Source organism: Mobula birostris, chromosome 2 (genome assembly GCF_030028105.1).
Source record: "Mobula birostris isolate sMobBir1 chromosome 2, sMobBir1.hap1, whole genome shotgun sequence".
Classification (NCBI taxonomy): domain Eukaryota; kingdom Metazoa; phylum Chordata; class Chondrichthyes; order Myliobatiformes; family Myliobatidae; genus Mobula; species Mobula birostris.
In genome coordinates this window covers 199,202,180-199,263,480 of record NC_092371.1, presented here as the reverse complement: position 1 = coordinate 199,263,480, position 61,301 = coordinate 199,202,180, and the positions used below count along the sequence as shown (strand labels likewise).

The 61,301-nt window shown below is 40.0% G+C and overlaps 1 protein-coding gene across 2 annotated transcripts; it reads left to right on the top strand.

The window, feature by feature from the left end:
- The first annotated feature begins 3,146 nt into the window (after positions 1-3,146).
- LOC140194001 (peptidyl-prolyl cis-trans isomerase FKBP1B) lies at positions 3,147-34,525 on the top strand. 2 transcript variants are annotated; one of them, XM_072251299.1, is made up of 5 exons: positions 3,147-3,318; positions 3,927-3,974; positions 31,166-31,278; positions 31,724-31,882; positions 33,061-33,895. In XM_072251299.1, exons 1-4 carry the CDS (start codon positions 3,282-3,284, stop codon positions 31,850-31,852), a joined length of 327 nt encoding a protein of 108 aa, XP_072107400.1. In that variant the 5' UTR covers positions 3,147-3,281; the 3' UTR covers positions 31,853-31,882; positions 33,061-33,895. The 2 variants fall into 2 exon arrangements, with proteins under 2 accessions (XP_072107400.1, XP_072107399.1); XM_072251298.1 differs by lacking the exon at positions 33,061-33,895 and adding an exon at positions 33,938-34,525 and having other exon boundaries at positions 3,148-3,318.
- Positions 34,526-61,301: the final 26,776 nt, after the last annotated feature.

The following is a 61,301-nucleotide window of genomic DNA, read 5'->3' as shown; positions in this document are numbered from 1 at the left end:
GGGGTTGAGGGGGAAATGGATCAGTCTTGATGAAATGGAGGAGCAGACCCGATTGACCCATGTTTTATAGTCTTTTGTAATTGATTTAAAGTTTTAAATTTTTCATGAAAAGTACTTTCTCCATCTCTAAACTTTAAGCCTACTGCATGAAAAATGGGTCAGAAGCACTGACTGAATGAGCCACCTCCTCAGAGACATGAAGTGGGAATTGTGTGGGCTTCCTAGTCATTTAAACAAGGTGTGTTTGCCTGAACATTTTCTGTAATGATTTTCATTACCTTTCTGACAAGCCATCTTGCTCATCTTTGATACATTCAATGTAGCCATTACCTTATCGAGGAGAAGATAGTTCATAAACTATTTGAATTTGCTTCTGCCAATGACATCACCTTCTCTTATCCATTTATCAGTTTTCTTCTTCCTTTCTTCAATCATGAAACATTCTCATAATAAAAGACTGTCAAGAAAATTACATATTGCATTTATGATAAGCCTACTGAAATAGGAATAAGCTAGAAAGTTAAATGTCTCATTCAAATGATGGTAACTCCAACAAAGCAGTATTCCTTTAGTACTGCAATGAAAAATTTGGCACAGTAACTAGCAGTTAGCATACCTCATGTACAACGTCAAAAACCTAGGTTCAATCCTGCTACTGTCTGTAAGGGGTTTATATGTTCTCCACGCAATTGTATGGGGTGCTCCAGTTTCCTCCTAAGTTTCAAAGATGTACTGGATAGTTGGTTAATTGGTCACATGGACGTAATTCGTTGAGGCTGACCAAATGGGCTGGAATGGCTAGTGGCCATGCTGTATTGCTAAATAAATTAATTAAAATAAGACACTTAGGTACTTTTTCTAGAATGGATATTGAGTTCCATGACACCCTGATTCAGACGGCATTCCTGACACTTTGATTATCATTAAATGTCTTTCTGTTTTAGTTACTGTTTGCTAAATATACTCTTATTTGTATGCAAAAAGTGCCTTTGACAAAAATTCACAAGTAAGTAAAGGCATCCAATAGTCTTAAACATAGAAACATAGAAAATAGGTGCAGGAGTAGGCTATTCGGCCCTTCGAGCCTGCACCGCCATTCAGTATGATCATGGCTGATCATCCAACTCAGAACCCTGCACCAGCCTTCCCTCCATACCCCCTGATCCCCTTAGCCACAAGGGCCATATCTAACTCCCTCTTAAGGACACAACATGTTCCCTTGGCTGGGGCTCGAACTCACGACCTTTAGGTTGCTAGTCCAATGGCTTAACCACTTGGCCATGTGCCAACAAATTCATACATGACTAATTAATGCACATCATTGTCAGTCAGCAAATTCTATTAAAATATTTATTTATATATTATGAGCTATAGTGTTAAGTGATATAAAGCCTCTTCTCAAAATGGTATCACAATACTTAGAAGTAGATCATTCGGTTCACTGTGGGCAATTTATGGATAACTAGATACACACAGAATTGGATTTAACTAATCAATTCATAGAAGCATACTTTAGCTTAAAATTGTTGTAATCTGCAGTAATATAGCCAAAGGATTAATCAGATACTCCCCAAAGTTTTTTAATATGTTATGAGAGTTGTTTCTTTCAGTGTTCCAGTCAGACCCTATCCTACTTTAGATGAGCAATAAGAAATCAACTCCCCGTCCTAATCTTTCAGTAATTTAAGGTAAATTAAAGCAACACACACACACAAAATGCTGGAGGAACTTAACAGGCCCTGCAGCTCCTATGGAAAAGAGTACAGTCAACGTTTCGGGACAAGACCCTACGATAGGACTGAAGAAAAAAAGATGAGTAGATTTAGAAGGTGGTGGGCGGGGAGGGAGAAGCACAAGTTGATAGGTGAAACTGTGAGGAAGAGGGATGAAGTAAAGAGCTGGGAAGTTGATTGGTGAAAAAGATACAGGGCTGGAGAAGGGAGAGTCTGATAGGAGAGGACAGAAGGCCATGGAAGAAAGAAATGGAGGAGGAGCACCAGAGGGAGGCGATGTGCAAGCAAGGAGATAAGGTGAGAACGGAAAAGGGGATGGGGAATGGTGAAGGAAGGTGGGGTCATTACCTGATGTTCAGGAAATTAAATTCTGAGCCAGAAGTCAAATCTTCCTATCCAGTCCTCATGGTTTTACACTGCAGTTATACCTTACTCATTCGTCCTTATTTCTGAGAAAAAAACAACCCTTCACTAAAATTTTCCAGGCTATGCAATCTCTTTATCGATCTCATGTATACTCTCCCCAGTGCTGTCACATCCTTCTGGTTGTTTGCATGACAACAGGCGCTCTTTTCCAAGTTCTGCTGTGGGAGGAGATTACCAGGCAGACGGGGGCGATGCGATGTGGTAGTGAGGTGGGGGGGAGCTATACGCAAAGCTTCCCTGCGGAAGTACAATATCCCCATGGGTTCTGGGAATCTCTTTGCACATTCAGTAGAAGGACCAGAACTCTTACACACTTATCCCCGACCGCCTGCCCCTCCCGAAAGGAAGAACCTGGACTTTCACACATTGGCCTCTTTAACTACCTCACCTACAGAACAATGAGGAAGTTATCCTCAATCCCGAGAGAATGTCTGACAAGAGGTATTGATGTCACCTGAACAAGTCCTGTACTTTTCTAAAAACAGAAATAAAGAAGTAGTACAACAAAGAAGTGCCCCTAAGTATTTTGTGTACTGTATAGCACACATTGTTAGTGATGTGATTGGAATGCTTTGCCTGTGGCAGGGATCCAAGTTTATCTCCGTAATAACCAGAGGGAGCGGTACTGTGTGCGAACTAAATTATTACATTTCTCTTTCTCTATCTGGCTCCACATTCTACTTTATTACGAAGAATATTCCGTAGCCTTGCAAAACTCTCAGCAATATTCCATAAGTTTAAAATAAATCCATTCTCCATTCGATAGCCGTGCCAGACTGCAACTTCAACCTAACCCCGCGTCGGCAGTGGAAACCACAGAAACCTGCTCAGCGGGAAGATGGGGGAGGGGTGAAAAGAGCCGGTCTCCGTTGCCTCGCTGCTGATTGGTGCACAGAACCCACCAACCTTCCAATCCCGCGTGGGAACTGGGTGGGTTCCGAATGATTGACGTACAGAGACGACGTCACGCGCTCATTGACAGGCTGGGCTCGGCTGGTACGTATTTCCAGCCACGCTGGGTGTAAGGGAGAAGAGAGGCTGCTGTCGTTTTTAGTGGAGATTTTGGCAATTTCCTTGTGGAAAGATACATATATCTATTTTTTAAATTATCATCGTTTAAGAATGGGCGTTGAAATCGAGACAATATCGCCAGGAGACGGTAATTCTTCTTTACAAAGGATATTTATTGTGTTAGTTGGGTTATGTTTTGTGTTAGCATTGTAGCAGTCTTAGCAGTCTAGACAAATTTGGTAGCAATGCAGTGTGTGGATTTTTAAATGGCATTTGCTGACAGCTGCTTAAAGGCCAGTACTGTACTGTAAGGGACAGATAACGGAGGGACTGCGGGATTTCACTCTACTTCGATTTTCACTTGAACAATTTGTTCAGTTAGTATCGAGGAAAGAGGAAACGATCCGGCATGTTTTTTGTACTGATTTAACAGAGCGTGTGCTCAAAGACGTATGTAAAGTTTAGTTACTACAGCAGTCAAATCCTTGAAAGATCAAAGCCAAGTAGGCGTAGAATCTAAAACCTTATGCTTACTACGAAACGAGGATACGTTTTGGGAACTAATCCTGAAAGTTGGTGCGTTTAAGCACTATGTTCTAAAGCTAATATCATTAAAATATTGGACTGTCCTACATTTGCAATGTTATACATCTGAATATATTTAATTGTTGAGCAATCTATTTCAAATCATTGGTAAAATTTCATATATAATAAGTGCTAATCATAAAAATGTACTAATTATAATCTTTTTTTTAGGCAGGACATTTCCAAAAAAAGGACAGACATGCGTTGTTCACTATATAGGTAATGTATTCTATGAATGATACACCTAAATTTGATACTAAAAAGAATGTCACCAGTGGGCAGTAATGGGCATTGCAGCTTTCTGAAGATGGCATCTATGGTGGTGTTTATGGAACCCCAACCTAGTTTAATGAAGAATGCCAGGATCTGCTCCCAAATTTGCAGCCTCTCCCACACGGAAGTCTTTTTTTTATGTTGGCCATGTCGCCATGGCAAAATGCTGAGACATAGCCAAGTCCTTTTCTCCAGGGAGGAAGAGTAGACTACAGGAAGAACTGCTGTCAGCTGCCCCTGTGTGGTTTTTGAGTGCTGATTGCAGAATACTGGCAAAGTCCCAGGAGCAGATAGTGCATGTCTTGGGCTGATGCAAAACAAAAGGAGAAAAGTTCATGAAGGAAAGGTCTTATTTGTAGATACATAATCTGTGAGCCCCAACTGCTACTAAACTGATAAATGTAGAAAAACTGTAATTAATCAGTAGAATCTCCAGATGAATTATTTAAGTAACTATTTGACACAGTGGTAACAAAATGCTGGAGGAACTCGGCAGGCCAGGCAGCATCTAAGGAAAAGAGTAAACAGTCGATGTTTCGGACTGAGACCCTTCATCAGGATTGGAGAAAAAAAGATGAGAAGTCAGAGTAAGAAGGTTGGGGGGAGGGGAGGAAGAAGTAGAAGATTGCAGGTGATCGGTGAAACCGGGAAGAGAGAGGGGTGAAGTAAAGAGCCGGGAAGTCAATTGGTGAAAAAGATAAAGGCCTGGAGAAGGGAGTATATGGTAGTAGAGGACAGAAGGACATGGAAGAAAAGGAAGGGGGAGGAACACCAGAGGCAGGAGATGGGCAGGTAAGGAGTTAAGGTGAGAGAAGGAAATAGGGAATGGGGAACGGTGAAGGGGAGTGGCTTTACCATAATTTTGAGAAATCAATGTTCATGCCATCAGGTTGGTGGTTACACAGACAGAATGTAAGCTGTTGCTCCTCCAACCCGAGTGTGGCCTCATCGTGGCGGTAGAGGAGGCCGTGGACTGACATATGGGAATGGGAAGTGGAATTAAAATTGGTGTGGGTAACTTGGATTTCCAGCATCTGCAGATTTTCTCTTGTCTGTGATTTGACACAATGGTAATGGTTTTGCAAGTGACGCTTGGCTAACAGTGTCACTAAATATACGTACACTGTTTAATGCGTCTGCAGGGTGCATTGCAATCTTGTGCATTGCCTCTTGGAATAAACATTGGGTTTGATATTTGACAAAAGAGATCTTTTCAGCATGTTTGAAGCATCCCACTTTTTCAGAGATAAATTATTAATCTTGGAAGTGCTTTGTCATTTAGTTTTGAACAATTGTCTCATTGGGCAAGCTACTGCTTTGTTTTTAGCTGTAAAACTGAGAATTGCTGTCTTACTTAGTCCAAATTATTTTGCTAGTAAACTTCCATCAAAAGTCTGTTCCCCATTTTAGAATGGCTGGAAGAGTCCCTGGAGCAGTTGACTAGAGAGGCAAGAAATGAGACCTCCTCTTAAATAGATACAGAAGAAATTATTGATGTTACAGATATAAATAACTAAATAATTCAAATTATTAGTATCTTATGTTTTTCAATTGATGCAGTAATGATTTTATGAACAAAGTTCAATTACCTGAAATTAATTTAAGGCAGCAAGTACCTCCAAAGTGATTACTCTAAGATAGCGTACCTGGTGATACATAATTTGAACCAAGTCAGTCCTGAAAGTTGTTGTGGTAACCTCTTGCAGGTCCTAAGTATTTTGTAGCAAAATAAAACCCATAAATGCTAGCAAACCAAAACAAAAATATGAAAAAGAAACACCAAGTTAAGCAGCTGCTACAGAGAAAGATAGAATCACTGTTCTAGACCAAATATTTGCCATCAGATCTGGAAAACTGACAGTGCAAATGTGTGAGAGAAGGTGGATTATCTGTCGTGGGGTGGAGGTCGAAGTTTTTAATATAACTGTTATTTTAAATACTGGCAGTTAGACATGGAGGAACTTGAAAGAAAGAAATAATTCAAAATTATGGAGAAAATACAAAGCAATTTGGGTTCCATGGGCTGCATTTTGCTCAGATGGTGCTGTTCTTTGCACTGCCCCGATGATGTGCAGTGTAGGAGGCTGAAGACAAAGGTCAGAGTGGGACAGGGTTAGAGAATTAAAGTGACAGAAGGTGGGAAATTTTGTAAAGAAAACCAGAATGGATGAATGATTTGCAAAGCACCTGTCTGCAAGGGTACCACTATATAGAGGAGACCATGTATTGAACACCAGGATTAGAGGAAGTGCAGGTGAATTGCATTTACACTTGGAAGGACAGTGTGGATCCCTGGATAGTGGGGAGGGGGGAGTGGGGCATATGGCCACTCCTACAGTTGCATGGAAAAGTGCCAGAAAAAGGGAGTGGTTGAATATAGAATCGGAAACTCGGGATTCAAGGAGGGAAAAGCTGCAAATTCAATGTATGCTTTTTGGATGATTTAATTGCAGAGGTAGATCTGTGCACTTCTGGAGTGTCTCAGTTCTGACTGTTAATAACCTGATCTTAAAATCCCAGAAACATTGTTAATTTGATTATGGGTGTGTCGACTCAGTGACTCAGTAATCCTCAAATTCCTGCTCTGCTTGAAATGGTGTCATGGGATCCTGTATGTCCACCCAAATTAAACTTGTATTCAAAAAGGAGATCTTTTATTGAATTATTATCTCCAAATCTCCTCTTATCTTTGTAGCCACATTTAAATAAGGCAAGAACATTCCAGGCTCTAAATTCATGTGAGATTGAGTAGATACGGTTCTAAGCACTATCTATCAGGGTGGTATCTATATTTGATAGGAATTAATGTGGCTTTTTGGTGTGTGGGGTTGGTGTAGGTGAGATTTGAGAAAGAGAAAATTTGTGACGAAACAACAAAACCTACTTGATCTATTTTCCACTGCCTCTTAGGTTTTGTAACTCAAAATACAGTAATTCATCTGTTTGTTTGACACGTGTGCCACATTTCCTTCCATCCTTGTCAAGTTTCAGTATACGTCAATTCTCTATCGTATGTCCAGCTTTTCCAGATGTCAAAACATCATTTCCGTGTTTATTTTGCAGTTCACAGAATATGTGAGGTGTTAATGACCTGTACATATCAGAGTATTTCCATCATTTAGTCTTTGGGTCTGTTGAAGTGGTGAATATGGAGTGGAAACTTTCAGTTCCTACATTGTTCTAATCAATTCAAAGCAGTCTATGTGTCATTAGTAGTAATTGATTATACTTTAAGAAGATAGGATGCCTTTGCTACAATTTTGTGTCACAAGTGCTCCAACCTCGTATTCATAATTCTTCACACTTTCGCATTCATGTTGCACACACTGTAAAGCACTGTTAATATAGAGCTGTGAAGAAAACAGCTGAAGCATTAACTTTCTTGTAAGATCTTAGATTTCTGCTGTGAAAAATTATGATAGTCAGCTGTATAAATAATTCTTCACTTTGACCCATTTATAAAATACCAAAAGCTGGTGGTAGACCAGAGGGCTTGGAATTTTTCAGGAACCAGAAGAGACTAAAAAGCTTATAGTTTGGGAGAAAACTGATTATGAAAAATAACTGGCAGGTAATATCAAAACAAACAGCAAAAGCTTCTTTGGACATAAAAATGAAGAGGGTAGAAAGGGAAGTGTGGGATCCTTGGAGGGTTAGACTGTGGAGTAAGTAATAGGAAATAAGGAAATGGCATGTAATTTGAGCCAATATTTTCCTTCAATCTTCACAGCGGAAGAAGACACTGGAAATGATCCAAGTTGGCAGATGGGCTAATTTCAAATAGCAAAGGAGAAATTGTAACAATTCCTATCTTGAAGGATAAGGTGTTGAGAAAAGCTAGTGGGTCTAAAGACAAACTAGTAACCAGGACCCCATAACCTGCATCCAGGGCTTTTAAAATAAATGGTTCAGGGATGGTGGGACCATTGGCTGATAGTTTTCAAAATGTACTTGGTTCCAGAAGGATACCAGCAGATTGGAAAGCCACAAATGTGTCACCATTGTTAGAAAGGAAAGACAACGAAAAGAAGGAAACTAGCTATTGAAGGCAAATTACTGGAGACATAATCAAGGAAGAAGTAGCTCATTTAGAGAAACTTAATGCAGACAAACCAAGTCACCGTTTTATAAAAGGAAAACTGTGTTTTCATAGTTGTGTTAGGCAGTGTCAGTACTGAGGAAGCTGTAGATGCACTTTATTTGGATTCATAGAAGTCATTTTATAAGGTGCCACATAAAAAGCCACTGAATAAAATAAAAGCTCATGGAAGTAGTATGAAGTCATCAATAGAATTTGTTTTGGTTGGAGATTTCTAAGTATGGTACGCCAAGGATTTGTTCTTGTGTGGTTAATTATCTTTTTAGTGGCTTGGAAGGGCAGCATGTAAGGTAATTCAAGTTTGCTGATGACACAAAAGTAGATGGGATAGCATTCTGCAATGTTGATATTTTGACTCTGGAAGAAGATATAAGCAGATTGACCGAATGGAGAAAACGTAGCCACTGGGGTATAATGTTGGAAAATATGAGGTCATATGCTTTAGTAAGGGATTCAAAAGGCAGACCTATCTAACTGGAGAAGGATTGTATAGGAGTGGAATACTGGAGATTTAGATCCACCTGTGTGTGAAATCCAAAAACTGAGCAGCAAGTAAACAGGAAGGAGAAAGACATATTGGTGTATATTGCAAGGTGGTTGGTATTTAGAAATGGAGAAAGATTGATATGATTACACGTAGGACCATTGATCGATGCTTTTCAAAATGTACTGATTCCGGAGCATACCAGCAGTTTGGAAAAGCTCAAATATGACACCCTTGTTCAATCTGGAAGAGATTTCTGCAGTTAATTCCTGGAAATGAGAGGTTTGTTCCATCAAGAGTGGCTTTGAAAAAATTATCTGAGTTCTTGGGGTTTAGAATAATCAGAATCAGGTTTATTATCACTAGAACTTAGCAGCTGTACAGTGCAATACATGATATAGAAAGAAAAAAGTAAATCAATTACATTAAGTATGTAAATGTATATTTAATAGATTTAAAATACTGTAGTGCAAAAGCAAAAATAATATATACTTTTAAAAAGTGAGGTGGTGTTCATGGGTTCATTTAGGAATCGGGTGGCAGAGGGGAAGTAGCTGTTTCTGAATCACTGAGTGTGTGCCTTTAGACGGTTACAATGAGGAAAGGGTGATGGGGGCCCTTAATAATGGATGTTGCCTTTCTGAAGCACTGCTCCTTGAAGATGTCCTGGATACTACGGAGGTGAGTATCGAAGATGGAGTTGACTAATTTTACAACTTTTTGTTGCTTTTTTTGGTCCTTTGCAATAGCAACCCCCCCCCCCCCCCCCCATTCCGGATAGGTTGAAGAATGACGCACAACATCATTAGGGGGTGTGAAAGGATAGTTCCTGGGGTGTTTCTACCAGTGGGAGAGTCTCAAACAAGAGGATGTAATTACAAAAGAGGGGACAATCATTTAAAACTGAGAATGATGAATAGTGGATTCTGTGCTTCAGAGGGTTAGGAAAACTGGATCACTGGAGGTACTAAGAGAGAAGGAAGGTGATCAGTTTTTGGATAACTGAGGAAGTGATAGCTATGTGGAACTTGCACTGAAAAGGAGCTATCAATGCTGGGGCTCTCCTACCTCTGTTTTCTTGTGTTTGAAGTGAAGATAACTGTGAGTCTCTCTGTGACATTGTGATTGCTTACGTAATCTCCATAAAACACGAAGGTAAAGCAGGAATGCCCATGTTTCTATAAAACATAGAACATTACAGTACAATCAGGCTGTTCAGCCCACAATGCCTGCCAACCTTTTAATCTACTCTAAGATCAAGCTAATCCTTCCCTCCTAGATAGCCCTCTATCATCCATGTGCCCATCTAATAGTTTCTTAAATGCCGCTACTGTGATGCATTTTTCTCTAGCACCAACCCTGGCAGCTCATTTCTTGCTCATTTCTATGCCGCTGAACTTGGATGCCTCTATCCAAGTCACCCCTCATTCTCATTCGCTCCAAAGGGAAAAGTCCTAGCTTGCTCAACCCACCTTTATTTGTTTGTTTGTTTATTTAGTGACACCGTGTAGAGAAGGCCCTCTCGGCTCTTCGAGCCATGCTGCCCCAGAATCCTGATTAACCCTTTCTTAAACATGGAACAACTTACAATGACAAGTTAACCTATCCAGTATGTCTTTGTACAGTGGAGGGAAACCGGAGCACCTGGGAAAACCCAGGCATTCCACGGGGAGGGGGAACATAGCGAGACTCCTTACAGAACAGCTCCAGAATTAAATTCCAAACTCCCAAAATCCCTGAGCTATAATAGCAGCGTGCTTCTGCCACAGTAACGTGGTGCCCCCTGGTCCAGGTAGAATCCTGGTAGATCTCTCCTGCATCCTCTCACCCATTCCATGTCTGGTACGGGAACTGTACTGCCCGCAGTTGCAGGGCACTGCAGAGAGTGGTTCTATAAGCCCAGCGCATTGGTGGATGTGAACTTTCCTCTGTTCAGGACATTTACAGCAGCAGAAGGGCCCGGAAGATCATCAGGGACTCCAGCCACCTCAACTACAAACGGTTTGAGCTATTTCTGTCTAGCAAACAGTATCACAGCATTAAGGCCAGGACAGATTCTTTCACTGGTCCATCAGGCTATCAATACACATTGATCTGACTGTACACTTGTGTACAATACAATTATATATACTTTTAATGTTTGGGCAATGTCCTCCCACATTTCCCCTCTTTATTGCTTGTACATTGCAGTGGAGACTCAGCATAAAGATTTTTATTCCCTTATTAAATTCAATTCAATTCAATTCTTATAACGAGGTGACTAGAACTGAACACAATATTCCAAGTAGCATCTATAGGAAGAAGTACAGTCGACGTTTCAGGCTGAGACCCTTCGTCAGGACTAACTGAAAGAAGAGATAGTAAGAGATTTGAAAGTGGGAGGGGGAGGGATGGAGCTAAGAGCTGGAAAGTTGATTGGCAAAAGGGATGTCTACTATAAGCCTACGGACTCTCAAAGCTAACTGGACTATTCCTCTTCCCACCCTGTCTTTTGCAAAAATGCCATCCCTTTCTTGCAATTCCTCTGTCTCCGCCGCATTTACTCTCAGGATGAGACTTTTCATCCCAGGACGAAGCTCCTAGCTCCAACCCTCCCCCTCCTGTCTTCTCCTATCATTCCGGATCTCCCCCTCCCCCTCCCACTTTCAAATCTCCTACTATCTCTTCCTATAGATGATGCCTGGCCTGCTGTGTTCACCAGCATTTTTTGTGTGTGTTGCTTGAGTTTCCAGCATCTACAGATTTTGTTTGCAATATTTCAAGAGTGGTCTAACCAGGGTGTTGTAGAACGGCAACATTACCTTGCAGCTCTTGAATTCAATCCCTGACTAATGAATGCCAATACACCATACACCCTTTTAACAACCCTATTGAGCTGCGCAGCAATTTTGAGCAATTCATGGATGTTGATACCAAGATTCTTCTTTTCCTTCACACTGCTAAGAATCCTGCCATTAACCCTGTATTCTACCTTCAAATTTGACCTTCCAAAATGAATTACTTCACACTTTTCTGGGTTGTACTCCATCTGCCACTTCTCAGTCCAACACTGCATCCTGTCAGTGTCCACTGCAACCTACAAAAATTCTCCACACTATTCCAAACTTCACCAACCTTTGTGCCATTTGCAAACTTACTAACATACCCTTCCACTTCCTCATCCAAGTCACTTATGGAAGTCAGGGAGTCCCAGAACAGATTTCTGCAGAACACCACTGGTCACCGACCTCCAGGCAGAATACACTCCATCTACTACCACCCTCTGCTTTCTATGGGGAAATCAATTCTGTATCCACATAACCAAATTTCTCTGGGTCCTATGCCTCCTGACTTTCTGAATGAGCCGAACACGGGGAAGCTTGTCAAATGCCTTACAAAAATCTATATACCCCGTATCCACAGCTCTCTTCTCTCTTCGTTAACCTGCTTTGTCACATTCTCAAAGAATTCATTCAGGCTCGTGAGGCGTGACCTGCCCGTCACAAAACCATACTGAATATCCCTAATTGGACAATACTTCTCCAAATACTCATAAATTCTGTCTTTAAGAATCTTCTTCAATAACTTGCTCACCACTGAAGTCAGACTCTCAGGTCTGTAATTCTCAGGGTTATGCCTACTCCCTTTCTTGAACAAAGGAATAGCATTAGCCATGCTCCAATCATGTGGTACTACCCATGTGAACTGTAGGGCTATAAAGATCATCGCCAAAGGTCCTCTTTTGCTTCCTATAGTTACCTGGGCTATATCAAATCCAGTCCTGGGGATTTATCTAGCCTAATGTTTTTCAAACTTTCCAGCACTTTCACTTTTTCGCTCGTCACTGGTTTTACTGTAATTTTGCCTTTTTTTTCTTGAAGTCAATATTTTGGCACCACTGATGTTGGTTGCACAGTAGTGCTTCATCAAAATTGTTATTGTTCACATATGAACCTCAGGGATTTGGACACGCAGCTTTCAGCAGGAATGGGATATCTAATAATTTTCCCTCCCTGTAGAACTTTTGCGATGGCTAACAGTTGTTACAGTCAAGAGAGCTCTTATTAGACCTGGAATCAAATTTAATCATTTCTTTCGATGCATTACTTCATATTACATTGGAATTGATCCTTAAAGACTAATATTAGAATGGAGATGTGTATTTCAACATGTTTCTATAATCAACATATTTGTCTCTTTTTGACTTGCTGCTTCCACCTGCCTAATCAAAGAGTAACTACTTTCCCATGTTGTGTTTGGTAATATACTTTATCAAAGGAAAATGGTAGCACCAACAAACAATGCAACTAAGGGGGACATCCTTCAGGCGGTTCATGAACAACTTCTTTCATTTTGTTTACTTCATCTTTTTCTTTTAAATCTGGCTCTGCTAATGTTGGAGCTTGTGATCTACATTTTGGTGGTATGTTTTCGGGCCAATGGAGCAACCTAGGGATTTGCTGCCTCCGAATTTGGTGAGGTTTTGTGCGAAGCGTGCGGCCTGGAAGCCAAGAAGCCTGCAGATGGGGTGCGAGCCCAAGATCAAGTCCATTTCTCACAGATCCCGCCGAGTGAAATGTCAAGGAAGATTGAAATCAGTGAGCATGAGGGCAGAAGGCAGGTGGGTGATCAGTGCTGTCCACCTGTGTGTGAGTGGTCTCTCTGTCTTTCGCTCGCAACGGTAGGTGCCTACATATGAACAGTCCTTCCCCCTCCCCCTCTCACTCAATCTGCCAGAGTCCATAGGTCTTGGGCCAGGTTTATTGGCGCGGTTTGTGGATTGAACTCTGTAGTTCATGTTATGATAAGTCTTTGGTTGCTCCGTCTTCTGTTGCTGTTGTGTGCAATTTTGATTGGGGTGGTCTAGCACCGTGGCCTGCAGATAGCATGAGACATGGTGCTAGATTGAACTGAACTGAATGTGCCTGGAATCTTGCGAGGTCTTTGTGATTTGGTGTTTTGTATTCTGTGTTTTTAGCTCATTTTTTTGACATTTGCATGATTCTTTTATGCATTGACGTTTGATTTTTTTTCTTTAAACGGGTCCATGGTTTTCTTTGTCTCGTGGCTGTCTGTGGGAAGACAAATCTCAGGGTTGTATACTGAATACTTACATACTTAAATAATAAATATACTTCGAATCTTTGGATAACTTGAAATATCATTCAATTTGTACTCGTCCTTACATTTAGACTCAATCTCAAGTTGAATTTTTACCAAACTTGAATCATGACTTTCTATGCATGACCAATTACATCTATAACAAAGTACAGTCATTCCATCTTACACTAAATGACACTTTATTAGATAGCATAATTAATTGCTTTACCTTGAAAAACTAGTTGCCATCAAAAATAGTTATAAAAAGGCTTCAAGCAATCCTTTCAGAAACAAACAATAAAGATTTGTCTTTGATTCTCATTCAAAGCAGGTTTTCATAGTTATATACTTTGTTTGCTCTTTCAAATTTTGGGCATTACCAAGGTGGATAGAATAGAAATAAAAATACAAGTACTAGAAATATTCAGCAGGTCAAGCTGCATCTCTGGAAAGAGAAAATTAATTAATATTTCAGGATAATGACCTTGCATTAGAAGTGGAAAAATGAGATGTTTAAAGTTGCAGAGAAGAGGAAGGATGGAGAGGAGCAAGGACGTCTTTGGTAGGGTGGATACCGAGGTTGTACAGATTGCGGCACAGTTAAGTTGAACAAGGATAGATAGAGTTGAAAATAAGCAAACTGGATATTGGAGATACAGAACACAGCAGTTGATGGAAATCTCAAAACAACATCCAAAAAGAGTGGGCAGAATCTGTGGGGAGAGAGAGAGAGAGAGAAATTGTGTTTAAGATTACCAGTAGATAACCTTGTGTCATATTTAAGTGGGAAACTGAATATGAAAGGCCAGGGTGAGTTAGAAAATTGAAATAGCAGGTGGCTAGAAGCTTAGGATCACTCATATAGACTGAATGGAGATTTTCTTTCTTCAGTACAGAGGAGATCACATCTGAAATGTTAACTGCACTACACTACGTTGGAAGAACCATGGATGAATAGCTGCTTCATCTGGAAATATTGCTCCGCTCCCTGAAAGAATAACAAAGGAATAGGTATTGCATAGGAAGGTGCTGTAAAAAGGGGGAGTGGTTTGTGGAGGTGGAAGAGCAAACTGGGTGATTTGAAGGGAACGGTTCTTTCAGAACACTGATAGGAGAGGAGAAATAAAGAAGACGTGGAAGTTTTGTCGTCAAAACAGATGTGATTCAAGTGGAGAAATTGAGGGAATGGAATGGAGTTCTTGCAGGAAAGGGGTATATTCAGGATAGCTGTGGGAGTCTATAGGCTTCTATTAAATACTAGTTGCTGGTCTGTGCGGTAAGTGGGATTTAGAGTAATCGGAAAAGGGAAGGGAAGAACCACATACGGAGCATGTGAAAGTGAGAGGTGAGAAGAAATTGACAGGATAAATAATGCCATTTTGAGGTTCTCATGACTGTGGAAGCAGCACCAAAATATTCAAATGCATCATTAAAAAGTGTTGAGGGAGCGATTTTATACAGAAGTTCCCAAAGCGACACTTTGACTTGGAGAAAGTGAGTTGAAGGAAATATTGCTTGATATAATGACAGGAAAATGAGTAGGGGTAGTAGAGGGGCCTGGTGGAACCCAGTTCAATGAAGAAACAGAAGTCCTTTGGACCCCATCTGGATGTGGGATTGGATATCCACAATGAAGGAAAGCCAGCTGGATCTAGGAAACCCAGTTGCAGAGAGCACCAGAAATGTAATTGGGAAACAATATTACAAAGGAAGTGGGAATGGAGTAAAGATTAGGAGAAAAATTCAACGGTAAAGGAAGTGGAATCGATGGGTCTATCCAAACATTCCTATTTGTAGATCTGGAAGAAGAGATAGAAGCAGTCTGTTTTTCTGTGTGGGAGCTATGGCAGAAGGATCTTCTGAAGAAATAAGGTCGGTAATTCTACAGGACAAAGTGGTCTGACGTTGTGTTATGGAGTCATAGTCCAGAGAGAGAGAGATGAAGAAATGTTTGAGGACCTCTCTGCATTCGATCCCAATAGCACGTTCAGGGTATTTGAAGACAAGATTTGGGGTCAGTCATTAATGAGCAGTGTGCTGCAAGTTCAGAAGAGAGTTGGCAAAGTGAGCAAGTGTCAGAATAATTGAGCTCAGCAATATTTTTGTCAGCAGAGCAATGAATAGAGGCAGAGAGAGTAGCAAGTGAAAAGAAGGGGATCACATGGATTGTGAATTATGGAGATGTGTGAAAGGTTTCAGAGTCTGAAGTGAAGACACCTAGCCAAAGAAATGGGCCTGCAGGTAAAGTTGGCCCATTGCAAGATGGTGCCAGCGAATAACGCAGCCAATGGCAACATCCTGCAGACAATTCTTGAAAGAACTTCTCTTGCTGCTTTCAAATATGATTCTAATACTAAGCTGTGTGCGATTGGAGCCTGCGATTTACATTTGGATCGAGTGGTTTTCAGCCAATTGAGTGATCTGGCACTTTGCTGCCTCCGATGGAGTTCTGTAAGGTTGGGAGCGCAGTGTGCAGGGTGTGAGCCAATGATCGGCTCCATTGCTTCTCTGCGATTGAGGCATTGAGCAAGATTGAAGTCGATGATGGATACTGGAGGATGGACCGGTGTTTGGCACAGTCTGCCTGCATTTGATCGGACTTCCTTTCCTTGCTTGCTGCTGACAGAGGGAAGTGCAGGAGCCTGGGTTCAATGTTGCAAGGATGAGTCGGTGAGGCTTATGGATGTGGATTTATTTTGGAGGACCCTCAGTTTCATGTTGCGTGTGTTTCTGGATTCTGGTTACCCTTACTTTGCTGTTTTTTTTTTTAACAGTTTGATTGGGGCGCTTCGGTGAAGATTGCATCTGCGGCCAGCAGTTGTCCGGCAGTGTGGCACAGAACTGAATACTCCTGGACTCTCGATTTGATATTTGATATTCTATGTGTTTTTGTTTGCTTTTCGCCTTTTGCGCAATCTGTTCTTTCTTCGCACATTGGGTGTTTGATGTTTTCTTTGAACGGGTTCCATGGTGTTTCTTTGTTTCAAGGCTGCATGCAGGAAGATGAATCACAGTTGTGTTCTGTATGCATACTTTGAAAATAAATATACTTTGTATTCTGAATCTTTGGAGAGCAGAACATTGTGTGGGACTTGGAATTCAGAAGATGGAAATGAAACTGAGATTGCTGGAGTGGATTGACCATTTGGAATCAGAGGGAAAAATCAGGAAGAATAGTGAAACACAGTGAACAGAGGAACTGAAGGGAAAGGTAGATCACAAGAAAATTAAGGGAAGATTATGAGGGACTGTTAGAATTCAAAAATTGTTAAAACTTAGTTTGGATAGAATAGAGATTTCTTCATAAAGATCGTCCTTTGGTAAAATGCTGGTTGGTTTGAAATAGCTGCTTGTGTGTAAAGACATTATCATTTATCCAAATGAACTAAATGACTGAAATTGTTTTCAAAGCAATATAAGGGTAATATGTTTATCAGCTGGCCACCAAAACAACTAAGTTCAACAGTGGCATCTTTTGGATTAAAAAGATGATCAGATTCAGTAATTCCTTGCCAGTTAAAGATGGCATGAAGGGAAATATTATATCAATACCAAAACTATGAGTAGGTGGAAGGAAATTATTTTCTTTGGACCACCTGAGTTTCTATTATATTTTCAGACATCCCACCTCTCCCGGAAGTTCCGAGAGTCTCCTGCATATCGATAGTGGCTTCCTGATGCCCGGAAATTATATACAATATCCCGGAATTAGATTTCTTTGAGCGGGAGAGGGAGACTGAGCATCCTGATTGGTCTCTCTTCGTGCTAAGAGTGGTCCCCAACCACCGGGCCGCGAGGAAACTATATGATTTGGTGATATGAAACGATATGAGTCAGCTGCACCTTTCCTCATTCCCTGTCACGCCCACTGTTGAACTTGAACGCACGCGAGTTCATCAGTGACCCAAGACGTGCAAAGGAATGGGTCCGTGACCCATTTGTGAATGTCCCTGGTGAATCATCCATGTCAGTGTGGGAAAAAGATCAACTCCTCGAGTTTGCAAATGACGGTGGGCTGAAAAGTATGTTTGACAGAACATCTCTGCCGGCATTCTGGATCAAAGACAAGGCTGAATATCCTGAGACAGCCACGGAAGCACTGAAAACGTTGCTTCCATTTCCAACATATCTCTGTGAAGTGGAGTTTTCTGCAATGAATGCAACGAAAACTAAATTGCAGAATAGACTGGACATAAGGAACCCCCTTCAAGTATCGCTGTCTCCCATCACCCCTCGATAGGACAGTGTTGTTGCGGGAAAACAAGCCCAGGTCTCCCACTGATTAAGTGATATTGGTGTGTTGCAATGATTTTGTATGTTCATACGGGGAAAGTATGCACTGTGTGTTTAATATCCAAACGTTTCCTAAAATGTTATGATGCTATTGACTTATCACCTATATTACGGTTGTGATTAACACCCCCGGTCGGCTGGTCCGCAAGAATATTGTCAATATTGAACCAGTCTGTGGTGCAAAAACAATTGCGGACCCCTGCTAAGTAGACCTATCAGTTTTCTCTGTGGGCGGGCTTTACAGTCAACCTCAAAAATAATGACAGTGTTGCTCGCTGCACTGTTTGCAACAGTGACTTTTCTATTGCCTATCGTGGGTTAAAATGTAAAAGACATGTTGAGGTGAGTTTAACAGGTGTCATTTGTTCACTAGCATAGCTAACGTTATTTAAACTGCTGGCTGGCTGCTAAGGAGCTACACTATTGATGTCCTACGTGATGAGGCCAGACTCCCTGTAGACTTGCTTAAAGTGATAATAGAATAAACATGATAATATAAGTACATATTTTAATGTCACATTTTCTGCATATATCCAACTTGGTTTACAGATTAGACAAAATTACTAAACAAAGTATTACACACACCCTTGGAGGTCGATCGTGGCGGGGGGTGGGGATATGGGGTTGCTGGGGCGGGGGTGCTACCTCCCTGAAATGAGTTTTTGCAGGGTGGGATGTCTGTATTTTTACAGCTCACTGGCTATTGCTCTGGAAAGTGTCTGAAGAAAATGAATTCAGCTTCTGTATTGTAGTTCCTTTAGCCCAGACAACAATTCTCTAACGATACGTTAATTATGCAAAATAATATTCAATGCAGTGTCAATTTGGTTTTTCAATTTGTAATGCAAGAATTATTCTTGCATGGCTTTGAAAGAATTAAAATAGCAGCAAATTTTAATGAATTATCAAAAGTGTTGTCTTTTTGCTTCAAGTAGCTGCTGCACATTTTATTTTTAGAATTTTATTTGAAGAATCTGAGATTAGTTGAAGACAGGGCACTTCAGGTGAGATTTGGATTTGGTTTATTGCTGTCACGTACAGTGAAAATCTGGTCTTGCATACAGATGTACACTGCAGGGTTACTGTCCAATTATTTACTTTCTGATCTGTTGAATAAGACATTATTTTAATCATCCTCCCCTGTTCTATAATGTGGACCATGTTGCCTACAAAACTTGCAGTTTGCAAATTCAACCAGATAAAGTTGTCTTATTCTTTATTAACAGTGTTTTATTGCAAAGCAAAAAACAAATACCCAACATGTATTCCAACCGTATCTTTCCTCACTGTGTGCTTTCGTACATTTCCACACCATATGATTCCTTTGGAAAGTTGTTTTGCCCTATTTAGTAAATACACATAATTAATAGGGAACCAAAACAAATGAGCTTTAAGTGTCCACACATTTAAGTGTCCTAGTGGCCACACATTTTAATTCCACATCCCATTCCCATTCTGACATGTCTATCCACGGCCTCCTCTACTGTAAAGATGAAGCCACACTCAGGTTGGAGGAACAACACCTTATATTCCGTCTGGATAGCCTCCAACCTGATGGCATGAACATCGACTTCTCTAACTTCCGCTAATGCCCCACCTCCTCCTCATACCCATTTATTTTTATACACACATTCTTTCTCTCACTCTCCTTTTTCTCCCTCTGTCCCTCTGACTATACTCCTTGCCCATCCTCTGGGTTCCCCCCCCCTTGTCTTTCTCCCCGGACCTCCTGTCCCATGATCCTCTCATATCCCCTTTGCCTATCACCTGTCCAGCTCTTGGCTCCATCCCTCCCCCTCCTGTCTTCTCCTATCATTTTGGATCTCCCCCTTCCCCTCCCACTTTCAAATCTCTTACTAACTCTTCCTTCAATTAGTCCTGACAAAGGGTCTCGGCCTGAAACGTCGACTTAGAGTTGCTGCCTGGCCTGCTGCGTTCACCAGCAACTTTGATGTGTGTTGCTGTGTTGTTTGAGCTTTAAGTGTCACTTATTTTGTATATTTTTGTTTGGGAATCATTAGTAATCTGTCAAATTCAGGAGTTGTCAAACCCAAAAGATATTTTACGAAGTTCAATTATGCCAAGTATTCTCCCCCTGTATGAAAAAATATTAATGTCTGTATTTGGTAAAAAGAATGAAATGCATAAATAATAAAATTACTTTATAAATATAACTTTTTTTAGTAGCTTACTCTAGAACCTAAAAGATTTATTGTTGGTCAATAAATTTATCATTATTAACACTTACAATATCAAAAGGGCTGAAAGAAGGCACAAAGTTGCCCTAGCAGACAAGATGAAGGGGAATCCTAAGGGATTTTACAAGTATGTTAAGAGCAAAGGATTGCAAAGGGCAAAATTGGTCCTCTGGAAACCAAAAAAGATGGGGGAGATCTTAAATGGATTTTTCGCATCTGTATTTACTCGGGATTCGGACACAAGAGTCTGTAGAAGTATGGTAAAGCAGCGGCGAGGCCATGGACCTCAGATTAGAGGAGGAAGTGTTTGCTGTCTTGAGGCAAATTAGAGTGGACACCCTGACAAGTGCAGAAATTGCAGGGGTCCTTGCAGAGATATTCAAATCAGCCTTAACAACAGGTAAGATACTGGAGGATAGCTAATGTTGTTCTTTCTGCTGTTTAAATGAGGCTCTTAAAAATAAACCAGAATGTTATAGGCCAGTGAACCTGAAATCAGTAGTGGGAAAGTTGTTGCAAGGTATTTTAAGGGTCTGGAAATATAAGTATTTGGATAGACATGGACTGATTAGGGATGGTCAAGCAACACACACAAAATGCTGGTGGAACGCAGCAGGCCAGGCAGCACCTATAGGAAGAAGTACAGTCGATGTTTTGGGTTGAGACCCTTCAACAGGACTAACTGAAAAAAGAGATAGTAAGAGAATTGAGAGTGGGAGGGATAGACCCAAAATAATAGGAGGGGGAGGGATGAAGCCAAGAGCTGGGAAGTTGATCGGCAAAAGGGATTCAAGGCTGGAGAAGGGGGGAGTATCATAGGATGGAAGGCCTTGGAAGAAAGAAAAGGGGAGGGGAGCACCAGAGGAAGATGGAGAATAGGCAAAGAGTTATTGTGAGAGAGAAAGAGAGAAGAAAAAAAATAAAAATTAGATTTGGGGTCAGAAGGGGAGGAGGGGCATTAACGGACGTTAATGAAATAAATGTTCATGCCATCAGGTTGGAGGCCCAGACGGAATATAAGGTGTTGTTCCTCCAACCTGGGTGTGGCTTCATCTTGACAGTAGAGGAGGCCAAGGATTAACATATCAGAATGGGAATGGGACTTGGAGTTAAAATTTGTGGCCACTGGGAAATCCTGCTTTCTCTGGCGGACAGAGCGTAGGTGTTCAGCGGTCTAGTCTCATCAATATATAGAAGGCAACACTGGGAGCACAGGACACAGTATATCACACCAGTTTTTACTTTTTTTCTTCTTCTCTCTTTCTCTCTCACGATAACTCCTTGCCTATTCTCCATCTTCCTCTGGTGCTCCCCTCCCCCTTTCTTTCTTCCAAGGCCTTCCGTCCTATGATACTCCCCCTTCTCCAGCCTTGTATCCCTTTTGCCAATCAACTTTCCAGCTCTTGGCTTCATCCCTCCCCCTCCTGTCTTCTCCTATCATTTCGGGTCTCCCCCTCCCCCTCCCACTTCCAAATCTTTTACTATCTCTTTTGTCCGTTTGTCCTGACGAAGGCTCTCGATACAAGATGTCAACTGTACTTCTTCCTATAGATGCTGCCTGGCCTGCTGCGTTCCACCAGCATTTTGTGTGTGTTGCTTGAATTTCCAGCATCTGCAGATTTTCTTGTGTTTGTGTGATTAGGGATGGTCATGGCTTGTGCATAGTAGGTCATGTCTAACCAATCTTGTACAATTTTTTCAGGAAGGTACCAGGAGAGTTGATGAAGGCAAGGTAGTGGATGCTGTCTACAGGGAGTTTAACAAGGTATTTGACAAGATACCTCATGGGAGGTTTGTCAAGAAGGTTCAGTTGCTCGGAATTCAGGATGAGGTGGTAAATTGGATTAGTCATTGGCTTTGTGGGAGAAGCCAGAGAGTGGTTGCCTCTCTGACTGGAGGTCTGTGACTAGTGGAGTGCTGCAGGGATTAGTGCTAGGTCTGTTGTTGTTGTCATCTCTATCAATGGTCTAGATGATAATGTGGTAATCTGGATCAGCAAATTTGCAGATGACACCAGGGTTGGGGGTGTAGTGGACAGCAAGGAAGACTATCAGAGCTTGAAGCAGGAGCTGGACCAGCTGGAAAAAATGGGCTGAAAAGTGGCAGAGGGAACATAATTCTGACAAGTGGGAGGTGTTGCACTTTGGTAGGTCTTGCCCTTGAAATGCTCGGGCATGGGGGAACTCAGTAGAACAAAGGGATCTGGGAACACGTCCATAATTCATTGCAAGTGGCGTCACAAGTAGATAGGGTCGTAAAGAAAGCTTTAGGCACATTGGCCTTCATAGATGAAAGTATTGAGTACAGGAGATGGGATGTTATGTTGAAGTTGTATAAGACATTGGTGCAGCCTAATTTAGAATATTGTGTGCAGTTTTGGTTACCCAAGGACAGGAAAGATGTAAATAAGGTTGAAGAGTACACAGAAAATTTACAAGGATGTTACTGGGTCTGGAGGACCTGAGTTTGTAAGGAAAGATTGAATGGGTTTGGACTTTATTACTTGGAACGTAGAAGATTGAGGGGAAGTTTGATAGAGGTATACAGAATTATGAGGGCTAAAGGTAGGATAAAAGCAGGCAGGTTTTTCCCCTCACTGATGTTGGGTGGGACTACAACCAGTGGTCATGGGTTAAGGATCAAAGTTGAGGTTCAAGGGGAACAGGATGGGACATACTTTCACTCAGGGTTGTGAACGAGCTCAATTTTAGCACTAAGAGAAGTTTGAATAGGTACTTGGATGGTTGGGGTATGTATGGGTTATGTATGGGTGCAGGTCGATGGGAGTAGGCAGTATAAACTGTTTGGCATGGACTAGATGTGCTGTGCTTTGCTATGACTATTATTTAAAATTCCACTTTCATTGACGTGGTCTTTGGCAATTTTAGTTGGATTTACTGTGCATAAATATTAACTTCCCATCTTTGAAAACTTCAATGATCAGCCCAATTGGCTAACTGCCATGCAACACATCTGGCAGAATTTTTAGTGAATATCTACATATGAACATATTCACCCAGACTGATTTTTCTGTAGCACTTGCATGTAAATAACTATTCATGCAATTTAGATTGTTGTTATTTGACAAAATTATTTAACAAAGTTATTTCTTGCGTAATAAGATGTGTAAAGGATGTGCAACACACATCAAAGTTGCTGGTGAACGCAGCAGGCCAGGCAACATCTCTAGGAAACCCTTCGAGACCATTCGGCCTGTAACGTCGACTGTACCTCTTCCTAGAGATGCTGCCTGGCCTGCTGCGTTCACCAGCAACTTTGATGTGTGTTGCTTGAATTTCCAGCATCTGCAGAATTCCTGTTGTTTGTGTAGAGGATATACTGGTATTTCAGAATCAGGTTTAATATCACCGGCATATGTCGTGACTTTTGTTAACATCATGTAAGCACGCTGCTGCTTTGTGCCCCATTTCTGCCTTTTAGCTTAACAAGAACATTGAATTGCTATGAAATAGTTATTTCTTACTCAAATCATGAAGAGGCAGTTAATCAGTAAAGGTTAATGCCTGTGACACTTTCCTACCATAGTATTCTGAAAATATTGTTGCTCTCTCATCTGGGAAACGGGCCACTATTAAGTTGAGGAGCAACTGGTTCAATTTTGTTGCTTAATGAGTAAGTACTGTATTGGGTGAAAATTTTGTATGTTATAATTTAGAATTTCTGTAAACTGCATGTATTCTCCACTGGTAGGATCAATTGTGGATCATAATGTAGTGGAGAACAGATGCCTACTGCAGATAGTAGGCTTCCTCTTTTCAGGTAAACCACAATATTACAACCATTGGGAAAACATCAACAAACTGGATCTCTCTCTATCGTGAACAGAGAAAACTGAGAAATGACCAAAGGTCTTTTTTTTTGAAAGAAAAGAGAAGGGTGGCAACTGCTTCCACTTCTTGTTCTCTGAAAAAAATGTGGTATTAAGTGAATGAGCAACCTGCTACTTATGAACAGGTTGCAGTTATATGAACAATGTGCAATATTTGTTCTTTTTTTTCTTAAATGGTCTGTTCAAAACTTATGGTAGCCTAAAACTTGTTAAGTATTTAAAAAAGTAACGATAACTTTTTGTATTTTCTGAGGTAAATACTGAAGCCAAATGCATGTCTGTTTGAAATTAAGGTTCCCATTCAGCAACCTTGGAGGAACTACATTTTTGAAAGAATAGATTTTTTTTTTGTCCTGAACTGAATTTTCTTCAAGTCAGAATTCAAGGATGAGGAAGAAATTATAGTGATCAAAAGCTATTTTATATTGAAGAGGATCATTATATTGCTGGAACTGATTACCAGCACGATTAATCAACAGAACACCATTGCAGAAAATATTTAAATTAGAAAAAATACTGGTGATTTCCTACTGAGAAATGGATTAAGAATTTCAGAATTATGGAACCCAAAGTTTGAAGCAATGGCCTAAAATGTTATCTGCTCAAATAATCACTGTTGATATGTTGTTCGTCCAACGTTGACGTCGATGAGGACCTCGACACCATAATGATGGTGTCGAGACTAGCGCGTGATTTGGATTTAAGTGAGGGAGAGTTGCGCAGTGTCAGCCTCACTCTCTCTTCCCAATTCCCATCTGGGTCCAGTGGCAAGACAGAGTCTAGACGGCTGGAGATGGGACTAGGCGCAGTGGATGACCAGGATGTCCTCTGTGTCTTGTCCTGCTCTACACGTTCCACGACGCTTGCAGAGACCGCCTTCTTGACCGTTGGACCTTCCATTGGTCTCGACCGCTCAATCCGCCGGAGTCTGTCTTCACATGCTGGGATAGACAACTCCCTATCTCACCGAGGGTTTGAGACCCGTCGGCTACCCTCACCTGGTTTAGCCGGCTTGTCGAAGCCGTTGCCCAGGGTGTGGCCGCTGTCACATGCAAACAGCTACGGGGAGCCACAGGTGAGAGCTGAGTGCCAGGTGGGGACCAAAGGTGGACTAACTGCCCTGAAAAGGATGCGACATGTTCCCCCACCAGAGGTGCTACCCTTCCTGACACCCCATACACCCCATATACCATATACTGTTGATATATGCACATACTGAAGGGTAAAGTCATAGGATGACATAGCAGAGAAATGATTTGTCTGTGTCAATTCAAACAAGAGCTTGTCTATTGGTCTCAGTCAATAACATGTTGCATGAACAATATTTCCTCTTCTGGAACCTTGTCTTTTTCAATGTTAGAAGATCCTGTTGTAGTTAAATTTTTTTATTTTGTATCATAGTTACGGAGAGATACAGAAGGGAAATGGGCTCTTCAGTGCTCTGAACCATAGTGACCATTTTGAAATGTATCAGCCGCTAGCCCATTTTCCTCATAACCTCGTGAATACCACATTCTTCCCCAATCTCAAAATGGTGGGATTCATATACATACTACAGACAATTTACAATGGAACAAGGACAACATGCAAACTTGCAGACTGCACTGGTGATCAGGATTGAGCCCAGTTCACTAGCTGTGAGGAGGCAGCTCTACTAGCTGTATCAATGTACCAATAAATACTGTATCTACCACTTTCCTAAATAGTTAAGGTTAATTAAGTCTTGCATATTAGATTTTTTCATATAATGGAGGTAATAAGTAGATTATTTTAAATAAACATTGATGTGCCAATGACCACATGCAGTGCAAAACAAAACTTGCATAATATTTACATCAACTAAAAGATACCAGGAACTCCTCTCAGGATTGAATTTGTGTTCCTACCAATGTCCAGCTGCACAAAGTGTTATCATTGATACTAATTTTGTAAGTTCTATTTCTTCATTCTTCAATCAGAAACATCTTCCACATAAGGCTAACCATTCCACAGAGCTGCTTTAAATTATTATTATTATTATTATCCAACTATTTAATTCTGGCTAAGTTCACAGAAGTAGATTTTCCAGATATCACACAGTGCATATGGATTTGTATTGCAGATGATATAAATGTAAAGCAATTTAATTAAAGCAGTATTGGTTTGTAAGTATATTTTGACAGACAAGGAAAATAGATCACAAGGTTTCAATCATCTGAATTCTTAAGATATCATTCATTAACGGGTTTGAGGTAGAAATGTGCAACTCCAAGTGAATATTATTTACTTATGAGCTTATAGGAACCAGCTTATAAAGAAATAAGCTTATTTTAATAACTGGCTCTGTGCAGAAAAAGAATATAAAATCAATCAAGTTAAAGTGTAAAGGTATACTTTATTCTATTTCTTGTTTACCCATCAGGACACTGGAGAAGAGCTAAACTAGGGAAAATCATAAATGCATTGTCTTTCAAGATATTAGTTAGCTTGATGGATGCCATATGACTCTCCAGTATTCCTCCCTCTAGGCACTGAAAGTCCCTCAGTTCTTTTTGTAACACACACAAAATGCTGGTGGAACGCATCAGGCCAGACAGCATGCATAGGAAGAAGCACAGTCGACGTTTTGGGCCGACGGAGGGTCTCGTCTTCGTCCTGACGAAGGGTCTTGGCCCGAAACGTCGACTGTACCTCTTCCTATAAATGCTGCCTGGCCTGCTGCGTTCACCAGCAATTTTTATGTGTGTTGCTTGAAATTCCAGCACCTGCAGATTTCCTCGTTTTTGCGTGTGTTTGAATTTCCAACATCTGCAGATTTCCTCGTGTTTGCAGTTCTTTTTGTGTTATCTTTGCTTTTATTAAAATTCTCTGATATCCTTGTAGTGAAGAGTAAAACTTTCCAAGCAACCATCATTCGAATTTTCAAGATTCAACATTTTTTAATTGGTTGTTTTCTGTTGCTTATTTATTTTCATTTGTTAGTCCGTTAATTGCCCTAATGGGCTGAGAACGTAGAAGCTTCAGAAGTCTCCTAAACAGGTAAGCACCTGATTAGGAATTGAAGTTTCTGCTTTTCTTCTCCATTACTAAATGCATTAAAATAAAGTAAGTAATTTATTTCTAATTTGCATCATCACTTGATTAAGCAGTGAGTGGCATGTTTGCAATATTACAAAATTGATAGTATAAATAAGTTCAATGTCCCATAGAAATGAAAATGATTTGGAACAGGACATTCCTAAGTCTACTAGGCAAATTCATGAGCGGATGGATAGAAATAAGCAGATCTCCACAGATTAGTCTCCAGTTGCACACAGAACCTGGAGAATGAAATGTTTCTGTGTTTAATTTGGTACACCTTAAAGGTGTGCTTATGTAGTAATTTGGAGAGTTTACATAATGGAGTCTTGGTCAGGTTCCTCTGAGGAATTATTTAGTTTGATGCATCTTTGACTCAGACCCATTGTTACTCTTCATTTTTTTAGTTTATATGAAAGCTGGATTATCTGTGTGTACTCACAATATTTTTTTTTGCTTCTGGCAACCACAAAAGCCAAATTTGAAAGATGTCACAGCTGTCAGTCCTTGTTACATTTACCGTGTCTTGCAGTGCCTTTTTTCAAAACTGTAACACATGAAAACATGGGAATATTAACACATGAGTGCATGAAAACTCAATTCTATACCTTATGTATGACCTCAATATTTTTACTATATTAATATTATATTAAGGAACTCCAGTATGGGATTTTATGTGAAAGAAATTCTATAACAATCTGGTTTATGCATGTACTGCTATCTCTGGGTATTGATAACCCTTGATTAAGGATTTGTGGGGGAGTTTTTGTCCTATTGACAAGGCAAGAATCCATGGATGGTACATTGTTAATTTTTGTTTACTTTTTCAATTTTCTTGACAATCATCAGTAAGTATATGTTATGGCACTTTGTCATATCATTAAATATAAGGAGAAAAATTACCAGTGTTTTAGGATTCCTCTTCTTTTAGAACAATTATCCACATTTGCTGCATACACCAAGGAAACACACTTGAATATGAGAACTCAGCAAGTTGGGCAGCATCTATGAAGGCAAGAGGGTAGTCGGTGTTTGCAGACATGACCTTGCATCAGAAATGACAGAGTTAAGGAAGTCAGCTGGAATATAAAAAGAGGGATGGGTAAGAAAGCGTTTGATAGGTGGAGGGATGATGGGTAGGAGAGAAGAATGTTCAGATGGTAGGTGGAACGACATGAAAGGTGGATGATATGAAGATGGACGAGTGGGGAAGGGGAAAGCGAAGTTGAACCAAGGGAAAAGAAATCCAGCTAGATGGGTATGTGGGTAATGTACACTGAGAACCACATGGAGGGTGGGGTTATGGGTTGGTTATGAGGGGGGTGGTAGTGGGAGTTGGAATAGAAAAGTAAACAGAGAGAGAGAAAACCTCAGGATCAGATTTGTTTTCACCGGCATGTGTCATGAGATTTGTTAACTTAGCAGCAACAGTTTAATGCAATACATGATAAAATAGAAAGGAAAAAAGTAAATTACAGGAAGTATATGTATATATATTGAATATATTAAAAATAGTGCAAAAACAGAAATAATATATTTTTTAAAAAGAGATAGTGTTCATGAATTTACTGTCCATTTAGAAATCAGAAGGCAGACGGGAAGAAGCTGTTCTTGAATCACTGAGTGTGTGCCTTCAGGCTTCTGTACCTCCTTCCTGATGGTAACAATGAGAAGAGGCAGGCACTGGGTGATAGGGGTCCTCAATAATGGACCGCTCCTTGAAGATGTCCTGGGTACTACGGAGGCTAGTACCCAAGATGGAGCTGAATAATTTCACACCTTCATGTAGCTTCTTTCAGTCCTGTGCAGTAGCAACCCCGCCCCCCCCCCCATGCCAGACAGTGATACAGTGATTGAAAAATACTGGTGAAGATGTGTCATTTTATTTTTGGGGGGAAAATCCTTTATTTAAATAAATAAAAGTAAATAAATATACGCAATATTTGCAAGGTGGAAGTGATCAGTTCAACCTGGCCCTCACCCTAGCATGTTCACCTGTTTCCAACACAAATGCTAAACAAATTGATGCTCGCCATCCAAATGAGCTCCTTATTCCAAGACTGCAGGCAAGCATTAAAGACAAATGAGTCTCAGATGGCACACCAGAGGCTTCCAGCATATGAATGAAGATTCTGATTGTGAGCCTGAATAATGCTTGGTTAACCCAGAATTAAATCAATGTCAAAGTCAAGTTTGTTGTCATACGCCCAAGGACATGTAAGCACAGTGGAAATGGAAAAACTTACTTGAAGCCACAGTGCATGTACATAGCATTAGATACACAGCATCCAGAGGAGGAAAAACAAATTAAACATTAATTATTCAAAAGTTATACAACAAAGGTGAAGATTACCACTATCCACACCATACCATATTATCGTAGCTAGTTAGCAGGAGTACAGAAATCTGAAGCTGCACAACACTGAGAATAGCTGCATCCCTTTAACCATTCAGCTCTTGCACAAACCTGCATAACACTATTCACTATGTCAGTACAGCAAAATTATGATGACTTTGCCTGTATTTATTCTAATTGTGTTCCTTCCTGTATAATTTATCATAATAACTGCCAGTACAAGAGTTGAGGACTTCATTAACACACCACAATATTAGTTTTCAGTGGCATTTAATGCACACTGTCAGACAACCACAGGCAAAACTATGACCTAGATATTATAACCAGCTCTGCATAAATCGGTAAGCTTTCGTGATGTTTTCAAAAGTATAATTCTGAAGAAATGTCTTGATATGAATTGTACATGATCTTGCTGTACCTTAAGTAAAGAATTGTTTAACCGCAGAATATTGCAGTAATTGAGAATTATCATTGACTAGCTAATTTTCAGAGTCTTCCTGATGTTTCAATATCTAGTAATTAATGCATACATAGAACTAATAAGGGTTTTCACTTTGGATAAAATGGGGGGGGTGGGGGGAATTATGTATAATGAAATAAACTTTTCTAGAAATTTTCAAATTATTTGCATTGATCATGAATGAGATTTCAAATATTCTTGACCCATGCCATGATGTCAAGATCACTGTGAACAAAAGTTTTAATTTGACCTGAGCTCTGAAACTTTCCTGTAAAAGGAAAAATCAATTCAAACGTGAAATCCACAATTAGACCCATACAAACTAGCAGACTCCCAGGCTCTATTTTTCAACAAGCTTGTCATCTTGTCCCATTTAGCTAACTTAGTCTACCATAACATGTGGGCCTGCCTTCCCTACACATTTTCACAAGTGAAAGACCAATGAACGACATGAGGTTTCATCTCAACCTATACATGTGATGTATATCCTTGCTTCTGATTAAACTCTCATCCTACTTCATGGAAGAATATAGGATGATATTAAACTACATTTATTGCCGGGGGCGGGGGGGAGTGTGCAAGGAAGCCTTTAAATCCTGGCAGAACCTAAGTTATGCAAGCGTATGAAATGAAATAGCCTTACACAGTACTATAAACCTTGGTATTATTAGCCTTTTGTGTAAACCATGCTGATAAAGAAATGGCACTTTTCCAGTATTTTGTCAATAGCTATGGTACAGTTTTTTTCTGATTTTTTTTTAAGAATAAGATTTAATATCACTGGCATTTGTTATGCAGCAGCGGTAGACTACAATACATAATAACTATAAATCACGGTAAGAGTGTGTGTGTGTGTGTGTGTGCGTGCATGCTATATATATATATATATATATATATATATATATATATATATATATATTAATACTTAAGTAGTGCAAAAAGGGAGAAAAAATAGTAGTGAGGGTTCATGGGTTCAATGTCCATTCAGAAATCTGATGGCAGAGAGGAAGAAGCTATTCCTGAATTATTGAGTGTGTGCCTTCAGGCTTCCTGATGGATGTAATGAGAAGAGGGCATATCCTGGGTGATGGGGGCCCTTAATGATGGACACCGCCTTTTGGAGGCATCACTCCTTGAAGATGTCCTGGATGCTGTGGAGTAAAATTTTTAACATTTACTTTGAGGATATTAGGCATTAATCATTTTGTACATGTTCTTATGACTGTCATGATTTCTAAGAAGGGTTATGTATTATTTACAGGAATGCTCCAGAACGGCAAGAAGTTTGACTCTTCTCGAGACAGAAACAAGCCTTTCAAGTTCAAAATTGGCAAACAGGAAGTGATTAAAGGCTGGGAAGAAGGCATGGCACAGGTACTTTTGGATGATCATAATTTCAGAATTATCTTACTATAAAGCCTGTGCAGTAAATATTTTGAAGATGGTATTAAATACTCGACATATCTCTTACTTATTCATTAAAACATTTAAAGATGTATATTTACAAATGTAATTCTAAAGTTGCATCAACACCAAATGTATTTTGGTCTAACTATGTGGGCTGAAAAATCACTCATCAAAGAGTTGAGCTGTGAGGCCAGTACAGTATAAAAGAAATTGAACTTGATTCAGTCTTTTCAAAAGAGGATGCTGAAGGCATGATGAAATGGAAGAGATAGTTTGCCAATGGCAAAATAAGAGCATCAGATAACAACAAACAGTAACATTATTCTACTATGGAAGATGCATATTTTACCACATAGAAAATAGGGTGTTAGCTGAAGAATTCCACTAATAATCAAAATTGTTTCAATAACAGATGAGCTTGGGGCAAAGGGCAAAACTGACCTGTACCCCTGACATGGCGTATGGTGAAACAGGACATCCTGGAGTCATCCCAGCCAATGCCACACTTATCTTTGATGTAGAGCTGCTGAAGTTGGAGTGACAAAATCCTTAATTGATATTTAATTGCAAGGTATGTTAATTGCTTAATGGAATTAGATTTTTTTCATGTAAAATTGGGTGTTGAGTTTGATCTCCTTATTGCATGTACAAGTCACTTTAAAATATGTCCTGACCTTTGCCTGACAAAGAGTTGTCCCATTCAGCTAGTCCTACTTTTCTGCCCCTCCCTGTACCTAACCACTGCTTAGATGATACTATTATACCTGTCTCAACCACTTGCCTGCCAGCGTATACCATATACTTACCACCCTCTGTATGAAGAAGTTGCCCTCAGTTTGGTTTGAATCTGTTCCTCTCGCCATAAATTTATGCTCCCTTGTTTTGGACTCGTACCTAGGGGACTACCTTCCGTCCTGTCTATGCCTTTCGTAATTTTAAACTCTTTTGTAAAGTCACCCTTCATTGTCCTACACTCCAAGGAATAAAGATTTAGCCTGGCCAACCTCTCCCTATAACTTGACTTACTAGCCCTGACAAAAACCTTGTAAATCTTCTCTACTCTTTCCAGTTTAATCACATCTCTCCTATAATGTACTTAAGTGTACAATATTCTACTAAATGCACAGCTGCAGTCCACTCTAATTACAAAAATGTATTTTTGGTACATTTGCAATGGTACATGTCAACTAGTTTGGTTTAAAACAAATTTGTACTTGTGCTTTGGTTGACCAATATGAATAGTATTCTTTCATAATAGTTTCCTCATATATTTATTCATTTAACCATAGTCAGCATATTTGGTGGAGCTAAAAATGTACATTGAGCCTCAAAACTAAAGGGAAATTAAAATTCATCTGGTATTTCACTTGAGTATATTCTTTCCTTCATATACTTTTCATTGTGCGTCATCGCAAGATTACTGATTACTATTACCCTTTCCTATACAATCAAGTGAGTGTGAGCTTTATTAGAGAACAGTCAGCATAATATAGGAAAGCTTTTTAAAATTGCAAGTTTTGAAAAATGGGTACATTAGCAATTTTACAGGCACAAGCCACAAGATATGGCCTACTCCATCCTCCTGCATGATTGATCAATACCTTTCAAAATGTTAAAAATATGAAATTGTTTTCTAATTAGAGAATTTGAGTAAACCATTGCTGTTGTGATAATGGAGAAGTTATTTAACTAGATCAGTAAATGGTTGACTTGAATTTAAGTAGTAATCTTATTTCTCTCTTTTTGAAGGGATGACATGGGGATTCTGGGTTTCAGTACTGTGGAATAGATCTTCGGTGGCTCAAGAAGCCTATTAGAAGAATTTTATGATATTGATTAAAAAGATCCCATCCTATCAACCTACTTACATCCTGTTCGTTTTGCTCTCAATATTTGGAATTGTTAGTTTTGACTGCCAGTGTTGTTCATTTGTAGATCCTGTGTTTATGAGATTCTTCTTTCAATTTTTATTGATTTCTGTAATGTTTAATTGCATGAGATATATGATAACTTTGAATAATTCCAAATTATTTGACAAACTTGACTGGGGTCTAACCTAATTTTTGAATAGCAAAGACCTTAAAAGCGGGCCTGCTAAGATTTTATGGAATTAAAGTAAATGGGCATTCATAAGAATCTACAGGACCTGTATTACCAGTCTTACTCTGAAGCAAGAACTTGTGTAAAACTTAATTGCTTGTTTAAATAAAAAAAAGTGATGTTCACCTTTAAAAAATATAGTCCAGGTAATTGTATGTTTCTTTTTTATATTGGGAAATGATTATCGTTAATGTTTGTGATCATAAATTTTGGCAAAACCCTTCGGGCTATAAGCTTAGAAATGAAACATGCCGGCACATCTAGAGCAAAACAAAAATGTCATATTGCAAAGAGATCTTACAAAATATTTGTAAGGTTAAGTAATTGTATATGTTTAAAAGAACTTGGCCACTTTAAATGAGAGGGCAGGACATTAATGTTTACAAATAACAGAAATGCTGACACAGTCAACAAGTCAGGCATTTTCTTTTCCTGTTTATATTTCAGATTTCTAGCAAATTGTTTTTTTTTTAACATTTTCTTAATTGTGCTTTTGTTGAAATCAGTTTTGTCTGTTCTCATTTAGGCTGTTGAATGGAAAGCCAAGTGATAATGACATTTCATGCAATGCAGAAAATGACTTGCATCAACAAATGCTCTGATCTAATCTGCTTAAACATACTTCCAGACACCATAGCAATACCTAGCTTCAACCTTCCTGACCTAAGGAATTAGCATGGAAACAAAGACCACATCAAATGAAGAGGAAAAGATTGCAAGAACTATAAATTTAAAATGCTTTTTTAAAAAAACTAGAAACACTCAGCAGGCCAGGCAGCAACCATGAAGAGAGAATCCAAGTTACCATTTCAGATCAACATCTTTCTTCAGGACTGCAAAAGCTAGAGATAAAACAACTTGGAAATTGCAGTGAAAAGTGGTGGGAAAGAGAACAAAAAGGGATGGGATGCAAAATGCCATCACACTTTTTGTTATTTAGTTTCTTTTCCCCTTCACTGTGCCATGGATCTTCAGTTTGTTCTTTTCTGCTGAGAGTTTCCTGAAATATAATTTTGAATTTGCGACATCTACAATATTTTGCTTGTGTACTAATTTCAACCAGTTTACAACACAATTTGAAATATACAATAATAAAACTTCATTTTTAAATCATTATGCATTAATCATTTGGGACTGTACAGTGTAATCAAATGTGTCTTTTAAAAGGGGGGAGTTTCAATTACTGCTTTTGGATGTTAAGAAACAAAATTTGAAGGGAATTCCCAGTTAAGAATTTCTATTTTTTTAAAAAACTAATTTATCACTACCTGGAGAATCAGATTTATCGTCACTGAACATTAGTCATGAAATTTATTGTTTTGTGGCAGCAGTACTGAGCAGGCATAACAAATTATTATAAAGTACAATAAATTAGTAGTGCAAAAGTGGAATAGCAAGGTCATGTTCATAGGTTTATGGACCATTCTGAAAACTGATTGCAGGGGGTAAAAAGCTGTTCTAAAAGCGTTTAGTGATGGTCTTCAGGCTCCTTCACCTCCTTACTGATGGTAATAATGAGCATGTACCTGGTGAGGGTGCTTAATTATGGATGCCATTTTCTTGAGGCACTACCTTTAGAAGATGGCCTAAATGGTGAGGAGACTTGTGCCTATGATGGAATTGGCACAACCCTCTGATGCCTCTCATTGGTGTCTCCGTACCAGATGGTGATGCTACCAGGCAGAATGCTCTCCACCGGCCAAATGCAGGATCACAACATCTTCAACTGTTAATTGCTTTTGATATATGCTTTTGGTTGCAGACAAGCAGAGCAACCTAGCTCCACATTCAAGATTCTGTAAATAGCAGATTAAAGTGTTTCTGTATTGCCTATCAGGAAATTAATTATCCTTACCAGAATATGTTTTAAGAATATATGAAAATAAACAGGTAAATTTAACAAGTCATCAGAAAGTCAGTTGCACACAAGGACAAGCCTGAGTTATGAGTACAGCCATTGAAGTTAGAATCAAGTCCACACTATTTATTTAGCACAAACTGCGCATTTGTCAACTATGTCTGTGTAGCCTTAAAGGGAATGATGAGTTTGCCAAACAAGAAGCAAAATAATCCAGGGAAAGGGAACAGTAGTCAAGCCATGAGATAAGAAAAATATTTTGGAATTAAGAGTTATTACCATTATGTAACCACCAGCAAATGTGCCTGTTATTGTTTCTGTGTGTAATAGTTAGCTTAGAAGTACACTTGTAGTATATAGTGAGTAGAGGAAACTTCAAAGCCAATTACAAGCTAAGAATGGAGTCTGTGTGATTTTTTTTTTGTCCTGTTAAGTTAAAATGAAAACCTATATGGATTCCATATGATTATGTAAATTCTCTGTCATCTCTCTCTTACCTGGATTTTTCTGTTTTCCCCAATACATTAATTTCACCTAATCTCAATAGCAGGGCACCAGATGTAAGCAGTCAGTATTGTTGGTAGAATTATTAGAGTTTAAAAACTCTGGAATGAAGGCAGTAATTTCATTGGATTTTGCAGTGAAGGTTATGACATATTAACCAGCAGGCTCAGCAAGAGCTTCTTCCCTGAGGCTGTGACCCTGCTGAACCTCACATCACAGCGCTAAGCAGTATTGCACCCATATTGTTCTGTCTCAGTACTTTTATATTTGTATGCTGTAGCACCTACTTTTTATTCGCAGTTATTTTGTAAATAATACTATTCTTTTGCACTTCTGGTTATATGCTAATTGCATTTCTTTGGCTTTGTATCTGTACTCGGCACAATGACGATAAAGTTTAATCTAATATTTGCAGAGGAGCAGGGAATGACAGCAACTTCTGGATTTTAACTTTTAACTGAATATCTACTGATGCTAAAAGGTGTGACAATGACTTGGAAGTAAATGTAGGTCCTTACTGTCTCAAAGTTAGTGCTACTTCATATCCCAGATATTTTCTCCAGTTCATGGTTGGTTCATACAGAGAATGTGATAATTTAGCTTTAGGGTCAGGGTGAGAGCAACCCTATTGTTTTCTAAAATATCACTAGCTGAGCATGTCCTTTCTCATTTTATCAATGCAAAAACCTGACTAAATACTTTGTCCCTATACCCTGGCAGAAGATTAATAATGATTGAGATGAGATTGAATGTCATCCAGCAGCGAGGTTGTACAATTCTTGACATCAACCATTTCCTAGGTCATTTGCCTATCCAATTGTCCGCTTCAGATGCTCAATACTTATTAGCCAATATGATCGCAAGCTGTCATCTCCAAGGATGTACTGGGTTCAACCCCTCTGTCAGCATGGCCCATGTATCCGTCTAGCTCCAATTCCTCCTTTGTCATTTATGTATCTCCTGATTCTCTCTGTCATGGCTAGGTGGAACAAAAGTTGAAAAACTATGAGAAAACCACAGAGAGGAAGAAAGTTGTAGACACGGAGGAGATCGGAACTGCGGGTAAAAGTGGAGCTGTGGCCAAATGGCTGACATCTTTTGATAGGACCTGCCCCAGAAAATTGTTTATAACCATTGGATAATGTTTGTAGGTTGGGATGAATGCACTTCTCATGAGCTGGTATATTAAAGTAAAATAAAAACTAATCCGAGCAATCAGAAAGATGTTGCAGCAGGCAAACAATTTGAAAATAAATGAAGCAGTTTGAGAAAGGTGGAATATTATATTGAAAAGTCATTGCATAATGTGGGGGGGGGGTAAGTTGGTGGTTCCCAACTTGAGGGGTATGGGATGGTACCGCTACAAGTTCCAAGGGGCTCATGAATCTTTTGATAAATTACGGTAACATTATCAAAAGGTTTGCAAGTAATGAGAACGAAATACACACTAAGCTGCCAAGCTACTGGACTACTTGCTCCTTCCTCCTGAGGGTCTAATGTTAGGGTTAACTATATATTAAATAAAGTAACCAATTTGGGAATCCTGTATCATAAACTATTCAAATTCTGTTTAAAAAAAACAGTTTGTGATTTTCTATGCTATTCATGCCTTTACAATTTTTGCTATAATTGGGATTGACTATATAATGATTAACTGATTGTGGAGCAAGCTATTCCCTATTAGGTTAAGAGGCAAAGTTAATCCTGAGTGATGTATGATATATTACAATAGTACCAGTTGGTATTTAACCACAAAAAGGCACAAACTAGAAAATTATTCTGAACAATATGTATTCCCATGGGATCAAAGGGACAATGTCAGAGTAAATATAATACTGCCACTCTCTTTTGTTGCATATGCAATGAATAGTTTTCAGACTGAAGGATATCTCCATTGGTAACCCCTTGGAATTGAACTACCAGTCTTTGATATATTTCAATGATGTAAACTAGGTATAGAGGACAATATTTCAAAGTTTGAAGATGATCCAAGCTTGAAAATAAGTAAACTTCAAAAGGAGGTGGACAATTAAAGCAAGCAGGTATGTAGCAGAATAAGTAATGCAGGTATACAGTTGAAGTCGAAAGTTTACATACACCTTAGTCAAATACATTTAAACTCAGTTTTTCACAATTCCTTACATTTAATCCTAGAAAACATTCCCTATCTTAGGTCAGTTAGGATCCCTACTTTATTTTAAGAATGTGAAATGTCAGAATAATAGTAGAGAGAATGATTTATTTCTTTCATCACTTTCCCAGTGGGTCAGAAGTTTACACACACTTTGTTAGTATTTGGTAGCATTGCCTTTAAATTGTTTAACTTGGCTCAAACGTTCTGGATAGCCTTCCACAAGCTTCTCACAGTACGTTGCTGGAATTTTGTTCCATTCCTCCAGACAGAACTGGTGTAACTGAGTCAGGTTTGTAGGCCTCCTTGCTCGCACAAGCTTTTTCAGTTCTGCCCACAAATTTTCTATCAGATTGAGGTCAGAAAATGATGTCAAGTCTGGTTCATCCTTGAGAGCAATTTCCAAACACCTGAAGGTACCATGTTCATCTGTACAATCAATAGTACGCAAGTATAAACACCATGGGACTATGCAGCCATCATACCGCTCAGGAAGGAGACGCATTCTTCTCCTAGAGATGAACGTACTTTGGCACGAAAAGTGAAAATCAATCCCAAAACAACAGCAAAGGACCTTGTGAAGATGCTGGAGGAAACAGGTAGACAAGTATCTATATCCACAGTAAACAACAGGAATTCTGCAGATGCTGGAAATTCAAGCAACGCACATCAAAGTTGCTGGTGAATGCAGCAGGCCAAGCAGCATCTGTAGGAAGAGGTGCAGTCGACGGTTCAGGCCGAGACCCTTCGTCAGGACTAACTGAAGGAAGAGTGAGTAAGGGATTTGAAAGTTGGAGGGGGAGGGGGAGATCCAAAATGATAGGAGAAGACAGGAGGGGGAGGGATAGAGCCAAGAGCTGGACAGGTGATAGGCAAAAGGGGATACGAGAGGATCATGGGACAGGAGGTCTGGGAAGAAAGACAAGGGGGGGGGACCCAGAGGATGGGCAAGAGGTATATTCAGAGGGACAGAGGGAGAAAAAGGAGAGTGAGAGAAAGGAGAGTGAGAGAAAGAATGTGTGCATAAAAATGAGTAACAGATGGGGTACGAGGGGGAGGTGGGGCCTTAGCGGAAGTTAGAGAAGTCGATGTTCATGCCATCAGGTTGGAGGCTACCCAGACGGAATATAAGGTGTTGTTCCTCCAACCTGAGTGTGGCTTCATCTTTACAGTAGAGGAGGCCGTGGATAGACATGTCAGAATGGGATGTGGAATTAAAATGTGTGGCCACTGGGAGATCCTGCTTTCTCTGGCGGACAGAGCGTAGATGTTCAGCAAAGCGGTCTCCCAGTCTGCGTCGGGTCTTGCCAATATATAAAAAGCCACATCGGGAGCACCGGACGCAGTATATCACCCCAGTCGACTCACAGGTGAAGTGTTGCCTCACCTGGAAGGACTGTTTGGGGCCCTGAATGGTGGTAAGGGAGGAAGTATATCCACAGTAAAATGAGTCCTATATCGACATAACCTGGAAGGCTGCTCAGCAAGGAAGAAGCCACTGCTCCAAAACCACCATAAAAAAGCCAAACTACAGTTTGCAAGTGCACATGGAGACAAAGATCTTACTTTTTGGAGAAACGTCCACTGGTCTGATGAAACAAAATTTGAACTGTTTGGCTATAATGACCATCGTTATGTTTGGAGGAAAAAGGGTGAGGCTTGCAAGCCGAAGAACACCATCCCAACCATGAAGCATGGGGGTGGCAGCATCATGTTGAGGGGGTGCTTTGCTGCAGGAGGGACTGGTGCACTTCACAAAATAGATGGCATCGTGAGGAAGGAAAATTATTTGGATATATTGAAGCAACAGCTCAAGACATTGGCTAGGAAGTTAAAGCTCGGTCGCAAATGGGTCTTCCAAATGGACAATGGCCCCAAGCATACCTCCAAAATTGTGGCAAAATTGCTTAAGGACAACAAAATCAAGGTATTGGAGTGGCCATCACAAAGCCCTGACCTCAATCCAATAGAAATTTTGTGGGCAGAACTGAAAAAGCGCGTGCAAGCAAGGAGGCCTGCAAACCTGACTCAGTTACACCAGTTCTGTCTGGAGGAATGGAACAAAATTCCAGCAACATACTGTGAGAAGCTTGTGCAAGGCTATCCAAAACGTTTGACCCAAGTTAAACAATTTAAAGGCAATGCTACCAAATACTAACGAAGTGTATGTAAACTTCTGACCCACTGGGAAAGTGATGAAAGAAATAAAAGCTGAAATGAATCATTCTCTCTACTATTATTATGACATTTCACATTCCTAAAATAAAGTAGTGATCCTAACTGACCTAAGACAGGGAATGTTTTCTAGGATTAAATGTAAGGAATTGTGAAAAACTGAGTTTAAATCTATTCGGCTAAGGTGTATGTAAACTTCTGACTTCAACTGTATGATGCATTAGAAAAAAAGTGATGAGAGATTTCGTAAATTAAGTTGTTCCATTTTGAAGGCATTTTAAAAGAAAGGAACCATTTAATTTTGGAAGATGTCAAAGCAAATTAGTAAGTGTGGTTAAAAAGGCACGTAAGATACATGGCTTATAAACAGGTACAGGGTCCCAAATAAATGTAAATTAAATATTTACATATCACTGACTTGACCAATTCTGGACAAAGTAATTTGGAAAAGTCAAAGACCTTGAAAAAGGTGCAGGGAGGCATACCAGGGGTTAAGGAATCTCAGTCACCTAGAGAGAATGGAAAAGTCTTCAGAACAGATAGGTTTAAGAAAGAAAAAGATGAATTTAGTAACTGGCTTTAACAACTAGGGAAAAGCATTTTGGGGCTATTCAAATGTGCTACTGAAGTAATGTCGGAAACCTGCAATTTATGCATAGCAGACTACCACTAACAGCAAAGTGATAATGATGACAAAATCTATTTTTGTGATGGTGGTGCAGGGATAAGTATTGGTTCAGAGACTGGGCAGAACTCATGAATTTTTTTGAAATGCATTCAAGATATTTTTTACCTCCACACAGGAGGGCAGATATCACCTTGGATTAACCTCTCATACTAAAAATAGCTGTTTTTCCAGTGCAACATATCATTGGAGTATCAGATTCTTGTACTCCAGCCTCATAGAACCTGAACTTAGCACCCTCCTCTTTGAAAGTTGCATGGATTGATCTATTGCTGACAACAAGTGAAGATTTAATAGAGTTCATTATTATGAAAGGACAACACTTTTTAATGTTGAAAATGTTTAAACTTAGTAAATTATTATGAACTAGAATGCATTTTCCATTTTAAAAAATGGTAGAAGCATACTGAATAGTAACTTTAAGAAGGCAATTAGTTGTACTGATAAAGGAATAACTTAGGGTGCATGTGCAAAGGACAGTAGATAAAACTTAAGCAGGTTACCGGAATCAGCAGATTGACTTTTGGCCACCCTCTACTATTAAGGTATTTTATAAATAAATTCTATTAAGGTAGACAATATGATATTTAAGAAATGTAGGCTTGTGGATTAGGAAATGATTTAGGAATTATGTAAGAGTGAATTTTGTTCAGCATCTCAAATTTTTGGGGAGTGATTTGTACATTCCAGGGAAAGGAATGGGATTTGAGCATCAGGATTGATTGGAGAAAGGTGGTTTTGAAGCGGTTTAGCCAGGTGACTTAGTAGAAGTGGATCGCAGGTTGAGGACTTACTTTAAGGATCTAGTTGCAGCAACTGCAGCTCTCCACAATGCAATGCATCAGAGAAAATGCATTGCAGGTGAAAAGTAAAGCTGCTCTGCACTCTGAATTATCTGTTCACATGGACTTGGGCTGTAGAGAGCATGGTAAAGGCATGACCTAATCAACATGATAATGTCATACCCAAATATTACCACCCAACAGGGTCATTATTTTGCATTTTGTGTTAGTCTACTTCCTCCCTGAATTCCATAAAAGTGAATCCTATTGAGTATCTCAAATTTTTGTCTAATGATTTGTGAATTCCATAAGGGTGAATTTCCAATATCCAAATCGACATAACATGGGTCTCCTGTAAGCAATTAATTTGGCATGAACTGTACAGCAATAGAAACTACTTTAAAATTATATTAAAATGGCTAAATATAACTAATTAATCTATTTTAAAACAGATACGTTTTTGAAAATGCTCCATGAACTACATTCCCACAGTAGAATATTTGCTGTTTTGAGCTCTCATGCTTTCCTTATAAAAATATGAATCATCTGATTTGCCTTGAGCAATGCCACAGGAAATTCTGAAGCCGTACAGCATAATACAATGCTGAGTAAACATCCTCATCCGGCACTTTCATTGGCAATGGATATTCTGATATTTGCCAGATCTCCAAGGAAACTATGTGGTTGATAAGCAGCATTATTCTCAAGTGCTGGAGCAATCATGCGACTTGTAACCAAGGCTCAACAGGAATGGGGTTTAACTATTTAAGATACATAGCAGTAAATTAAACCACAAAACTTTCAGGCAGTTCCCTGCTGGCCTGCACTGGTGCTCTATTGCCCTGCTTGATGGGAAAACAATAACAACTTATAAAAATCCTTTAATGTCACTTCGCAGAACTAAAGGGTTCTTTTCCATTTCTGAGAGCAGGCAAAGATAATGTTTGCCTTGTCCTTGTCAGTGGACCATAACTGTTCACAATTTTTCATTCCAAGATTTTCAATATCAAAAATAACGGGGTAGGGAAGTCCAAACCGAAGGGGCATCATCTTATCATGAGAGGAACGAGATTTACAAGAGACCCAAAGGGCATCCTTTTCATGCAGAAGGTGGTGAGTGTATAGAGCTAGTTGCCAGAGTTAGTATTTGAGGCAGATACATTAGTATGACTTAAGAAGCACTTGGATAGGTACATAGTGGGGCAAGGCTTGGAGGGATGTGGACTGAACACAGGAAATTGGGACCAGCTTGATCAGCACTGTGGTTGGCACGGACTATTTGGGTCGAAGGGCCTGTATTCTTGCTGTCTTGCTCTTTGACACAAAAATCTTTGGCAAGTTTTCATGGCACCAAAGCAGTGTTCATACTATCCTTAAGAGAATGCACGGGAACTTTAGAACCCTTTAACAATTTTGTATCAGTCTTTCCTTATTTGTGTTTACTATCATTTTTTACTCTCTCTAGCAGGGTCACTGTACCCAATTCTGCTCACACACGTGCTTTCTAACTTCCCTTATTTTAATAGATAACTCTAGATAACCCCTGGGTTTCTACCAGCAAGCATTACATTATTCTGAAGGTTGTCTGTAATAACTTGGCTTATGCACCCCCATTCACACAATAGTGGAGATAACATTTTATTTATAGATTAGCTCAGTTCAGCTTGCACACATTTGTTATTAACTTCATAAGTTAATGCTTTACCCTATTCAAGATAACACCCATTGAGTCAATATGAGAATATTCCTTACATTGTTCCATAACAGGCACAAATTTTGCCACCATAGATCATTCTGAGCCATTATATTTCCTGATCAGACCAGTGGTTTTGTTCTACTTTGAATAACAGATTAAGCTCTGGCTGCATCACTATCTCGCATGTTTGCCAATCATGAACGGTATAAGCAAACACAGAAACGCTCACCATGTCAGGTAGCAATGGTGAAGAAAGAAAGCTGGAGTCAACATTTCAAGTCAATGATCATCAGAGAAAATGAAGAAGACAAAAATCTGTGGACTTTACTTCCAAAATAATGCGGATCTCTAATATAGAACATAGAACAGTACAGCACAGTACAGGCCCTTCAGCCCACAATGTTGTGCCGATCCTCAAACCCTACCTCCCATATAACTCCCCACCTTAAATTCCTCCATATACCTGTCTAGTAGTCTCTTAAACTTCACTAGTGTATCTGCCTCCACCACTGACTCAGGCAGTGCATTCCACACACCAACCACTCTCTGAGTAAAAACCTTTCCTCTAATATCCCCCTTGAACTTCCCACACCTTACCTTAAAGCCATGTCCTCTTGTATTGAGCAGTGGTGCCCTGGGGAAGAGGCTCTGGCTATCCACTCTATCTATTCCTCTTAATATCTTGTATACCTCTATCGTGTCTCCTCTCATCCTCCTTCTCTCCAAAGAGTAAAGCCCTAGCTCCCTTAATCTCTGATCATAATGCATACTCTCTAAACCAGGCAGCATCCTGGTAAATCTCCTCTGTACCCTTTCCAATGCTTTCACATCCTTCCTATAGTGAGGTGACCAGAACTGGACACAGTACCCCAAGTGTAGCCTAACCAGAGTTTTATAGAGCTGCATCATTACCCTGCGACTCTTAAACTCTATCCCTCAACTTATGAAAGCTAACACTCCATAAGCTTTCTTAACTACCCTATGGACCAAGAGATGTTGGACTATAAACATATGATGTGAAATACAACTTAACTGTAAGTAGGTGCAAGTATACTGAGAAAATACTACTTGAAATCAGTCAAATAAGTTGTAAGAAAAAGTGACAATTTTATCCATAATTGGGAAAGGAATGATATGAATTATGCTGAATGAAAGATTTGAACTGGTTACAGTTCAACAGTCCCAAAATGATTGGATCTTACGAAACTATATGTAGCCTCATCAATTAGGCATGTTTTTTTCTTATTTCAAAAATAAAATATCATAAATATGTACATAACAAAGTTTATGTTTGAGAAAGCTGACCAATGTTAAATGATTACAGTCATTTTTCATTCGAGATGAAATGACCTAAAAATTCAACCATGAATCAAAATTCATATTTTGGGAGATTGAAAATACATTTTGGGTAGAATGAAACATGATATTGTCCAGTTCTCAGTTATTTTGCAACACCCTGGAAACTTGGCTGGGTACTTTTTGATGTGAATCGTGCTTGTACCTATGCTAATAGCGCAGGGCCAAGCAAAGATCCCTGCTAAATATTCCTATTATCTAACTCTACCCTTACTCTACAACCACCCCTGAGTTACACCATGGTTGTTTCACTCCCAAGTAACTTCAAATCCCACAATGGACTCAACTATCCAAAACCAAGTTCCTGATTCTCTGATAGAGAACATTGAGACTCCAATATCCATCTCCCTCCACTATTCCCAAGCCCCATCAAGGAACGCTGAATCCAATATGTCAGACCCAGGCCTCACTTTCTGATCTCCCTCGAGACTCTTGACAGGGTACTTGACTACCAACCCCTCTCTCCCCAACAATCTATTGGACCTTATCTCTGTTCCCATACTTGCATTTTTCTTTTCTCGAAAGATTAAATGTGGTTGATTTGGTCAGTTCAGAAGTACCTGAGGCCATGAGCCTTAGGAGGTGATGACATTTAGTTTCGGAAGCCCACAACATTTTTTGGGGTGCCACAGTAGCATAGTACTTAGTGCAACACTATACCAAGGGGTTCTCCATAATCCTGACTGCGGTCTACATACAAACAATGGCCGACTATAATCAAGCACTTGAGATACTGCATGGTGCCATCTACAAACAAGAAACAGTCTGCCCCAATGCATTTCAAATCATAGTCAGGAACTTCTACCAGGCTTGTTTGAGGAAATCCCTGCCCAATTGCCATCATCATATAACTTGCAGCACCAGAGGGCACAACACACTAGACCACTGTTATACTAAGATAAGGAATGCCTACCAATCCATGGCCCAGAGCGCACTTCAGGAAATCTGATCACTTGGCTCTCCTCCTCCTACCTGCATGCAGGCAGAAGTTAAAGAGCAAAGCTCCAGGGATTAGAACAACAAAGAGGTGGTTGCAGGAGGCAGAGGAGCAATTAAGGGTTTGCTTTGAGTCAGTGGACTGGGCCACGTTCAAGGATTCAACTGTGGATCTGAATCATTACATGGTTGTCCAGAATCTTCCCCAACCAGAAGCCCTGGATAAACCATGAGATCCACAATCTGCTGAGACCAGATCAGAGGTATTCAAGTCTGGTGACCAGAAAACTGACAAGAGATCCAGATACAATTTCATGGGGGAAGTGGCAATTCCAGACTAAACTTGAATCAACGAAGGATGCTCGACAGTTGTGGCAAGATTTGCTCCTTTTGATCGTCAATACATGGAGGAACCATCACAAACTCATACTGCCCTCAATGATCCTACGACTTCAGTCTCTGAGGCCTACATGCAGGCAGCCTTCAGGAAAGTGAACCCACAAAAAGCACCTGGCCCAGACAAGATACCTGGCCAAATAATGATGATGAACTGACTGCAGTGCTCACTGAGATCTTTAACCTCTTGCTTCAGCAGTCCAACGTACCCACCTGCTTCAAGTAGGCTTCAATTATACTGGTGCCTCAATGACTATTGCCCGGTTGCACTTACATCCACAGTGATTAAGTGCTTTGAGAGGTTGGTGATTAAACATATCAACTCCTGCCTGAGAATCATTTTGAATCCACTCTAATATGCCTACCAAAGGTCCACAGCAGATACCATCTCATTGGCTCTTCACTCAACCCTGGAACATCTGGACAGCAAAGATGTATACATCAGGATACTCTTTATCAACTACAGCTCATCTGTGAATACTATCATCCCCTCCAAACTAATCAATGAGCTTCATGATCTTGGCCTCAATACCTCCTTGTGCAATTGGATCCTCAATTTCCTCACTTGCAGATCCCAGTCATTTCAGATTCACAACAACATCTCCTCCACAATCTCCATCAGCACAGGTACACCATAAGACTGTGTGATAGTACTTCCTTTACACTTATGTCTGTGTGGCTAAGCACAGCTCCAATGCCATATTTAAGATTGCTGACAATGCCATTCCTAAAGATGTTCTGGTGGCTGACACCTGAGTGATAGCAGAGGCTATAATGAGTGTTACCAGAGGTTTTCTGTGCCTACTAACTCCTAATGAATTTTCTTTACCAATGCAGCTAATTTAGCATTTTAGTTGATTGCACTGGGTCACTTAGGTATAAGAATGGGCACTGGAATCAGGTGGGTGGGGAGGGAAGTGTTAAAACAAGGGCTGGTAGGTGATAGATGATGGGCAGATAGAATCATTTGGGATAGGGTTGAAACCTGGGCAGATGGGCATGTGAGTGATGGACAGATGGAGGAAGGTGATGAAACTCGATAACAAGAGGGGGAAAGATAGAAAAGGTAAATAAAGGGAGACTGACCATGGGTGCACTGGGTGGAAAAGAACACAGAGACGGAGTCACAAAAATTGGAAGATTTCATATAATCATACCATTGGGCTATAGGCTACCTAAGCAGAGGATGAGTTGTTATTTGCCGAAGACTAACAGGTCAGTGTAGGAACGGTAAGGAGAGTTGAAAGGGCATGCAACCAAAAGGTCAGGATGGCTATTGTGGACAGAGTGCAGGTGCTCTGCAAAACGCTCAACTAGTCTACACTTGGACTCACCAATGTAGAAGAGAGCACATAGAGAGCACCAAGTACAATAGACTAAATTGGAGAGGTGCATGTGAATCTCTGTCTCCCAAAAGAAATTGAAGAACAGGCAGTTTTGGTATCTATCTTTATTTTCTGCAGCCATGTCTCATTGGATTGTTTAGAATAATATTACATATGTGACACTGATCCAATAAGACTCATTTTATGCCATCAGTGGAGGCAAATTTATATTTCACTTTATAACTGATTTTGATTTTGAAGAAAAGTGCCAGCAACAAATACTCACTTAGCTGTCTTTCATAGATTACTCAAGTAAAGTTCTGTAGAATGTTCACCTTATCATTTAATGCAGCAAAAAATTCCAAGGCATGCCATAGCAGAGGAGGCGCCTGGACAACGAAGAAGAATAGAGAGAAAATTAGCGAACAGCTATGTATCGCAGAGCCTTTTGGATACAGACTAACTCATCTAAATCCCATTCATGACCACCATTACATTTGCCAGTATATTCTCTCCTAATCTACCAATCCCTTAGCTTCATAATTCTCATTGTCATTTCCAATTCTTTCATCATTTCATCACTTTCTGTGTCAATAATCTTCATATCGTCATTGGGTCACCATCAAATATTGTCTAGATTCATTTTTGTGGAGTGTTTTGTGGTTTTTTAACATATAATAGTTGTCAAATAAGTGGAAATTGCTCTTCAGTGACGCATGGAACATGCTATCAGGAGAGGTGGTGGCAGCAGATACAGTAGCAACATTTAAGAGTCATTTATAAGGGCAAATGATCAGGTAGAGGATGGAGCAATAGGGACTATGTGGAGGCAGATGGGATTACTTAGACTGGCATCATGGTTGGCACAGACCTCATTGGTCAAAAGGCTTGTTTCTCTGCAGTAAAAGACTTGCTATGGTTCAAGCAAGTCTAACCCAAATAAAATTCTGCTTAAAAAACTGTTGGCTTAATCCTGCACCTCCTATCCCCGTCACTGAGATGTACAACTGGGCAGTTACACAGATAGTTCCCTAGTAATATGCTACACAAGTTCATATCTCTGTCTCGTAATGTTCATGTTGTGAACCTGATCTGGCAATCTTCGAAGTGTAACCCTCTCGCCGGGCTGGTATGCAAACTTGGCTCAATAGCTAACGCGGCTAACAGCGGTGAGAAGGTCACCTTTATAAACGATATATGTCTAGGGTCGGTATGATTTGATGTTTAACTAAACAGGAAAGTTGGGATGTCCCAATTAACAGAATCTCAATTTGAGTGAATGCTGTGTAAATACTGCCCATACATAACTATCAGTTAGCAAGAAATAACAGGTCGTATACCACATTTCAACTTTATCAAACAGTTAATAGGAAAAAGAAAAAGAATATATTAAAAAAGTGCCCATTACAGTTAAACCAGTCAGACATGCACATAACCGTTAGAGTTTATACTGGAGTAGTCAGGGGTGTGTCTCTAACACACTGGACCTATGGTCTGTGTGAAAACACCCACCACATTTTCAAACTACCCTTGAAGACCATCTCAAGCAAACTGGCTCTCTCTCTCAGGAGTATTGCCCTTCCTCCTTGAAGCCATTCAACTGCACAAAGCCCTTCTTGCAACGGGAACTCTCCTTCCAACAGCAGTCTGTGGCATCTTCCCTTCTGTCCTGCTCCACAACTCCTTCCAGAAGACCCCAAACCGGACTACTGTTCTGTCCGCTCCACTCTTTCTAGAACTTTATCCTGATTGGCTGACACAACATTTCAAAATTGAATAACATGGCATCTTATCTCTAGCCAAAACCAAAACATTCTACTAGCAGGACACACTGCTTTTGTAGAAAACTGCTAAAATAAAATACCTACAGCATAGCAGTAGAAATCTTAACCAAGGGATTATACAAGCAATGAATTACTTGGAAATGAGGCACAAAAATAAAATATACCACTTTTGTAAATGTTCCTGAGGAATACAAAGATACTTAGTCTATTTTCAAGATTGTCAAGAATGATTACAAAGCAATTGGAAAAGTAAGGTTAAATTTAAAAAGTAGATTCATAAGGAAAAAGAGCACATCCATATGATGGAGATATTGCTTTCATTCAACAACATATGAAAATATGAGGAGCAATGCACACAAAATGCTGGAGGAACTCAGCAGGTCAGGAAGCATCATTGGAAATGAATAAATCTTTGACATTTTGGGCTCAGACCCTTCTTCAGGACTGGAAAGGAAGGAGGAAGATGCCAGAATAAAGTGGGGGGGGGGGGTGTGTGAAAGGAGGACTATTAGAAAGTGATAAGTGTAGCCAGGTGGATGGAAAATGGAATGGGCTAGAGAAGAAGAATCTGATGGGAGAGGAAAGTGGATCATGGGAGAAAGGGAAGGAGGAGGGGCACCAGGGGGATGTAAAAATAGGCAAGTGATCAGAAGCGATAAGAGGCCATAGTGGGAACAGAAGAAGAGGGAAGGGGGAAAGAAAAACAAATTTTCCAGAAGGAGAAATTGATGTTCACACCGTCAGGCTGGAGGCTACCTAGATGGAGTATGAGTAGTTGCTCCTCCTCCCTCATTGTGGCAAAAGAGGAGGCCATGGACTGACGTGTTGGTAAGGGAATGGGAATAGCATTTAAAATGGTTGGCCATTAGAAAATTCCGCTCTTCTCATATGGAATGGATGTGCTCCATAAAATAGTCGGTCAATTTACATTGAGTCTCACCAATATAGAAGATGCCACATCAGGAGCACCAGATACGATAGATGACCCCACCACGTTTGCAGGTGAAGTGTTGCCTCACCTGGAAGGATTGTTTGGGTTGCTGAATAGAGGTAAGGGAGAAGACGAATAGGCAGGTATAACATTTCTGTTGCTTGCATGCCAGGCCATCCACCAAAAGGAGAAATCAATGTTAATGCCATCAGATTGGATGCTACATAGACATAATTTGAGTAGGTTGCTCCTCCACCCTGAATGTGGCCTCATTGTGGCAGAAGGGGAGGCCATGGATGGGGATATCGGAACGAAAATGGGGATCGGAATTGAAACATCGATTTCTCCTTCCATTAATTTTTTTTTCTCCCCCCCCACTTCTATTCCCCACTCTGGCCTCTTATCTCTTCTCCTCACCTGACTATCATCTCCCCTTGGTGCCCCTCCTTCCTGCTTTTCTCCCTTGGTCCACTCTCCTCTCCTGTCAGATTCCTTCTTCTCCAGCCCTTTACCTTTCCCATGCACCTGACTTTACCTATCACCCTCTAGCTAGTCCTCCTTCCCCTTCCACCACCTTTTTATTCTGGCATCTTCCCTCTTCCTTTCCAGTCCTGATGAAGGGTCTTGGCTCGAAACGTCCACTGATTATTCATTTCCATAGATGTTGCCTGACCTGCTGAGTTCCTCCAGCATTTTGTGAGTGTTACTCTGGATTTCCAGCTTCTGTAGAATGTCTGATGCTTATCAATAGCTGTCAATGTTGGAATCTGACGAGTAAGGAAGCAGATAACCATTAGGGAGAGGTGAAGGGCAAACTGAACCATACTAAATGTGTGAGGGGAGAGCCAATGAGTGAAATGTGTTTGTAGTAAATGGATAGAACCAGGAGGAGGAGGAGGACATAAATTAATGATGGAGGAAGGGTGCTGCAGGGAGGGAGTCCAAAAGATGAGAACTGGCAGAGGATCAGAAGGACGGTGTTTGGGAGGGACATAACGGAGGTGATGGTTACATAAAATTAGAAAATACGATGATTATAGTATTAGGTTGCAGACAAGCGAGGCAGAATATGAGGTGTTCTTCCTCTAGTTTTCATTGGACCTCACCCTGGCAGCGAAGGAGACCAAAGGTGGACTGTTAAGTGTGGGAATGGGAAGGGGAATTGAAATGGTTACAGCAGAGATCTCAGAGTGGCCACTGCGGAGAGCGCAAATATTCGATGAATCAGCCATCTAGGCTGCACTTGATCTCGCTGATGTAGAGAAGGCTGCATCAGGAGCACTGAATGCTGTAGACAAGGTTGGAGGATATGCACATGAATCTCTTCCTCATTTGTCTGGTGCAATTCATGCACAAATTATGTTCTGAGGTTTGATTGAACATACATAAGTATGAAGCTGCAGTAAGCAAGTTTTTCGATATAACTGTCCCCCACCATGTTTGGGTATATTAAAATAAACTTGACATGACTTGAAGAGCTATTTAGGCCCGTGGATCATTTTGAAGGATGTGAGAGCAAGTGCTGCACCTTCTGTATTTGTTGTGAAATGCATCAGAGGTCAAAGTGCATGAATGGAAAAGTATGAGGGTGTCACAGAGGGAGGGGCTTTATAAGTGACATACAGGGGAGGAGATCTCATTGCAGCCACTGGTAGTAACCAAAGATGATGTGCTGGAGGCTAGTTGGGTGAAAGATGAGGACGAGGGGAACTCTGTCTCTGTTTTGTCTGGAGGGAGATGAGGTGAGCAGAAGTCCGAGAAATGGAGGAAATGTGAGAGAGAGATTCGCTGGCTGCAATAGAAGAGGAGCCATGTTACCTGACGTCCTGGAAGTCCTTGTCTTGAAAAGGAGATGCAGTGGGCGTGAATCCTTACAAGAGGTGAGGTGGGAAGAGGTGTTATAGTGAATGTAAATGGATAGTTTGCCTCCTGAAATGAAACAGAGAGATACAGAAAGGGGAGAGAAGTGTCAAAAATGGTCCAAGTGAACTAGAGTGTGTTGGGAGCTAGCAGCAAATGTTATAAACTTGATGAGTTCAACATGGGTGCAGGGAACTCGCCATTGCAATCATCCATGTAACAGGGAAGGTACTGAGTAACAATACCACAGAAGGTCTGCATCAGCAAATGCCATAGTTACACCTTTGATTTGTAGCAAGTGAGAAGAATCAAAAGAGGGTAAGAACAGGTTCAGCCAGGCAAATGATTGGATCTGTTTGCAGAAAGAACCAGAAGACTTTAAGACTTTTCTGATGGGGGACGTGTATAAAGAGGGAACTGCCATGTGAGATGTTCTGTATGTAGGTGAAATGTGACTGAATGAGGGAAGGCAGGATAGAGTTATGAAGTGAGGAGATAAATAAGTTCAATGGGGCAAAGGCAGGCAGAAACAATAGCCCTATCAGGACAATCCTATTGTGGATCTTGGGTAAGACATAGATGTGTGGGGTTTGAGCACTATCAGGTTGGAGGCAGTCGAGGGCAAACCTCCTGATAAAATGAGATTATAGTAGTAAGGGTTCATTGGTGAGGTCTCAGGTAAAGGTATACAAGGATAGTCAAGAGTTGCAGCCTAGCTTTGGCAAGGTTGTAATCAATCCATCGGACTACAACTGTACCACTGTGAATTTCAGCCTGTTTGGGTTGGTGCAAAGGGAATGGAGTTCTGTGCATTCCGAAGTGGTAAGGTAAAATACAATGACAGCATTTATTTCAAGGGGAATAGAAAATAAAAGCAAGGAGATAATGCTGAGCCTTTATAAGACACTAGACAGGCCACACGGAGTATTGTCAACAGTTTTGGGCCCCATATTTCAGAAAGAATGTGTTGTCATTGGAGAGAGTCCACAGGAGGTTCATGAGGATGATTCTGGGAATGAAGGGTTAACATATGAGGAGCTTTGGGCCTGTACTCACTGGAATTTAGAAGAATGTGTGGGGATCTCATTGAAATCTACTGAATGTCGAAAGGACTAGATAGGGTTGATGTGGAGAGGATGTTTCCTGTGGTGGGGATATCCAGAACTAGAGGGCACTGCCTCAAAATTGAAGGGCAACCTTTTAGAACAGAGGTAAGGAGGGTAGTGAATCTGTGGAATTCTCTGTCACAGACTGCGGTGGAGGCCAAGTCTATGGGTATATTTAAGGCGAAAGTTGATTGTTTCCTGATCAGTCAGGGCATCAACGAATATGGCGAGAAGGCAGATGTATGGGGTTGAGTGGCCGCTGGGATCAGTCATGATGAATTGGCAGAGCAGACTCAATGGGCTGAATGGCCTAATTCTGTTCAAATATCTTGTGGACTTATGGTCTTATGGTCTAAGGTTAGAATGGGTGACGGGAATGGAGAAATTGTAGTGGTTAATGTCCCAAAGGGAGATATTTAAGTTAACAAACCTCAACAATATGAGCTAGTAGAGAAGGTACAGAGCAAAGCACGAATCTGATACCAATCAGTGGGATAAGTTATGAGAAATAAATTAGAAATTTAAACTTTAAAGTTTGGGGGGGAAATGGTGAAGAGGTGTCTCACTAAAGCATATAAAATATTCATGGTATAGATATTAAACGCAACAGTCTGGGGAATGAAATTCTAGGCAAGTGTCTACAAATTAAACCAAAAAGTTAAGACCAAAGGGCGTAAGAGGAAAATAATGCAAACCCAAAACCCAACTTTGAACAGGAATATCAGGAAAATCTTCTTAGTGATAAATATTTTGAGTTTTTCTAGATGCAACAATGCTAATGGTCAAAAGTGCTCACACACACACACGCAAACACGCACAAACAATATGGTGCCCCTTTGAATATGTTAGGCTGAGAGGGAGTCATTCAGAGAAGTGTTTTGATGGGATTTTTCTTTCATGGGAAAATAGTGTATCAAGTTGACTTAAAAGTTCAAACCATTACCCTTTCATGAGCTAAATTGCATTCTGGCTTGCAAAGTACCTGCAGATACCAAATCGCGTCTTTCCTTGTCCACGCTATCACTAGAAAACACATAAAGGCTAACAGTGTGAACCAAAAATAAAAATATCTCATCACAGACACTGGGGTTCAATTTATAGGGAGAAGGGAAGTGATTTGCACAGAACGAACTCCCCCTAGTCTTCCTTTCTTTAAGTTTGGGAAGAAATGTATGATAATTGCAGGCTGAGAAGGTTTGAAAAGTCAAGCCGTCATGCCTGCACAATGCTTCCCAGCTGTGCATTTCATAGCCGAAATAAATAAAGCACAAAGTATTTATTTATTAGTCAGGGAACAAATAATCAGCCATTCAAATCACTGACATCCTCTAGGAGGTATTTAGACTTCTAGTGTGAAGATTGCCATAGATATAAATAATCACTTTTCATCTCGCAGGAAGGAAGCTGCTGAAATTTCCCTTTGAAAAGGAATTAAAAGGAACATTTAATCAATAGTTTTTAAAGTGAAATTCTTTTGTTGACTTGGAGAGGGGACAATTTCTTTTTAAATTTGGCTTTTATTGTATGTGCAATAGCTTTAATAATGAGATGGTGAACCTAAGCATGCCAAAATTTTTCTATTCAACCAAATTTCTTACATAAATTTTAATATATTTCCCACCAGCTTCTGATATAATTCTGATAGCTAAAATCCCAATACCACATTCTGGATGTAGCTAAGTTTTTATAACAATATTACAATATCTGCAGCTGAAAATCAGTGTTCCCCGACTTTCCCTTCTTGAAGTCCACAATCAATTCCTTGTTTGACATTGACTGGCAGACTGGGAATGTGCTACAGATCTGGCTGAGCCTTTTGTCAATCTGTGTCAGAACAGTACTCAACTGGTAGTTATACAACACATCCAAAAAAAAATTAACAGATACATTCTGCCTGCAAACAGTAAGACAAATCCATACTTAATTACTGCCCAAAAGTCCAGTCTTGTCATCACTCAATTGGTGCACTATTTTGAGAGCACTAACAAGCTACACAGCTCTCCAATAAATCTGTGTACTAATTCCCCTTTTGGGTTATTGATGGACTAGCTGGTTCCTATTCTTGATTTAACCATGGTTCAAAAATGTACAAAAGAATTAAATAAGGTTAAAGTGACTGTTCTTATCTGATTGTGCCATCAAAGTGCATAGATTTATACATGTTGAAATCTATGGAAGTTGAGGAGGGAACTTACCATAGGGTGTTGTTATGAAATGATTGTATGGTGTTTGTTGGAAGCTAATTTCTGGAATACTGCTGCAGGAGTTCTTCAGTGCTGTATCCTCATCCCAAACATTTTCAACTTCCCCATATATATAAAGAATAGTAGGAATTGGTGGCATGTTCCTCCCATATCTGTTCTGCCATTTAATAATCATGGCTGATCCCATGTCTCATCCACCTTTTAAACCTGATCCCTTTCCTGTTCAAAAACCTACGACTTATCCATGAAGATCCTCAACAACTAAGCTTCGCCTGCCTCAGAGATAGTCAGGAAAGAATAATGCAGATGCTGAAATCTGGAGCAAAAGGTGGAGGAACTCAGTGGGTCAGAAAGTATCTGTGGAAGTGGCTGACATTCCTGTGATTCTTCATCCCAAAATGTCATCTGTTCCTTTCACTCCACAGATGCCTCTTGATCTGCTGAGTTCCTCCAGCAGCTTGTCTTTTTGCCTGCAAGGTAGAATTTAGTTATTCATCAATGACCTTTCCTCTGACATAAGGTCAGAAGTGAGGAATTTGCTCAGTGTTCAGTTCCATTTGTAATCCTCAGACAATGAAGTATTGCATGCCCCTGTACAGAAAGATCAGAACAATATTCAAACTTAGGTTGAAAAATGGCAGGGAATATTCATGCCTCATTGGTACCAAGCAATGACCACATAAAACTCAACAGATAAACTAAACACCCATTCTTGACATTTAAATACATTGCTCATATAATCTATAATGTCCGGTGTCCTTAATGTCCTGGGAAATAGGGGAGGGTTGGATACAACTGGCCAGGTACCTAATTGGACTAGCCACATAAACACTGGGGCTGCATAAACAGTCAGGTCCTGCAAGTTCTACAGTAAGCGGCTCACCCGATCATTTTCAACAGCCGCAGGACATAAGTGAATTGTAATACCATCCATTTGATTGCATGCAGGTACAACAGTCATGAACTTTATTGAGACATAGGAGACTGCAGATGCAGGAACCTGCAGCAACGCAAGAGATTCTTGGAGAACTCAGTGGGTCCAGATGAGTGGCCTGAATCCAAAACAAAGACTGTCCACTTTCCTCATGAGATGCTGCCTGGCCCACTGAGATCCTCCAGCATGTCACGTGTTGCGCCTGAGTCGTGAAATTCAGGTAATCTAGGACAAAGTAGTCCAGTTGATTTGTTCTCCATCCACCGTCCTAACAGTTAATTCCTGCAACATTGGTTTACAAGATACACAACTAGATAATTACAAAGCACAATAGCATCATGCAGGGCTAGATAAAATGGACTGAAAAGCAAAAATATAAATATATATAATTACAGTGCAAAGTAAACCACTGATGAGTCCATGCTGCTGGAGTGAATGTGCCAGTGGAACCACGCATGAAGGGAGTCACATTCAAAACCTATAAAGCTATGCAAGAAGTTACAGATTATATGTATTAGTGATATACTGGCCTACCTATTCACTATTACCACCTACATATTGAGAATGAATTCCCAACACTCTGTGTAAATTTCTGGCACTTTTTGATATGGCTGCAGTTAATAATGTGTCTTACTGTCCTGCCATGGCTATAAGAGTATGTCAATATCACATTTAAACAAAGGATCCCATCATGGGATGGTAATCAAGAATAGTAAATAAACATAGATTTTTCTTCCTTGATGCAGAGGCAATGAAGACAATTTACTTCCGGAGAAAACTAAAGAAATTTGGCCTGTCCCCTAGAACCCTCACTAATTTTTATAGATGCACCGTAGAAAGCATTCTTCTAGGGTGCATCACAACCTGGTATGGAAGTTGTCCTGTCCAAGACCGAAAGAAGCTGCAGAAGATCGTGAACACGGTGCAGCACATCACACAAACCAATCTTCCGTCCTTGGACTCACTTTACACCGCACACTTTCGGAGCAGTGCTGCCAGGATAACCAAGGACACGACCCACCCAGCCAACACACTTCTTGTCCTTCTTCCCTCCGAGAGAAGGCTCAGGAGCTTGAAGACTCGTACGGCCAGATTTGGGAACAGCTTCTTTCCATCTGTGATAAGACTGCTGAATGGATCCTGACCCGGATCTGGGCCGTACCCTCCAAATATCCGGACCTGCCTCTTGTTTTTTTTTTGCACTACCTTACTTTCCATTTTTCTATTTTCTATTTATGATTTATAATTTAAATTTTTAACGTTTACTATCGATTTGTAATCCAGGGAGCGGGAAGCGCAGAATCAAATATCACTGTGATGATTGTACGTTCTAGTATCAATTGTTTGGTGACAATAAAGTATAAAGTATTTTAATTCTTATAATGTCACTAATGATATCATCAGTTAACCAAGGATAGATATGGGATGAATTTGGGAGAACCAAACTGCTTCAGTGTTCTGTGCCAACTGAATAAACCATCAAGATATCTCAAACTTTACTAGTTAAAAATAATTATCCATTTTCATTAATAGTGGCATTTCATTGTGATTCTGGAAAGCAAGTTCTGTGCAGCAAATTATTTTGTATACTATCCAAATTTGTACAATATTTAAAAAATTATATTGCAATTTAAAATGTAATTGATGCTAAATTATTCATTTTCCTGTCACATTATTTTCATTGCAAGAGAGCAATTCTTTGTGACATTTAATATCCCTTCAATATAATTATCTCCTGTTGTTTGTCCTACATTGGGAAATGAAATCATCATGAAGAAAATGTTATAAAGCTTCAGTAACTATTCAACTACAAGATGATGAGGAGCATTGATCATGTGGAACGCATTGCCAGCGACGGTGGTGGAGGCAAGAAATGACCAGGTCTTTTAAGAGCCTCTTAGATAGGTACATGAAGCTTAGAAAAATAGAGAGCTATGTGCCAGGGAAATTCTAGGCAGTTTCTCGAGTAGGTTACGTATTAGTGTTAGAATTGAAAGATTGAAATTAAAATATAAATCACAAGTAACGGTCCTTTCCTTGCACTCTCGTGAAGAAAGAAGATGTGCCTGATTGAAGATGAAACAGAAATCAAATGTGAAATACACTTAAAATATAACACAATATAGAACTTAATTTCTGTTGACTCCGCCAATATCTTCAGTAATTAATATTGTGTTGGCATTTTTTCTGTTGTAAATGAAGATATGATAAATTGCAGCTGTGAGATGCATGAGTGAACTCTTTTCAGCAGAATACTTTAGCTTGAGACAGATTCCATATGTGCGCTGACGATTCCCGGCTCTACTTGCCCAACTCCCCTGACCCTTTCACTGTCAGTAAGTCGACACGTTGCTGATCTGACATAAATGGTCCTGGTTGATCTGTAGTTTCCTGCCGTCAAACTCCTTTTCTTTGCAGCTGAATCCTCATCATTCCATCAGGCTGCACCCGATTATTTGCATTATTTGCAACCTATTTGTGTTTGACCTGAACTTCCAAATCATATACTCTGTTGCACAGAAATGGGCACACACCTCTCCAGATCTTCTCCTTCTTTAAGAACTTGTGTAAATAACTTTGCCTCCTTGAAATTAGTCAGCTACCTTAATATCAGCTTTAATGATTTAATGTTGTTTTTGTCTAAGGCCAACAGTATGGTTAATCCACAAAATACACTTCAGCATTCTCACTCCCTTGACCTTGATCATATGGAAAGAACCAAATGGTATAGACACCATTCCCACCAAGTTCCCCATCAAAATGCATTAGAATAAGAATCAGATTTATCATCACTGACATATGACAGGAAATTTGATGTTTTACAGCAGCACTACAGTGCAAAGACATAAAAACATACATATTATAAAAATAAATATATTGTGCAAAAGAAGGAAAAATGAGATGGAGTTCAATGGTTTATGGACTGTTCAGAAATCTGATAGGGGAGCAGGATAAGCTTTCCTAAATTGTTGAGTGTGGGTCTTCTGTCTCCTCTACTTTCTCCCTAATAGTGGTAAGAAGAGGCTGGCGAAGTTCCTTAATGAGGAATGCTGCCTTCTTGAGGCTCTGCTTCTAGAAGATGTCTGCAATGGTAGGGAGGGTTGTTTCCTTGCTAGAAGTTACTAAGTCTAGAACCTTCTGCAGCCACTTGTGATCCTGTGTATTGGAGATGCCATGGCAGGCCTTGATGCAACTGGCCAGAATGCTCTCCACTGTACATCTATAGACTTTGGTGACATACTAATTCTCCTCAAACTGCTAATGAAGAACGACTGTTGGCTTGCTTTCTTCTTAACATTGTTTCTTTATTCATTGCTTATTGTGCCTGGACAAGTTTCATGAAATTTCCCTTCAACAACTCATAGAAGCATAACAGCCTGTTGTGACCTGCTACAACCACAATATGAATGAATGGAGCCACTCAGTAACCTTGCTGCTTTTCCTAACAATTGATAGAAATAGAATGGTTGGGAGGCAAATGACCTCATAATAGCAACCAACAAATTTTAAAGTTTTTCTGAGTTGGTAGTAAGCATTTTTTTTGCACGTAGTAAAGTCTGCAATTCCCATAATACCTTTCTTAACCCACTCTCCGATAAAGAAAAAAAGTGTGTGATGCATTCTTTTTAAAAATGTGATAAACCAAAGGTGTTATTTTTAAAACCTTCTAATCTGAGGATTTTGCAAACAAACGAATGGCGGCTGCGTGAGTGGCATTGCAACAACAACCTCACACTCAGCTTCAGCAAGAACAAGGAACTGATTCTGACTTCAGGAAGGGGAAGTTAGAGAACACCCCCATTGAGGGTTCAGCAGTGGAAAGGGTGAGTAGCTTCCAGTTTCCAACGTCAGCACCTCAGCGTGTCTAGCCTGGGCCCAATACATTAATGTAAGCACAAAGAAAGCACGCCAGCAAATGGGATGAAATTTGTTTGTTGTGACATGTACCAAGACACTGTGCAATCTTGTCCTGTTTACTGTTCATACTGATCAAATCATTACACAGTGCATTGAGGTAGATCAAAGTAAAACAATGACAGAATGACAGCCACAGGGAAATTATGCAGGTAAACAATAAAGAGAAAGATCATAGCAAGGTGATGAGGTCAAAAGTCCATCTTATCTTACGTCCATCTCTATCAGAGTTCATCTCAGCAGCTCTACTTTGTTAAACGTTTGAGGAGATTCGTTATGTCACTAAAGACTCTTACAAATTTCTATAGGTACATGATAGACAGCATTCTCACTCATTGCATCACAGCCTATTACCGTGTTCCAATGCATCGCAAGAGCTTGTAAACTCAGCCAGCTCCATCACAGGCACGACTCTCCCTACTATCAAAGACACCCTCAAAAGGTGGTGCTTCTCGAAGACAGAGTCCATCATAAAAGACCTCATGTCCTTTTCTCATTACTACCATCAGGAAGGAGGTACAGGAGCTTGGAGACACACATTCAATGATTTGGGAGCAGCGTGTTCCCCTCTGCCATCAGATACCTGAACGGTCTATGAAGCCATAAACTCTCCCTCATTACATCTTCCTCTGCATTATTTATTTATTTTTGTAACCTACGGGTTTTTATGTCTTTACTGCTGCCACAGAATACTTTTCATATCATAAGTCAGTGATAATAAATCTGACTGTGATTCTGCATGAAGGAACTGGACTGTGGTTTGAAATCGATTCAGCACAGTTCCGAGAAGAATGAGTGAGCATGTGAAAATTTGAATGCCGATCCACCACAACTTATTAGACATGATGCTAAAACTTCTCTTAACTTTGCTTCTTCTGAAGAGAAGTGGATTTTGTCACTCATGCTTGTTCTTTATTCAAACATGCAAGGAAGTTGAAATGAGCCTTCTGTGTAATCGTCCAGGAAGTGGTTTATCCCAGTAAGTGAAATTAACAATAATGATACCTCATTGATTTTTTTCTTGTTTTACGAGGACCATTTACTGCTTTGCCCTATGCCATTCACAAAATTCCTGTTAACCAAGCATAACACTCAGACTGTAAAACTACAGAAAAAATCTGAACTCCTCATTGAAGATCAGAGTTGGAGAGGGTCAGCAACTTTAAATTCCTCTGTGTTATTATTTCAGAGGACCTGTCCTGGGCCCAGCAAGAAAATGCAATTGTGAAGAAAGCACAGCAGCGTCTCTAGTTCCTTAGGAGTTTGTGAAGATTTGGCATGACATCTACAACTTTAACAACTTCTATAGATG

What these genes read in the sequence shown, in the direction of transcription:
- LOC140194001 (XM_072251298.1), top strand. Translation starts at nt 3,282, where the DNA reads ATGGGCGTTGAAATCGAGACAATATCGCCAGGAGACG. An exon ending in GACAATATCGCCAGGAGACG is followed by an intron (nt 3,319 to 3,926) that starts GTAATTCTTCTT and finishes TCTTTTTTTTAG; the next exon opens with GCAGGACATTTCCAAAAAAA. An exon ending in GGGAAGAAGGCATGGCACAG is followed by an intron (nt 31,279 to 31,723) that starts GTACTTTTGGAT and finishes TTTCAATAACAG; the next exon opens with ATGAGCTTGGGGCAAAGGGC.